This window comes from Mus caroli, unplaced genomic scaffold, assembly GCF_978045245.1.
Source record: "Mus caroli unplaced genomic scaffold, Mus_caroli_1 scaffold_1, whole genome shotgun sequence".
In the NCBI taxonomy this organism is placed as follows: Eukaryota; Metazoa; Chordata; class Mammalia; order Rodentia; family Muridae; genus Mus; species Mus caroli.
Genome location: NW_028227256.1, coordinates 141,351,249 through 141,409,300, shown reverse-complemented (window position 1 = coordinate 141,409,300; position 58,052 = coordinate 141,351,249). Strand labels below are relative to the sequence as shown.

At 37.5% G+C, this 58,052-nt stretch overlaps 1 protein-coding gene across 2 annotated transcripts; it reads left to right on the top strand.

Annotated features, from left to right (window-relative positions):
- The first annotated feature begins 17,022 nt into the window (after nt 1-17,022).
- Rgs13 (regulator of G protein signaling 13) lies at nt 17,023-51,758 on the top strand. 2 transcript variants are annotated; one of them, XM_021174586.2, is made up of 6 exons: nt 17,023-17,107; nt 18,488-18,556; nt 23,000-23,069; nt 26,363-26,424; nt 49,560-49,726; nt 50,752-51,758. In XM_021174586.2, the coding sequence occupies exons 3-6, from the start codon at nt 23,005-23,007 to the stop codon at nt 50,932-50,934; spliced, it is 477 nt and encodes a 158-aa protein (XP_021030245.1). In that variant the 5' UTR covers nt 17,023-17,107; nt 18,488-18,556; nt 23,000-23,004; the 3' UTR covers nt 50,935-51,758. The 2 variants fall into 2 exon arrangements, with proteins under 2 accessions (XP_021030245.1, XP_021030252.1); XM_021174593.3 differs by lacking the exon at nt 17,023-17,107 and adding an exon at nt 17,168-17,252.
- The last annotated feature ends 6,294 nt before the right edge of the window (nt 51,759-58,052 follow it).

Genomic DNA, 58,052 nt, shown 5'->3' with positions numbered 1-58,052 from the left:
AGTTTTTATTATTTTTAGAATATAATCATTTAATTATATAAAATGTCTTAAAAATCACTTCAAGAGCCAGACTTAGTGGTATATACTTGTATGTCAAGCCTTGGAAAACTAAGACTAGAAGATGATGAATTTGAGGACAAACAAGGCTATAGAGGATTCTAAAGTCAGTGTGGACAACATATCTGACCCTCACTAATGCAATAGACACTTTAACCTTACCCAATAATTTTTATTCATAAGATCAATAACTTCATTTACATCTAGTGTCTTTGACTTATTTTAGCTTCTAAATATATGAAAAAATTTAAAGATATCTTTTAAAGTTATCTTACTCTTAAATATATCTTACTTTTATTTTACTTTACTATTATTGCATGAAGAAATGCAATCATGAGGTCTCCCTTCATATTTTAAGAATACATATAATATTGTTCAATATTTAGAATGAATGTCATTCTCACCTTGCATTCACGTTTTGATTCAAAACCCCATGGAATGTTGCTAGTGATGACTAAGGTGGGTCTTCCCACCTCAATTCACATAATCTATTTGGTCCCTCTCATACATGCCTAGGGGCTAATCTAAATTCGAGATAATCTGTCAAAGGCATTCCTAGGGGCTTGTCCCTGTGTGATTCTAGATTCTATCAGGTTGACATTTTAACCATCATATCCTGTCTTGAAATTATCCCTGCCAAAATAATTATCCCAAGCACGAGTATGGACAGACTATTCTTTCTCACAGCCTGGTCTACAGAGTGAGTTCCAGGACAGCCAGGGCTATACAGAGAAACCCTGTCTCGAAAAACCAAAAAAAAAAAAATTCTCATTATAAATATATTCTTCACAAATATTACCTGTGATCATTAACACTTTAAAGATATTTATACTGAGTTGTCATTATCAGGAGAAAATCAGAACTAAAAGTATTAATATATTTTACCAATTGTGAAGCTCTTAAGATATGTTATATTTTAGCAATCTTTAGAATAACTCTTGATTTCTTTCAGGAAACTACTATCTATACTGCTGAGTAACTCATTCATAAATATGAAAGTAGTTTAAATCAACTGAAAATATAAATCTGTTCTTTCTAAAACTAACATTACTATTTCCATGGCAGAAACTGCCTCAGATAATTTATGTTCAGATTTTTAAAAATCAAACTTATCCATCTCCTTTTTAAATGATTTGTTTTATTTTTAATCACAATGATTTACTTATTTATTTATGGCAGTGTGCACATGTCATAGTGCCTGTGTTGAAGCCAGAAAGCAACTGGCAAGAGTTGGTTTTCCCCTTCTACTCTTTGGTCCCAAGATCAAACTCAGATTGTCCATCTTTACATATTGCCAGACCATCATGCTTAATGTACACTAAATTATTGTATGTGACTCTGAGATGTAATGTGATGTTATGATACATGATATGATGATGAAATTTTTAAATTTTATTTTATTTTTATTTTTTACACTCCATATTACATTCCCTGCTCCCCCATCCACCCTCCAACTGCTCCACATGCCACATCTCCTCACCACCACACCCCATCTCCGCAAGGATGCTCCCATCCCCCACCCCACCTGACCTCTAAACTCCTGGGGGCCACCAGTCTCTTGAGGGTTAGGTGCATCATCTCTGAATGAACACAGACCTGGAACTCCTCTGCTGTGTGTGTGTTGGGAGCTTCATATTAGCTGGTGTATGCTGTCTGTTTGGTAGTCCAATGTTTGAGAGATCTCGGGGGTCCAGATTAATTGAGACTGCTGGTCTTCCTACAGGATCATCCTCCTCAGCTTCTTTCAGCCTTCCCTAATTCAACAACAGGGGTCAGCTGCTTCTGTCCATTGGTTGGGTGCATATATCTGCATGTGACTCTTTCGGCTGCTTGTTGGGTCTTTTGGAGGGCAGTTATGATAAGTCCCTTTTAGTGAGCTCTCCATAACCTCGGTAGTAGTGTCAGGCCTTGGGACCATGATGATGAAATCTTATCTATCATCTCAAACATGTATCACTTTGTTGAACTCCTGAGTCTCAGCTTGACCAAGTAAAACTCGGTACTTTTTCCTGACTTGCTATATTAATCCCCATCAATTACATATCAAGAGCCTATTTTATCTGTAAACGTGTCTAAGTCATCACAAATGGAGATTAAAATTATAAATAATTATCTAGAACACAATCCAGTTTGCTGTCTGATATACACATATGTCCCTGTCCACATGCTCTTTATTTAATTAAAGAAAATCCAAACAGTCTGAAACATGTTTTATTTCTCTGGTATCTTAAATTTTTCTTTAAGTACTTCATAAGTACTTGACAGTTTAGCAATAAAAGGCAAATATAATCTTTCTTAGAAAAAAACCCAGAACTCATTTCTTAGCAGCTGTCTCTCTCAAACAACAACTGGAACAAAGAGATTATCTGAATTTGATACTTAAAGCTTCCATTGTAATTCTCTTATGTAACAATTACAAACATCAGTAACACACTCAAGGACAAAAGAACCCTTTTACTCTTTTTTTTTTCTTTTTAAGAAAGATTTATTTTTTTATTTATATGAGTACCCTGTAGCTGTTTTCAGACACACCAGAAGAGGGCATTGGATCCCATTACAGATGATTGTGAGCCACCGTGTTACTGGGAATTGAAATCAGGACCTTTGGAAGAGCAGTCAGTGCTCTTAACCACTGAGCCATCTCTTCAGTGAATATATTTTCTATGGCATCTAAAAATTTTGTCTGTATAAGAAAGAAACCACTGGGATTTATCACTATGACATAATTCAAACTGTGTCCCTCCAGGAAGACTAAGAGTGTGTGTGTGTGTGTGTGTGTGTGTGTGTGTGTGTGTTTGTGTGTGTGTGTGTCTTTTTGTCTGGGGGGGGGGTCCTATGTGTGTCTGGGAGTCTATTGCATGAGAAAGAGAGAAGAGAGAGAGAGGGAGAGGGAGGGAGGGAGGGAGAGAGAGAGACAGAGACAGAGAGACAGAGACAGAGAGACAGAGACAGAGAGAGACAGACAGAGAGAGAGAATCATAGGTCATGTTCCTGTTTTCTTTCTCCCTTCATCCTTCCCAGGGTTGGTCTGGGACAAGAGGGCAGTGTCTTCCTCAGCAAGCACCTGTAAATCCTCCAGAAAAGGTCTCTTCTGTTTGTGCTTCCCTTTCCTTCTGTTGTCCTGTGAATCTTTAATCTGGGCAGAGAGAGCAATTCTACTTCCTCTTAAATTTCTTTTATATCCTGAACTAAGCATTTAAACTTCAAAAGCCATACTTGTGTTTTGGTCCTGCTGCTTGCACTCTCCGTGTGGTATGTGTTATTTTCCCCTAAAGCAGCGGATAATTCAGACTTGGTGGTGCAGTGATGAAGGGAGACAGCGTGGTATGAGCATGGTGGCACAATTTCCATAGAAATGAGCCAATTTGCTTAATTAATCTACAAGGAAACAAGCCTTTAAAGCCAACATAGATTGTCTTTAAACACAACTAAGTACGCTAGCTTGAACCACATATAACACACTACCGCTTCAGGGCTTCTAAAAACAAAAAGCCAGTTATGTTCAACCTAATATAAGTGCATATGCACTCTGAGTCAGCTCATCTAACTCAGCACTGTCTGTGTTTAATAGAAATCAAGGATCATTCTGAAGCCCCAGTTCTCTGTTGAGAGTGGCTGCAGTTCTTTTCACATAATTATGCTTAGGAGAGCAAGGTTGCTAGCTCTTCACTTCCTAGTAGTCATTTTGACAGGTTGTGAGTGTTCTGGAGGGAGCCCTGCACACTGGAAGATGCTGAGGAGCCAGGCAGCTCAAGCTGTGATGTATAATCCACCGCACAGCATTTGCAAGCTGAATCACCTTCCTGTAACAAAGTACATATGAAGTGATGAAAGCATCTCCATTGTGGATTTGATTTTGGACAAATTAATATTTAAAAGTCTTACAGATCATATCATGGATTTATTTATATTATTATTAGACATTGTAGGTTGACTCTGCACCCATATATATACGGACAGAAGTTAGTCTATGGGTGTCAGGGTGAATGATTGCACCTGAGCATGGAGAATCTGAGAGCTGGTTCTAGTGACTGTTATGCGATTCTATATTAACTATCAGAATCACTGAATTTTACAATGAAAATGAGTGATTTTTAATGCATGTAAATAGCTTAAGAAAACAGTTGAAAATAGCTTTGGCCATTGTTAATACAGTTATACAATTTTTATTATTTGATAAAATTTATCATTTTTATCATAGCAACATGGTTCTGTAAATGAGAGGCAAAGAGGGAAGAGTGGAAGAGCTGTTGCCATAGTAACTAATTAGCACCTTTAGCATGTCATTTATTTATATTAACAAATGTATCTTTAGCCATCAAGCCATCTAAATATTCACGGTGTTTGTCCTGAGTGTGATTTCATTGTGTTTTGTGATCTTCATCAAAGGAAAAGCTGAGCGATCCCCCAGTGAGGACAGTTGCCTAATATTCAGACAGTACTCACTCTGGTTAATATACAGGATATTGCCGTCTGAGAGAGGATTATTTTCTCTGACAAATCTCATATGGGAAATGAAGCAAATTTAACTAAAAAAAGATTTTCCATGTCCTCATCATATGTGCATCGAAAGAAGGAAAAACAAACTTCCTTAGAGTGGTTTTAATTATTCACAGTCTCTGACGTGATTTCTACATAATTCAACACAAATGCTGCAGGATTCTTCTTTGCCAACTCTGGTGAGCATAACAAGAGCCCTCTCTACCACTCAGGGAAGAACCCTTTCGCTTTCCAGACCTCACTGGACTCCATACTCAAAGCATTCGGACTGACTCTCCACCAAAACTGAGTCACCCAACCAACGCTTATATTGACTAAGCCTGTTTCCTAGGATTCTCTGAAAACCCATTTGCATTCTTTCTTGAAGCAAACTTTTAAGGGAAAAAGAAATGTGACCCAAAATCCTAGGCTCACAGAGTGCACACCACCTTAGGCTCACAGAGTACACACCACCTTTGTATGAAGTCTTTGGTGCTCCCCTGTAAGAATATCCATGTTACTTTGCCAATATTATCTCACATAATTAAATCTTACTAACTTTAAGTTTCTTAATCTGCCAAAACTCAACATTTCTTTCTACCTGTTTTAGCTGAGGGAAAGAGACCATCTGCAAATAACCTGCATATGAAGCTACTAAATTCTGCCCAGTTTTTTTTTTTTTTGCTACCATATTGATTTATTTCCCTAAATATAGAAATAAAAAAATCTTCTCATTACCCTCTAGCAAAGTTCCTGAACAGCTGCAGAAAGGACAGTGTTGATCCCATACTACCCTTCTACAATCTATTTATGATATATCACAAATCAAATATCACTCCTTACTCCTTTTAAGCCTTTTAGAAATCGTATCTCTTCAGCTGCATCTTTACATTATCTGTATGTAGCAATATGCTAATCCACTTCATTGCTCCTTCTACATGTAGTTTGACAGTAACAAGCTTATCAAAATGCCTTGTTCTCTCCATTCTGCTCCTGCACTTATCCCTATCCAATACCATTCTTGGAAACAATGTGCTCAGTAGCATCATTTAAACGAAATAGCAATAGCTACACTATCCTGACATAGTAACAATTCCCCAATATAGCATCAGTTCACATGGGGAAAACTATAACAGGCAGGCTTTATCTCTCTCATTTGTGTAAGTAGTGGGAAGTGTCTCTAGGCAATAGCATGGGTTCTTGTGACAGTTTTGTAGAAACTTCATCCCTTTGCCAATATTCCTTTGTTCATCCATCTACATATGCCCCAAGCTCTCATTTTCTAAGTATCCACTCAGGCCTGAGTGATTGCTATGTTGCTCCACCTTCTGCCATACAAGACAGTGTGACATAGCAAATGATATCAACCTCAGTTGCCCCAGTCACCATAACCTCTATTCAAATTGTGTAACTTAGCAGGTACACATAAGCACTCTGTTTACCCTGCCAGAACTATAGAGTCCTTATCACCAGTACAAAGATCAAAAGAGCAATTCCATACAGTTATTGGGGGGATTCAATGAAAAAAGTATGTTTAAGGTCCTTTTTACTATACTTGGTAAATTAAAGGAATTTAAAATATAATGAAAGATACTAATCTATTTAAATAAATATTTATCAACTGACCACTGGGTATGATGAAGCCCTTTGAGGATTTGAAAATAGACAACACAGTCAAAACCCTATTTTCCGAAATCATAGCGCCTTGTGGAAAACTGAACACAATTCAACAACTAGACACAGTGCCTTGTGAAAAGTTGAAAGAAGGGCAGTAACTTTTAGGGCCCAGGTGGTGACATCGATGAGATCAGAAGACTCAGTTTTCCAACATCATCAAATCATAGACTAAAAGGTAACTTTGTACCTTCAAACTGCAGTCATTACTAGTCCACTTTCTGTCTTAGAGCTGAGACACACAACTCAGCACCTGCACACTGCAGTCATTATCAGCAAGCAAGTCCATTGGCTGTCCCTGTGCTGAAACATGCAAGGCACCACATTAGAGATTGGTTTTTGCCTTCTGGGTCATCCTGACTTCTAGAATCCAGAAACAGGTATTCAAGCAAGTATGGTAGAGAACCAGGAATCAAATGTGCATATAAGTATCCATCCCTTAGATATGGAGAATACCCTTGGGATAAAAATATAATCAATACATGTGTCTTGTATTTGCACACTTTCCTATTTTGAATAATAACAAAACTCAGTGTGAAGAGACAGGGACTGATTAGCTCTTTCTGCAAAGCAGATGCCCCTCCCGCCGTGCTTCTAAAGCCTGCTTTCCTCATTTTCTGAAATAGCATGCTAATTTTAAAAAGCAAAATAATAAAAGACATTTGGGGTGGCAAATGGAAAAGTTTCAGCGCTAACGATGCAGTTTCCCCTCGGAACAGCCTTTGGGGTGTGAGGAGAAATGGGTACACTGCCTTTTAAAGAGGAACCTGTGTTCTGTAACCTTAGGGGACCCAGAGAACCACGGGGAAATAAATCACACAAGTTTAGGTAAATGGAGTCTAACGGCTTTACTGTTTAACAAGAATGACGTCAGCAGCAGTCCTTGATTCACTCGGAGGTGCCTTATTTTCTGCCTCTGAAGAGGGTTGGCATGAGCGGCAGAAGGAAGAAAGCCAAGGAGACAGCTTCCTCCTCAGCTTGTGCTTTGACTTCCTCTGAACTCCCCTGGCTCTTCATTGCACCCAAGAATATGCACAGAAAATATGCACTGTTTCACCATTGCATGCCTTTAATGTAAACTGGAAATGTCTTTAGTAAGAGCAACTTAGAAACGGTTTTTTATTTCCCCCATTTCTAGTTCTGCATACCTTACTTTACATTACTATCATGTGTTATAATAAAAATAGGCTTTGTGTATCCTCCATGTGTGCTGCAACTGTGTTTACATAAAAGTACCATGCACAGATTCATTCCCATTTAACTTCTTTTTAAAAGAGCATCTTTTGGCCTAGTCAGATAGCTCGGTCAGTAAGCTGCTTGCTGTAAACGCCTGTGAACCTGAAACTGGATCCTCAACACCATGTAAAAAAGCAGGAATAATACATAATAATAATGATGATAATAATAATACAGGAATAGTGCATGCTGGTCACTAGAGAGGTAGATACTAGAGAATTCCTGGGGCTTGCATGCCAACCAATCTAACTGAATTATTAAGCTTCAAGTTCAGTGAGAGGTCTTTTTTGATAAAATAAAGTGGAGATAGATAGATAAATAAAAACACTAACTTCAACATCTGGACTATTCACATACATGCACACACACACACATGTATACATACATGCACATACATACAAAGGACACTTTGCAACTGAGAAATGTGATTATGGTATGCAAGTCTTCTAAATCATTAACAGAAAATAAATGTAATATAAAGTATTGATGGATTTAAATTAAATTCTTTCCCTTCATTTCACTTTGGTTATCCACAACTTTGTCATAAATATACGTAATTGTGGATACATAATTCTGAGGAATTAGCATAAGGTAAACTATGACTGGGATCATATTGACCAAATGTTACAACATAAATGTTCTTGTGTTCTAATTTTTGCTCAGGGGGGTATAAAATGAAAAAAATCCTAAATGCACTGGGGTCTTTTCAGATTAGAATAGTTCTCAAAACTTTCCGGAAGGTTGAAGAGATCCTAATGCCCCTCTCACTAGTAGCCATGTGACTCTCAATTTTCTCTTCTACAAAAAATGAAGCTGGTCATATCTGCTTCTTGAGGTTACTGAAAGGACGAATTCAAGTTACTGGCTGCCTATGTATACTGCAGTTCCTATATAAACAGAATTAACAACATTAGCATTAGGATTAAGAAATGCAGTATAATAACCATGAGGAATCTGCAGCACACATGATGCAGCTGAGGTCTTCACACACACCCATACTGAACTGAACTGCTAGACAATATAAAATGAGAAAACACCAATCCAGTCTCATCACCAGATGTGTTCTAACAGCTGGCCCTAAGCATTGCAGTGCTTACTCCCTGTCTCTCTCTGGCTTTCTCATTTACAGCTTTAAAGAGTCAACCTTAATAGACTATAATGTATACCAAGAGCTCACATCAAATCAATTTTATAGATCCTCTAAATTAATCATGGCTTTCAAACAACATCCAAGACATCTAATGTCTGTGTGTGACCCAAAACTTAACTTTGTAAGGAAATAGCTAGATGACACAGATTCTTATAGACAATGGTGGTTACAACACATGATCTCTCCCTAGAGAACTGCCAGCAAGACCACTTGAACTAACCTTCTTCAAACCACATCCTCCTAGGCAGTTTGACCCAACCTCAAGTTTATTTGTTTCTGTTGTGAGGAACAGGCTACTGTGCAAGTAGATGACAAACTTATCTCTTGGGGGCCCTCTGTGCTTTCCAGATGCTATCACAGCCCAACTCTTGGTCGTTAAGGGCAGCTAGCACAAAAAGTCATTCATATGAGTAGTCTGAAGCATGAGCAGTCAAGTGACTTTCTCTTCAGTGCCAGTGATCAAAGTAGATGTCTAGTCCCTATGCACTCTTTGAGCCTGCTAATTAAGTCAATTGTTGCTATCCAGACCAATGACTGTTGTTATGAACCTTTCTCCTGGTGGCTGACCCAGGGGTCTTACTCTGAGGCCCCAGTTTCTGGCTGTGCATCCTCCACTTGCTCCCATTTTACTGCCCTTCATCCATGCAGAAGCATCACTAGCACTAGCACTAGCACTGTGTTTGCCTTCCACACACTGACACATAATCAAATGCTTTCTTGATATTTTTCGCAACTAAATCACTAGGCATATTATTTAAACGATTTACCCTTAAGGCCTATAATAATAAAGAATTTTCCACAACCCAAATTTAAGTAAACACTATGTTTTGCCTTCTATCTTTTACCTCCTAATCTTTTATGACTTCTTCCAGAAATATCTGTGAGATAATATGTGGAGTTCAATGCAAATGAAAATGAAAATGAGGAGGACTCTGTTTAAAATATATTGAGAATTGTAAGAGACAGACAACCGGGCATTGACCCTCTGGACCATGTGGGATATGTGTAAGAAGTGCCATGCACTCAGAGAGGCAGTGTCTCATTTCTATGGCACCTCTTTAAGCATAAGCTCTGGTGACTTTCTCAGCTATAAAGCACTATCTCTGTCCAAAAACAAATAACAATAATGTTTTCACCAATATTTTGGCTCCATAGTTTTATATTGTAGTCTATTGATATTTGCTAGTTTTCTCTGTCAAATTCTCTGTCAAATTCTCAGAGATAATGCCATGAGCAAGATGATTCACTGAACCAAATGACTCTAATGAGACTTGAGAAGTTTAATCCCTACAATCCCATTCAAGTCTGATTTCTAAAACCTTAGCTACATTCTTAACTGATGAGCCCATCCCTAGTTAACCAGGGAATTGCTGAGCACATGGGCAATGTGACTCTCAATTAATTGTTAAGTTACCTTGCAGGTGGTCCTGCTGGAAATAAGGCTTGACCCTAGACACAGACTCTACAGCTAAGTGATTGATTTCATCACATTTCAAACAAAACTTTCAAATTCTAGAGCCAATAACATGTCTGTAGGCTAGAGCTTGCTCTGCCAGTTAACAGGGGCTACAGCCTGAATCAATAAGTGGAGCCTAAAAATAAAGCCACATGATCCTTTTGGGAAAGTGCTTGACTTAAAACAGACCCAAGTGGAATATTCCTTAATTACTGCTGTTTTGTAATACTATTTGACCCCTTCTGCTCAGGCATGTTGTGGCTCCCCAGGGTATTTCTAGGCATTATACTTAGTAATTTAAGCCTGCTTCCAATCTGCCGATAGCATCATTTCTTCTACCAAAAAAACTCTGGTTCTTGGCAGAAAGTAAAAATAAAATAAAGAGAACTATACTACGTATATTCGTGTTCTACTATCAGATGCAACTAGTGTTTTGAAGTGCTAGAGTTACTTAGAAGTGTGAGTAGTATTTATACAGTATCCAGTTTAAATATGTGTTCTTTATATCATGTAGTTAAAATAATGAGCATCAACTGATTCATAACTTTAAGCTAGAATTCATTAAGGAATCTTCATGGGAATCTATTCTAAAATAAATCATATGTTGTTTATAATAACCATTCTGGAATCTCTATTTTTTTCTCTCATGTAGTCTATTATATTCTGATGTTAGTGTTGCATTCCTTTTAAGAACCGTGCTCCAATCTTCTTGCCTGACAAGTTATAGTTGAAAGTATAGACCCTCCATTCAATTCAACAGAGTCAAAGCAACAGCACACAGGTGAAGAGATCATTCATTGTCTCAGTGTGAAATTAAATAGCTACATATGACTCAGAAAAGGAGGCAGAATTCATAAAAACCTAGCATTGGTGTCATGTCTCACTGGTAAGAAAAGAAGAGAGAAGATATATGAACATAGGGACACACAGGGAAGGAAAGATGTGTTTGTTTGATATTCAATGCAAAAATGACAAAGCTTGTATTAAAAAGTTATCAGAGTACCTTGGTTTTAGGGAGTCTAACATTAGCCTCACTTGCACTACAGCTCCCATGAGCAGCAGGGCAACACATAGGCTGGTTTCTTTATCCAACTGCACTGAGCCTTTAAAGCCACTTACTTAAACTTTCTTCAAATTCTAAATTTTAAGGAGAAAAATTCTACTTTAATAGGGTTAGGAAAGCTGTTTTTGAAATATCGTCTCCTGTTTCTTGTTTGTACAACCAATATTTAAGTATAAAAATACTCTCATTGTTGTCATAGTCACCTCCAGAAACCAGTTTGACAAAGATGCAATGAAAGCAGATAACTGTTATGAATTTTCATTTCTATTTGCCTTCTGCCTACTCACTTGGGGTAAACTGGGGTAACTATCCACCTACCTGAAAAAAAGAGGTGGGGGGGTTCTAAACTTCCATAGATGGGTGGAAATTTTTAATAAAGTTAAACTAATTATATCTTTTCTTACAAATTGCTTTCTGTAGAATTTTTGAATGTGTCTAGAAAAGGTAGATGTTTTTACTTTTAAAATCGAAGTCGTCCTTCTTTTATGTCTCAGTTGCTCTCAGTCTATATTCACTCTGCTCTTCTGCTCAGCTTCATCTGTAACACTAACTCTTGCATCTGCCCTGGCCACACTGTGCATTTGGAATGTCTTAGTTGGCCCCTGGGCATCCAGGATCATGTCTCCTCACATAGCACTCAGTATTCATTTTTCTTTGGGTATAATTTTTTCTGGGCAAAATGGTTTTTCCTCCACATAAAAATGTTGTAAGACTACATTTTTACTAGAAAATTATACTAGAAAAGAAAAAAACATTTACTTGATGGTTAGCTTTAGCTTTAGAGTTGCTAAGGGGCAAGTCCCCAACTATTAAAACTAGAGGGAAAATCGTGTAAATTTTAGTGTAAATTCCAAGTAAGTCTCTCAAGTTTTGAGGACTATAATGTTTTTTGTTGTTATTTCTTGCCTTTTCTAAATACTAAAGTTGTTTATCTGATTTTTTATTTGCCCATCATGTCCCTCCAGAGGTTGCAAGACAGAATTTCAGTCTGTTATTTTCAGACAAACATTGGCTTTGTGTTTCACTGAGTTTCCTTATTTGATAGTTGCAAGAATTCCGTTGTTCAAATTTGCATGCGTTATGAAAATATATTATTTGTGTAAATTATACTTACAAAGTTTAGTATTTCCAAATGTGCATCATAAAGGCTATACTAATTACTGGGCATGAAAGATTGGAGCATAAAAGCAAGAATATCCTTTAGGAGGGGAAGAAATATAGATACATAATCCTTCTCAAACCTCACTCCTAAGTTTTTATATAAGTAAAATGAGCTACAAAGGATGCTTTTATCACTTATCATAGGTGAAACCTGTAGAGGAGAAATGCACTTATTCATTGTTGAAATGGTCATTGTGACTTGGCTATACCAATCTCATCATCTCCACATGTGCCCTGACACATCACATTCATCAGAAGTGGGAGATTCCTTCTCCAATTACATTCCCCCAAAGAATTACTTTTTGCTCTCCACCTCCCTGAGTGATTGGGCACCATCTGGGATTCCTAGAAAGGATTGGGTGCACATCACCACTTTTCTTTGCACTGAGGGTGAATTTCCTTCAAGTTTAACTCAGTAGACTCTTAAATAGTGACCTACAAAAAAAAAAAAAAAAAAAAAAAGACCCCAGAAAATGTAGCATGTGTTTTGCAGCCTTGTTCTACATTGCCCATGAAAAGGGAAGATGTTAATAACGTACAGAAGGGACACTGAATTGATTAGGTGATGTGAAAGTCAATAGGCCTAAGCTTCTAGCTATACATAACTGAGCCTTACATACTCAAGACATTCCTCACTTGAAGAAGCAAAGGGTGCTACACCCAGGTACTGCTGACATTCCACTATCCTTTATACTTCACAGCCTTTGGTTTTATTTAAAAGTACATATGGAATATTAGTGCATATAGTGAAATCCAGAGTTTAGAAGGCTTAGCATATCTTGTGACATCTAACTACCAAACACCTAAAATACTAGGGGGGAAAAAAGTAAGGGCTAGGAGATGACTCAAGATAAAACACGTGTTCAGTGAGTGTGAGGACCTGAGTTTGGGTCCTAATGTAAATGTCAGGGGGCGTGGTGATGTAACTGTAATCCTAGCATGAAAGAGGCAAAAACAAGATCCCCAGAGCAAGGTGGCTAAATAAAATAGCTGAACAAGAGCTCTGTGTTCAAGTGAGAAATTCTGCCTCAGTATGTACGGTGAAGTATGACAAAGAAGGGCAACCAATGTCAACCTCTGGTCTACACATGTACATATATGTAAAATGTACTGCACACACTTTTACATATATGTAAAAATATACTATTTTATACAAACATACAAAAATATACAATTTTACATATATGTAAAATGTACTGCACACATACATGTTCTTGTGCCCACATGCATATGAACACACATACACATATGCACACCACATAAATACACACACAAAATAGTAAACATCTGTTAAATGTACAGTGAAGTTTGCGAAAAGAAAACACCCTAAGAATCAGGACTCCTAATCCAAAATGGTAACCTATATTTAAAATACAGATGAGTTCAGTATTTGATAATCTCAGTGACTAGAAATCCACATTTTAAGAATCTTTTTGTACGCCCCTAGGCCCAGTGATGTAATCTCCTGCTCCCTCTACGGTAGACGTTGAGGCTAGAGCATCACTTAAGCCATGGTATTCAAAGCCAGTATAGAAAAAGATCACGTCAAAGTATATTAATAAGAATAATTCCTTGCAATCCACAAAATTTGACCTAAGTATGGCAAAAACTGACTTTAATATCCTTGAGTGAGGGGGCTGACGAGATGGCTCAAAGGTTAAAAGCACTGGCTGCTCTTTCAGAGGAGCCTGATTCAATTCCCAGTACCCACATAGCAGCTCACAACTCTCTGTAGCTTTCAATTACAGGGTATCTGAAACTCTCACATATGCAAGTAAAATATCAAAGCATGATAAATAAATAGATAGATAGATAGACTGCAATAAACATACATACATACATACATACATACATACATACATACATACATACATATGTAAGATTCTTAAACTAGGCCAGAAATAGCTCTGCACACACTGTTCCAGCAGAGAACCAAAGTTCAGGTCTCAGAACCTACATCTGGCGGCTCCCACCCATTGTCATGAACACTCCAGAGTATCTACTGCCCTCTTCTGGCATCCACGGGCATTTGCACTCACATGTACATATCACCAAGATTGGTGAGACGAGAGAGAATTTCTTATTTTCATTTTTTAAAAGTCCTTAAACTGCTCTGCATTTAGTGAAAGAAAGACAGAGAAAAATAAGAAACTAACTGGCCAATATTGATGTCAAAGATGCAACTCTGTGATCTTCTGAATTTATAATTTAAACTTCCCATGTGGTCCAGGAAGTCTACTGCAAACATAAAAATAAAAAGCAGAAAAACAGAACTACCATGGTAATGCCTATCTCCCTAGCAAAGCCGATGCAAGTATTCTTCATAAGGGTGCACCCATGACCCAGTCCTCAAAGCACTCTACCTCTCAAAGGAAGTCTTTGTCATTACCACATCTGAGAGAACAGTGAGATCCTAACTAATCAGTTAGGACTGGGTGATCTACTGAGTGCTCTAGAGAAAGTGGTAATTAAATACTACCATCATTCTTTGCAATTCCAGGCTGTATGTCCAAAGGCCAACAGTATAACTGCTGACTCCAGAGGAAAGCCAAGAGAACAGATTTGTAGCAGCTTCAGGAGAAATTAAGAATGACTGGAGTTGGTGACTGATCTTTATTGAATGGTATGATAATGGTTATAATTAAAGGCACCTTTAATACAGATAAAACTGGCTGCTAGCTTGCACGCTGTCTGTATGCATTTTGTGTAGTTAACAGTGTTGAATTGTTGAATATCCAATAATCTAACTATTGTTGCCACTATACTTGATATTTATACAAGTCAGAAGCCAAAATAAGTTACACTGTGTCTGTTTATCAACAAACCAGACCGGACAACTCTAGAAACAGGTCTGTACTCTCCTGGGTCCAGACTTTCAGTGGCAATTGTTTGGGCCACATTTCTGGACATCTGGGCAGTGTGTCAATGTAGACAAGCAGTAGTTGTTCTGAGAGATAAGACACTGGAAAGAAATTCAGCAGAGGGAGCCAAGATTAATAGAAGGCTAAGAAGCAATGGCTCAGAGTTCATGAAAGCAGCCGATAGCAATCTCCCTCCAAACGTCAGCAACGACTGCCTGCTGGGTATAGTTCACTAAGACTTCTCCAGTGTCTAAGAGCTTATAGTGCTTGCAAAATCAGTTAAAATGTACTGAGGCAGAAAAATGGGACCAAGAGTGAGGTCAGAAGGCCTTAAAGCCTTACAAAATTAACATATTAAATAAACAAGATGGCAAGGAGGAAGGCTGGAAAACCCCTCTGCCAAGGTTGAGTAAATTCAGCTATTGACAGTCTCAGAATGCTCTTGAGAGTCTCAAGGGAACCCATGGCTCTATGTAATACTGAAACACCTAGCCCTGGGTAGAGAGGTAAGATGCTACTAAGATATGGGGCACATGAAGTTGTATGTAGACCTACATGTAATGGCATTCATGGAAGACACATTGGACAAATGAGCAAAAGGCCTGAGCTATGTGACATAAAAAGCCTCACCCTTTATGCTGTAGGTCTGCTGATCTTGTTATATGCTTTAGCCTACTTTCCTCAAGCCTGAAAATATACTTGGTCTTTAAAAACTCAGGTTCTGTTGCAACTGTCTCTGTTCAACTGTTTAAACACTATATAAAATTATAAAATAACCCACAGGGAAATATTAAACAATAGCTAATCGTACACGTTTTAATTTTTATTACTTTGGACTTGACTGAAAGAGAAATACAGGGCTGATGACTGGGAATGGAAACAGAGTCCCTTTCAAGTCAGTCACTGGTCATTCTTCATTGTCATTTTTCAGTGATCACTTTGTGAACAATCGCTATAATCAGTGGAACAATGGAAATAATCTCAATGTCCTTGAATTGATGAATGAATAATAAAATCTGGACACCTAGACAATGTAATTCTATTCAACTCTAAAGAGAAGCTGGAAATACGAGATGCAGGTAAATGGGCAGAACTGGACACTATTATACTGAGTGAGGTAACCCAGGTCCAGAAAGACAAATATATCTTATTTGCGGATCATCCCTCAAAATCTTTAGATTTGAGTATAAACTTGGAGTAACCACAGAGTGCAAGAAAACAAAAAGGGATAATGGAGCAAGAAGAAGTGTGGTGAGATACAGGTAAAGTGCTCAATGACATCCTGTTCCTTCTTGCTATTTTATTATTTTATGCCAGCATTTCTATGAGAGAGTTCTGAGAGTTCACACACACACACACTCAAATACTAGACATAAGACAAGGGCATTAAACATCTCCCTACAGTCTGTATTTAGTAGATCATGTCTGAAGTGTGGTGTTCAGTTCAATGTTTAGCAGGCATGTCAACTGACTAAATATCAGATCAACAAACAATAACAGTCAAAATACTGGCTCAGAGGAACAGCAGAAAGAGCTACAAGGTTGAGCCCAAAAATAAAGAGAGAGCCCTTAGGTTGTTTCAGGTCTTTAATCAATTGACTATTGTGAACAGGTTGCTGTCAATAGTTCCCATGACTTGATAATAGTGTTTGCAATGGTAGTTCATTTGTATTCAGGTCTTTTTTTTTTTAAGGGGATTTTCCTTTAGGCTGCACATTGACAAAAGCTGGAAAAATTAATTATTCAGAGGAGAAGTTTTGACTACAACAGTTGAAAATTCTCCAGAGCTGCTGCTTCCAGCCATCTGGACATGTCAGATGTTCTGATAAGTTTAGATAAAAACCTCTTTTATCAGCAAGGCATTGCAATGCCACAGCACTACTTTCCATATTCAAAAAACCTCTCTTTGCATAGATATGTGTCTGTAAAACTAGAATTTCATAGCACAGAGACCGGGAGTGCCATAGAAGGTAATTATACAGACAGTGGCGTGTTTTTATGCCAGGAAAAATAAAGTACTTGGTGTCTCGTGCAATTTCAGAGCCTGATTTCAAAAGGATCGTAACAAGGAGAAAATAAAATGTAGCTTGGTAGACTGCTCCACGGGATATACTTGTGAGTATGAGATTCAGTAGAAGAGTTGGTAAAATAGAAGAATGTTGTCTTGATATAATTTCTAATGGGTACTGACTTCAGTAGCTGAGCTGTAGCAGTGCATGTAAGGTATTTTTTTCCAGGAAATAAACAAAATTGTAAATACATATTTCATTCTTGGCTTAGATTTTCTGTACCTCAAACTAAGAATTGCTTTCTATAAAAATTAAACAAGACAGCAGAATATATATTTCATTTTAGAATATGTTATTTTCATGTGGTTTTTATGTGTATGGTAGAGATAATATAAAAATCAGAAAATTTAGTATTCAAATCACTGATTGCTTCTATCAGTTTATTAGATCTGCTAATTCCAGTGGGTTTTATGTTGGTAAGGTCTGTCAGAAGCCCTGTTAAATGTGGCATATATAATGTCTTCTTTCCTTATGCTGTGCCTAAGTACAACTTCACAAAATTACTGTTATTTTAAGGACAGGAATTTTTGTACTATTGCAAAAAAAGAGTTGGTTAACATGAAAAGCAGTCCAAGTTTTTCTAAACTGCATTCAACCCACTAATATAAAAGAGAATGGGGTGGAAATATGTTGTATGGTTGTTTGTTTGAATATGAACAGAAAGAATTTATTGATTACCTGTCAGGACTAAAAGACAAAATTTTAGATTTATTTGTCTTTATTATACTTTAAGACTTAATTTAAAGGCAGGAGGACATGTGAATCTATTTACGCCATACTATTAGCAGTGTATTTATTAGTAGTCTTACTGATGAAATGTGCTCCTTTTAAAAAAAATAGTTATCCAAAGAAAATATTGAAAAAGTATGAAGAATGATATTCACCCTAAATATACTATGCTTAAAGAGTTAGTGTAGTGAGATTGGGGATTTAACTCAGGGGCAGAGCACTTTCCTAGCAAGCACAAGGCCCTGGGTTCAGTCCTCAGCTCTGAAAAATAAAAAAAGAGTTGTTAAGTTACACACTAATTTTACCAACAGAGTACAGAAAAAAAAAGTCAGCAAAATAACATGTATTTAAGACAATCATAAGAAAGTAAAATAAAAACCAATGAAGAGACAGATAAAGTTTATTTCATGTATTTTATAATAACCTATGAAATAATGTAAAAGTTATTGGTTGAAAACAAAGGTAAAGTACTTATAGAAATCCTTGCAAAATGTTGTACATTCACACTAATCTTTCTACTTCCACTTACTTTTATCATTAATTTTTTCTTAGGTTAATGGAGTGTTTCTATATCATTGTACCAGCATGAGAAAAACAGGATCATTGCTGATTTGAAGCCTGGTAAGTTTATCTACTGTCACATCACATCAATTTAGGTCGTCCTAACCTGGGAACTCTCTTTTACCAAAATAGAATGCAAGTTCTAGGAGAATTTGAGGTTAGCTTTTAGTTTTCATTTGTGCTCTAATTTGAAAAATATAATTTAACTAAAGTTGTGCTTAGCTGCATTTATCCAATAAAACCAATTTAAGTTTACGAATTGGGTACATTAATTTAAATGCTTATTATACTTCTTTTAAAAAAAATAGAATTCACCATTTTTTTAAAAAATACTGACTAAAGTCCCTCTACTGTAAGTTTGAGACCACTTGACCCTGCCATTTCATATTTTGGTGGAGACTAACAATGAAGATGTACGATTTAATGACAAAAGATTGTAAGATGTGGAATGGCCACGATTTCTTTTTATTTTTAAATTAGAGGTATTTAGAGAATACGTCTTCTAGCAATTCTTTGTCCACAGACTATGAGTTATGTGTTCTTCATTTGGTCAAATGAAATTCCAAAGTCTGTGTTTCCTCTCACTCTAGAGGTCTCAGAATTTTAACTTCACCCTCCATCTGCTTCCAAGCTTCCAAAACAACTTTAAAATATTTCATTCTTTTTTCCTTTTTTCTTTACTCGTTTTCTTCCCCTTCGTGTTGAAGTCTTGTATGCTCTTTATCTCTCATTTTACCAGTGTTTTGGTTGGAAGAACGTGTGAGCTCAATTGGTCGCTCTGACCTTTTCATTTAAAATTAAATATTTGTGACTTGCCTCTTTATTTCAATCTAGAGAACATGGTGAGATATAAAAGTGTTGTCCTTCATTCCAGCAAAGTATGGTGCACGCTCATGAATCCAATAACAAACAATATGAAAGCACACAGGCATGAGGGTGGGTATTTAGTTCTAGAAATCTTAATGTGCAAAACAGGGCTGAAGGTCCCGGGCAGACCTGGAAACAGACTTGCGATGTTAGGACAATATCCATCAAGTAATAGCTTGACGAAAGCCAGAGAATATCTTAGAACACAATTCTTTCTGTGCTCTATGTATTCTAAATATTTTCTGCAATTTTAATCATTGGTAATTTTATGAAATTGTATTTTCCTTATATTCTGTAATCTAAAAAATCTTTGATTGTGACTTGGAACACATAAGTTATATGAAAACACCTGCTACATATGTATATTGAATGATATGTGAAGTTATTTAAAATAGTAGTTGATAAGTTAGAACTTTATATAGCATGTATATGTATTTAATGTATGTATATTTATAGCTATATAGCAATCCTGTAAATGTTGCCCAAGTAATGAACAGCTTGTAGCATAGAACATTGTTCTATCTCAATCATGTTACTGAGCACAGGGTACTGTTGATCTAGACAGAGCTTTGGTGGGATTAGAAAAATTAGAACCACACATGGGTTCTTGTAGCTTCTTGAGGTCCTGTAGCTTGGCAAGGGTGCCTATATGGATCTCACCCTCTTGGTTCCCTTTGTACTGTGCATCTACATAGAAGAGACAACCTGCACAATTATCTTCAAGAGGACAAATTTGGGGAACTGTTCTCTCTCACCTTTCTACTCTAGCGTTTAAACTTCTGGCCATGCAAAATCTTGTGGTTTCTGTCCTTCAGTATGACATGTATTCCTGGAGGATTCTAAATACCTGGAGCTGACTTACCCAACTCCATCTTTGAACTAATCTCTAAAACAGTAAAGAAAATGAGGTAGCAGAAAAAAATGGGGGGGGGTGAGGAAAGAAACGGGATTTACAGAGAGTATATTCACATGTAGAAGAATGATCAATATTAGTCAGGAAAAGTAGTCATCTGATTTGAAATTTTAAAAGGAGAAAGGAATATAGTCTGATAGTATGCATACTTCCTTCCTACAAACAGGCTTGGGAAACACTTCCTAAGTGACAGAGTACAAGGAGCTAAAGGTCAGATAAACCGGAACAGAAACCTTTTGCATGCATCTATTTTTCTAATCTTCATTGTTCCACTTCAGAGAAAAGGAAATAGATAATCTGAGAGGTAAATTAATACGCCCAATGGCACACAGCTAAGAAAAGCCTCAATTCAAGCATGTGTTATTCTAGTTTCAGAACTCTGAGCTATCTGAATATACCATTCTCAGGGGCTCTGGGAAACCCCTAAAGCCTAGTGAATTCACAAAGTACCTCCACTGTGCATCTGACCTCAGTGACTATTGCACACTGACTGCTGTGGTTTTGTCTGATTCCATTATTATCTATTAAGAATATTATAATCTACAACAGATATATATTAGTGCTACAGAGATCATAAAAATATGAAAATATGTACACATGGCTCTAGTAGTTGGACTGAAAAGACAATGAAACAAAATCAATTATTGAAGAAGAAATACTGAGTCCTTGTAGGAGACAAGGATGAGTAGTTGCATTAACAGTGAGAATGTTCAAGAATAAACAAGAGACACTAGGTATAGAAACTCAGCTTCACCAATAGAGTTCAGGGTCCAGTTATATAAAGCATCATTATAAATAGCCAGTCAATGTCTCAGCTCACTTAGCCTCAAGTTATTTCATTATAATCATCTTTAGTCTGATTTAAAAATAAAAATAAAAAAGACTTCTATTTTCACTGCTTTGATATCTTAAAACTTTGGTAAATTATTATTAGCCACACTTTAAAATGCAATGTTTTTTTGCCGGCATTTAAGGTCATCTAAACTCTAGTTGCATATACACATAGCTACATAATAAACTTTTCTGTCTACATATGTTACTATATTTAAAATAAAAAGAACCTTAATCAATTAGCCTTCCTTCCTCCCATGTGTTCCCTCATGCACATCTATTTAGCTGCACAATGCTTACTCTATTACTTTTCCCACTTCTCTCATGTATTCTAACCATGGATATTGTTTAGAAAATTCACCCTTGTCACACTAACAAATTCACTGGCACACACTACCAGCATACAAGATAAAGAAGTTGAGAGAGAGTCCTGCCTCTGTATCCCTGCTGTATCATTCTTTAACAGCTTCCACAACAGATGGGGATGAAGGGATTGGCACTCCATTCTTACTACTTTCTCCACCTTGTTGCTGCCTAATCTGATCCACGTTGCTCATGAATGGCATTCTAACAGATCTGGCAGCATCTTCCTTTCCTGCATTCAACTAACCATTACCTCCTAACCTTTACCTAAGCAAGCCCACCTCCATTCTCCATGTCAGCATATCTCATTGGCTCCTGCTTAGATGGCTTCACTGACTATTCTTAACTCTGACTCAGTTCTCCTCCTGCAGATATACAGCCCCTCTAAGAAAATCCCATGTTTTTTATCTTGCCCATAAGGACAGGAAGAGGAGAAGTGAGGTAGGTCTATATAGATCACTCACTGCCATTGAAAGCTTGGCAGAGAACAGGAGTTCAAGACACTTTGAATGAGTCAATAAAGTCATAGACACTATTGATCCTGTGTTTACTTCATATAACTTCAAATAAAGAGGCAAGTTTTCCTTCATATATTTAGGGAGCACTCTAAAAATAAGAATTGTCCCAAAAAGGAAGCTTTAGAAGTTGATGAGTTCATTGTCAGGTATATATATATATATATATATATATATATATATATATATATATATATGGATACAGAGGCAGGACTCTCTCTCAACTTCTCTATCTTGTATGCTGGTAGTGTGTGCCAGTGAATTTGTTAGTGTGACAAGGGTGAATTTTCTATACAATATCCTATATATATTATATATATATATATAATTAGTAGCATATATATGCTACTAAACTATCTCCAGATTTTATGTAAAACATGGATTCAATTACTCCTAGCATGTTTTTAGCTGTTTCTTTCAAAGTCCCAAGTTTTAAAAAGCCTACCATGACACCCATTGCTATATATACACTTAGCCTAGACTAAGTCAACTCTGTCGGAATTTCAAAGTTACAATGTCCAAAACTGCCCAAATATGTAGCAATTACTCTTCTCAGAATGCATTTTTCAGGAGTTTTTAATTTGGCTGCTTACGCTATTTAATTTGACTAATTACAAAGAGGCAAGTTTCCCTTCATATATTTAGGGAGTACTCTAAAAATAAGAATTGTCCCAAAAAGGAAGCTTTAGAAGTTAATGAGTTCATTGTCAGTGACTTCTAATTAAAATACAGCTCTCTGAGTTCTACATTTAGGGGGGAAAAGCTGTTATTAATGAGTAGATGGGAAAGAGGAATTCCATAGTCACTGAGAAACCTAATCACTTACATTCTTATGGAATATGTATGAAGTGAGTCATTTCCCCTGTTTTTTCTTCATGACCCACAGTAACATCTAGTAGCTTTAAGAATTCATGTTTTGTGATTTATGACTTTATATGTTCTTTGAAAATTGACTCTCTCAAGAAATCATTTTATATGACTAAATTATATACCTATATACTATTTTTTTTTTAGAAAAAATGAGTAGTCATATCTGTTGGATTTGTAAGCTATGCAGAGATGAATCTAAGAGGCTCCCTTCAAAGTAAGTAGCTTTTAAATGTCATGGACACTTAAAAGAATTCTTAGTCACATGATAAATAGGTACATATCTTCTTTAATATATTTTGCTCTAAATATATATTTCTGAGAAAATAAAATTTTCATTTACACATGAGAAACTCCATCAGAGAAGCAATCATGTGTCACGATTTCCATATTCATAGTGTACACCTGAAATTTTGGTAACTTTAATGCTTTAGAGATATGTTACAAAGGTTTTTATTAAATATTTTCTTCATTTACATTTCAAATGCTATCCTGAAAGTTCCCTATACCCTGTTCTCCAACCCACCTACTCCGCTTTCTGGCCCTGACATTCCCCTTACTGGAGCACAAACATTCTTTACAATACAGTCTTGTGGTATTTTTATTAAAGGTTTTTTTTAAATGTAACACATTCTCATAATTAAACCCCTCGTAAGACGCAGCAGAAATCTTCATTCCTTCCTGGGGTTGATGGGAATGGAAGCCTATCAAGTTCTTGATCTTCTCTGAATGCAGGCAAATTTATTATTTGCTTGTTTCCTTGCTTTTTACAGTGTCTGTCCTTACAGGCCAGGCCATCCCAGCCTTGTGATCTTACTGCCTAAGCCTCCTGATCTGGGATACATTTTATTGTAAAGATCCAGCCTTCCTCCCATTTCACTGTGACCTGGTAGATTAAAATGTAAAGGGTAATTAAAGGATAGTCCACAGTTGGGATTATCACAAAGAATTAACAGATTGTAGATTGACCCTGTTAAACTAACCTAGGTCACACTGAAGGCCTCAGTTCTGAACACATCCTTGTGGATCAGAACTCTTGACCCGTCTGACCTCCCAGTAAAGTAAGGACAATCTCAAAAGGTCATAAACTATGGCTTGGTGAAGAAAGGTAGATGTAGTGGTGGGTGATAAACCCCAGTGCTCAAAATTCTAGTGACCAGTTGAAGGTTTGGGAACCATGCGTGCATACCCATGGAGAAAGATATAACTGAATGACTGAAAATAACTGTCTTCTATTTGTTATCCCTAAGGCCTATTATAATCAGAATTTGGGTTTCTTCTTCTCTGCCTTGTATATCTTCAACAGGAAGAAGGAGTTCAGGAAGAGAGAATTCATATTTATAAGGCTGCTTAATGTCATTTGATATTAATAATAATAACTGATAATTATGATATTAATCATAATAACTCTGTCAGGGAGTCTGATATAACTGTCTCCTGGGAGGCTCTGCCAGTGCCTGATGAATACAGAAGTGGATGCTCACAGCCATCCATTGGACTGAGCACAGGGTCCCCAATGAAGGAGCTAGAGAAAGGAAGGACCCAAGGAGCTGAAGGGGTTTGCAGCCCCATAGGAGGAGCAACATATGAACTAACTTGTACCCCCAAGAGCTCCCTGGGACTAAATCACCAACAAAAGAAAACACATGGTGGGACTCATTGCTCCAGCTTCAAATGTAGCAGAGGATGGCCTAGTCAGTCATCAATGGGAGGAGAGGCCCTTGGTCCTGTGAAGGTTCTATGCCCCAGTATAGGGGAGAGCCAGGGCCAGGAAGCAGGAGTGGGTGGATTTGTAAGCAGGGGTAGGGGGTAGGGGATAGGGGGTTTTCGGAGGGGAAACCAGGAAAGGGGATAACATTTGAAATGTAAATAAAGAAAGTATCTAATAAAAAATAACTCTGTCAGATGTAGAGATAATAACAAAACTAAGGTGTAGAGATGTATTAAGTCCTGCATCAGGATTGTAGTCCCCCAACCCTCAGACTCTAAGTATCAATGCCAAGTTTCATAAAGCCCCCATGTCGATTGCTTTTTGCTGCCTCTTCTACCCAGAAAAAGAAAAGGCACGAAACCAGAGAACTCAAATCAGAAAACTCAGGTTGATTGGCAAAAGTACTTAAAATAACCTTTAAATAATCTGAGGAAATCATCTTCATCATGAGCCTGCACAAAATCTATGACACAGAAAACAAGCAAGGGTAATTTCTCCAACCATGGTCTGCATCTGTAAGACCCATAAATCTCACAGGCAAAGACATTCTCTTCACAATCTTTTCCCAACACAATGATATTTTGTCCCCTCACTGGAGATTTTAAGTCTTTCCTCTACAAGGAAATCTGTGAGATAGAAAAGTATGCAAGAAACCTGCCTCCCACTTCCCGCTTCAATCAATTGACAGCACTGTTTTAGCTTATTCCTCTGAAGTTCTAGTGAGTGAAAAGGACAATGAGTCAGAAACCATTTCATGCAAATGTTTTTGAGAGCACTCGGCACAGTGCACTGTTCAGCCTAGAAGCTGATGTGAAAGTCACTGTGGAGCTGGCAGGACCATCAGAGTTGCTACAGGACTAATATTGTTCCAGGTTCTGGACCACTTAACTTCTTTAAGCTTTTGTTATGTTCATAACCAGTTAATGCTGACACTCAGTCTTAAAGAATCAACATTCAGGCTGACTCTACCATGCAGCAAGGAGGCCTAGGTGGTATCTTCAGTTTTCTTATACCAGTGCAAAAGGTGAGATGACACACAGGAAGGAGCTGGATGCTGATGATTATATTCGAGATCCAGATATTGGAAAATAAAGTTATTTCATGTAAGAAAGCAAGATCCCTTACCAGTCACCTCATGAATCTTACCAACAGAAACTGAAATGAAGCATTCAAGCCAACACCTTCAAGGACAGCTTTGTTCATTCTGTTAGGTCCAATGTCATCTGACCTTCAAAATTCAATACCTAAGTACCTACACATCAAATAAGAAGCTGCCATATAAGTCTGACCACATGTAGTTTTCATGGGGGAAAAATAAAAAGTACTCTGAATTGTTTAGATTAACTAAATAAGTTCTGAAAGGCCCCTTGTAGAATTTCACACTGTCACCAAGATGTTCTATGTATGATTAATTTGTAATTATAAGTTAAAGACTAAGATCATGGTAATCACATATAAAATGGGTACAAGGAGAACATAGACATGGAAACTAGGCATGGAAAATATAATTTCTTGGTTGAAAACACAAACATATATATAACAAAAGCTACATCTATCACAATTCTGACAGGAAATAGGAAATGAGATTATACAACTATCTTTAATATTTATTTTATAATCTCAAGTATATACCTCTTATAGTTTTAACAGTTTAAAATTCAGTGAAAAGTAAAACATAAAAGGTCAAAGGATAATGAGCAATGTAAATGATATTCTTCTCAATATAGCCTAAGTTTATTTCGTTCAGCAAAACTTTGATAGTTATTTAGCCCAATCAGTGCTTTTGTTTCTTTTCAAAGCCTTACTTTGGATGAAGTTTTAAAATGGGCCCAATCTTTGGAAAGTCTGATGGCTACAAAATGTGAGTATGATGTTCACGTCATCTTTTAATGAGTGGCCTGTTTCACGTTCATAGCTGTGGGGGAGGGGTACCAGATGACAAGTGTGGCTCTGCTCGCTGCCTTCTAAATGGCAACTGACACAGTTAAAAAAGGAAAACCTGAAAATAGTTTGTCATGCCAACCACTGTTATTTTCTTTGGTGTTAATTAAAACAAGATTAGTCACTGTGGGTCTCTATTCTTCACAAGTATATGTATAAAACCCATTGGGAATATGCTGAAATAGTAACACATACTGAAATATACTGCCTTCCCATAACTTGCTAAAGTTAGTGCTTGGAAACTATTTTTTTTAAAGTTGCTGTTCTAAGTGCTGTCAAAACTAACAACCATTCGAGCCTCATTCTAAAACTGTGTGAAGCTCTTCAGTCTTTAATTCCAGTGGTTCGGTACAGGTATAATGGCGCCAACATCGGAGTCTAAGCAATACAAAGGAAAAGTCATAACTATGTAGGTGAAAACATAACTTTAGAAGCTCAATGCAGTTAATATAAAGAATGAGGGGTACTCAGGATAACTGCCTATTATATTTGGAACAAAAAATGGTAGATGGTAGAAAATGATAATAACAAGAAGACAAGTTTTAAAAAGTAGAGGGAACTCAAAATGCCACTGAACTTAGTTCCTTTCTCATAGTGTTATCATCCCTATTAACTATCTGCTAATTTTTATTTATGAACTTACCTCTTTATTAGGGACTTTCCCATGTGAGGCTCTCCGTGAATAATGAATTGTTCAGATCTCCTGACTGTGAACAAGAGATAGCTGTAGTATTATGGTACTTAAATTAGTGGGTGCGCAGGGTTATTCTAGACAGTACATCCTGTCACTTCTGGGGACCTCTATGTTCCTAGGACACTACCTACTCTCAAAGCCTCAGGAACATTCTTTAATACAACATCTGTTATTTCTGACTCACAAGGCAATGGTGGGAGAGTTGAAATTTAGACTCCTGGCTTTTTCTATTTGAGTTCCTTAGTCCCTCTAACTCAGACTCTGAGGCTCTGCTCCTCATGTTCTACATCTCCAGATCTGGGGTACCACCTAATCACCTATCTTGAGTTATAAGCCACTCCATTGAAAATGTGTGTGTCATAATTTCTTTCTTTCATTCATTTGAAAAGGTTGAGCTATGCCTTTTACTTACCAAGTGTTATTCATAGTTCTCTGACATAACTTACCAGCATGGTCATGAATCTTTGCACTAAAATTTGGGTCACTTAAATGGAAGAAAAGAAACTTGCCTGTTAGGTCAGTTGTATTGATTCTTTCCCAAACAGTTTTAATATCAGCTCTAACACATGTTCACAGCATTGCCGGGTTAATCTCACTTTCAGAGTTACAGACATCTCTTTTGTAAAGTGATAATAATATCATCTCTCTATTCAGCACTATTGTACAGGTTGAACATAAAAGGCATAGTTCAATGCATGGAACCCCTTGAGTGCAAAACTAATTGCCATTTCCTCTTATTAGTAATAATGTACACTTCTGTGAGTACAATTATTTTTTCCTCTTTTTTCTACCAAAAGACCAAACTCTTAGTATTCAGGATCCACGATACCCTAACCCAATTTGTTTTCTGAAATTTATCTCTAGATAAGTTGCTTATGAGACACAACTTACACCAATGTGGCAACTGTTCCATCTCTTACTTACACATCAGTAACTCTCCTGCTACAGGCTTTTGCTCATTGTCCATTTTGTTCTCACCCAATCCTGCACACCCTTAAAAATTAAAATTCAAGTTCCACCTTTTTATGAAATGATTTAGAAATATTCTTCTGTTCTATTTTGTTAGTACATTAATTATTCCTCTTTTAATTATAACTAGTTGGGGTAATGAATTTATTTCCAAAGGCACTTGCTCAAAAAATTGTGAAACTCTTTAAAGAATAGATGTTGTTTATGTATTTCACATTCCACTGAGAGACTAAAAGTGTCATTTGTACCTAGTAGGCATGTACTATTGTTCAATGAAAGATAAATATTAGTAAGGAAGGAGAAATATATCAAACTATATTTATTATGTCAATGTATGTGCCAGTGATGAAAACCTGACAAAATAGATGGACTAAATAGAGTTAATCATTTGATATAAATATCAATTGGGCACTTGCTTAGCTAGATTCGGTAATTTAGAGATATAGTATCATAAGAATAAGCAAAGTTTACAAAAAAGGTGAGGGCAAGAAAGCATCACACTGTTCTTAATAAAGAAAAACAAGGAAGAAGAAAAAAGAAAAGGAGAAAATGAGGGGAGGAGAGGAAGAGGGGGAAGAGGAAAAAGAAGAGGTGAAGGGAGAGGAGGAGGAGAAGGAGGAGGAAAAGAAAGGGGTAGATGGTAAAGAAGGATGAGGAGGATGAGGAAGAAGAGTAGAAAAAAATCCAAGTTGACAGATCTATGTCAAAATCAGATGTTAATTCACAATTAAAAATGTTTGTAACCCTAGCATAGAGGAATGCTAGGGCAATGAGGTAGGTAGGGAGCGCCCTCAGAGAAACAGGAGGGATGGGGAGAGGATAGGGGTTTTAACTAGGAAGGTGGATAACATTTGAAATGTAAATAAAAAAATACCAATAAAATAAATTTTTTAAAAAAAAGAATATTTGTAACCTAGATACATTCCAGATGTTATAGGATGATATACTGCTGGCAAACAAGTTTTCAAAGCATTGAAGATACTTTTGAAAAACAATGTGTGCATTTTCACTTAGGGAGTAGATACTAAGCCTGTTTAGTTATTAGGCAGCGTGCTTATGGACCTATCACACATAAATTTCACAGGAAACAAAAGTTATTTTCTAAAATCTAAAAGTTCTTTAAAAATAATGAAAGAATCATCATTTATGGTAGACTATGGAAAGATAGAAAATAGTGATTACACCAATTTTTAAAGCAACACAAATGGAATTCCAAAAATGATATCATTTGAGCAAAAGCCTTTCCTAAGGCTACATAAAAGGTTGAATGGCAGTAGTTTAAATACAATAAATTATTTAAGAACTAAGGCTGGCCGGGCGTGGTGGTGCAAGCCTTTAATCCCAGCACTCGGGAGGCAGAGGCAGGCAGATTTCTGAGTTCGAGGCCAGCCTGGTCTACAAAGTGAGTTCCAGGACAGCCAGGGCTATACAGAGAAACCCTGTCTCAAAAAACAAAAAACAAAAAACAAAAAAAAAAAAAAGGAACTAAGGCTGGTATAGATAAACGGTGTCTTTTAAATGGAGAAATGCAGTGTATTGCTTCCTTGGTGTTTGATGTGAAAGTGTCATTTAAAAATCATCCATAGTGAATGAAGCAGGAAACGCTCTATTCTTTTTAAAAAGTCTACAGGTGACGGAAAATTCTTTATCTTTTCAAATATCTAAATATTTAGAAATTACTTTTTATAAGTGGCAAGAATATAAATGTGTCAGGAAAAAAAACCTTTTCATCTATCCAACAAAATATTGAAAAATTATCTAAGATTTTCCCTCAAATCATAGGAATCCAGATTATGTTACTAAAATCAAAACTGCTATCAAGGCATCAGACTTCACAACATGAATATGAGAAAAGTAGTTCTGTAGGTGTTTTTGGTAACTGAACACTAAATGAGATAAGCAAAAGCAAAAAAAGATACAGAAAGATACATTTGAAACTGTAGAAGACCACAATCACTTAAGTCTAAGAAGTCTTCAAAGGAGAAAGGTCAAAACTTTTAAAATAGTCAGAATCTATAATGCCAGAAAATACATAACCAATTTTCTTTTTCTCTATTTTAGTGACAGATGCTTTATTACCTATTTCTTCTTTTGGGTAAATTATAATATAGTTAGGTCATTTTCTCTTCCCTTTCTTCCTCAAAGCCATATTACCTGCCCCCTTTATTTCTTTCAAATTCAGGATCTCTTTCTTTTTAATAATTGTTGTTATATACACACACATATTCCTGAGCTCTTGAATGCAAACTGTTCAATTTGTACAGTGAAACCTGTGTATATGTCTGTGTATATGCCAATTTGTTTGTTATTCCTTGGGGAAGGATATTTCTCCACCATTCCACATTCTTTGTTGCCTGTAGTTCTTCGCCTAGAGATGAAGACACATAGACTTTTCTTCATTCACTTTGGCATGTCTGTTGTCATCACTTTTTCAGCAATCATAGGATGATACTTTTTGGATGTAGCTTCTGAAATCCCTAGGAGACCCAAAAATCACTGCAAACTCACTGTTTCTCTAGCTCTTACAATCTTTCTGCCCCTCTTTTGTTTTGTTTTGTTTTTTTAATCATGCTTTTTATTTTAAATTTAAAAGTTTGATGCTAAGGAAGTCTCTGAGTGTGGGAGGAGCAGCTACTGGTGCTTCTGCTTTGGATTTGCATGGAAAAAATTATGAGCTTCTTAGAATGGCAATAGAAACAGATATAGAAAAGATAGAAACCTCTATTTCCCATTTACAAGACTCTCTAACCTCCTTGTCTGAGGTAGTCCTTCAAAACAGGAGAGGACTTGATCTTTTATTCCTTCAACAAGGAGGACTATGTACAGCCCTCCATGAAGAATGTTACTTTTACATCGATCATTCAGGAATAGTAAAAGACTCAATCGCTAAAGTTCGAGAAGACTCATCAAAAGGAAAAGAGAAAAAGGACAGAATCAGGGATGGTTTGAATCCTGGTTCTCAACTTCCCCATGGCTTACAACTTTAATTTCTGCACTGCTTGGACCATTAACTATAATCTTGTTGCTTTTAACTTTTGGACCTTGTATCTTTTTTTTTAATTTATTTTTTTAATTAGGTATTTTCTTCATTTACATTTCAAATGCTATCCCAAAAGTCCCCCAGACCCTCCCCCTGCCACTCCCCAACCACCCACTCCCACTTCTTGGCCCTGTCTGCCCCTCTTTTGAAATGATATCTGAGCCTTAAGTGTGGCAATTGCACTGTCCACGAGAACTGGGCTCCAGAACTATGTATTTAGATTGGTTGTGGTTTCTACAGTGGTATCTGCCTGTTCCAAAGAGAAGTTTCCATGAGGAGGGCTGAGGAATATGCTTAATCTGTGGGTATAAGTGCAAATATTTACAATGTAGATACAGAGTATGGTGGTTTAATAAAGTAGCATTCTTCATTAGCCCTGGATAACTGGCTAGACTCCCGTACCAGGCATGATTCACTTTTATTATGTGGGTATTAAGTTCAATTAGAAAGCTATTGGATATATTGCCACGATATGCATCCCACTACTGCACCCTTAGAATTGCCATGCTGTACTGCTCATTGTTGTGGTTCATAGATGACATAGCTAAGTAATACTATTGGGTGTGTCCCTCTTATGGAAGCTTCATGGTGCCTTCTTGTACCATGAAAGCCTGTCCTCAGGGAGGTCCTGTGTCTGTAGTTCATAGTGTCTTCAGCAACCTACTTTCTACCTCTGGGAACCAACTAATTTTCCAAAGATAACAACAGAAGATATTTTCTGATATATCTTGTTTTATGCAAATAAAAAGACCACTTAGATGACTCAAGCAATCCTACCACGTATGTGGAAGACAACATGAGGATGGAGAGGAAATGAAAGAAGTATATATACTCAGACCATGTATTCCACTTAAACAGAGGAGACAAGGAACAAGAAAACAAATGCATAGATAATTCCATAAAGTTTTAAGTGCTTTGAAAAAATAAAAATCAAGTGATGTGGAAAGAAGGTGCAAGGCTACAATAATTCAACTGAGAATTGTTAACAGGAAATAAAAGCTGTTAGAAGGCGTAGAACTGCCAGAATCTCTGAGAGAGAATAAAACTGTCAGAAGGGATAAGATTTGAGCAAAGTGATTAGTCATAAGAAGCAGACATCTGTGCTGAGGTCTTTGGATATGAACCCAAGGAACACATATCTAAATGGTCCAAAGATGTGAGAGTGGTGCCTGAAAATAACTGAAACACATTTAATATTTCAGCTGCCTAAGACCTTATGAGGCCATGTGAATCACCTCACCCTGAATATTAACCAAAATTTTTATAAGCAAGTAAATATATTTTTAAAAGATCCCCCAGGTTTTTCTGAAGAAAAACAAAAGGAAACTAGTTATAAAGATAATGCAACAAGCCAGCCTAAGACCAGAACTCAGGAGAAAAGACAAACTTGAAAATTATTAGCATTGAGAGCCAAGGATTACTAGAAGAGTTAAGATAAAAAGGAAAAAAAAAGAGATGGTGCTTGGGAACAAGGTGATACTTCAGAGTTCAGGAAGGAAAACAGTGAATACAAAGAAACATCAGGCAAATTAAAGATGAACAAAGGTAGTATGTTAGCATATAAGCCAAATGATAAAGTTCTTTCAGGAAAGTGCCATGAACTGTGCTGAAGACTGGAAAGAAATCAGAGCCCATTTTTATAGCTAAACAGAAGCATTTACAAGGGCATGATGGAAACAGGTAGAATATATAAAGTAATTTACGTAAATTTTGATGTAAAAATAAAATAAAAGAACAGATTGGAAGGTGGCTGGCTAGAAAGTCTTTGTGTGTTTCTCTGTAATAAACTATGCTACAGTCAAACTGTGAAAATTAGAAAAACTAAATTCCATAAATTAAAGAAGTCTGGCTCTAAAGATCAGTAACAGAGCCTTGGCATATCATACATGAGTCTATAAATATACTTCCCAGCACCGTTTGGTGTGTGTGTGTGTGTGTGTGTGTGCACGCATGTGCATTTGTGTGTGTGTATATGTGTGTGTATTTGTGCTTACGCACGTGCACGTGAAAGTATGTGTATATATGAATATAAGTGTGCATGTGTATGTGTGTGTATGTGTGTATGTATGTGTGTTAATTGTGTTTTTGTAAGCAAGTAAATAAATAAACAGTTCTTTCTTAAAGCAGCAAAAGAAAAGCAGCAAGTCATGTAAAAATAAGTCCCATCAGAATAACAGCAGATTTATCAGTAGTTATTTTACAGACAAGAGGAGGATGGCATTATATACTCAAAGCTGTAAAGAATAATTTTTCAATCAAAATATACCCAGAAAAGCTATCCCCCAAGGATTAAAGAGAAGTGAAAACTTTCCTAAAGAAAACAAAAACTCAAGAAATTTGTCAGCATTTTATCAGCTCTACAAGAGATGCCCAAGGGAGCAGTTTATAGAAATTGAAGGATGACTACCAATATACAAATGCACAAAACCTCAAAAAATGTGCAAAATAGTGCTAAAATATGGAGGTGAATGAGGAATCTAACTCTATTTGTACAAAGAAATCACCAAGGCACAAAAATGAACAAGAAAGGTGGGAACAAAAAAGGATACACAAAACCAGAAAAAAATGACAGTACTGACTATTCATTGTTAATAATGTTAAATATTGCACTGGCAGTTCTTCTTTCTTTTTTTTTTTTTTATTTTATTAGATAGTTTCTCCAATTACATTTCAAATGTTATCCCCTTTCCTGGTTTCCCCTCTGAAAACCCCTTCCCCTTAACCCCTTCCCTCTCCCCCTGCTCACCAACCCACCCACTCCCACTTCCTGTCCCTGGCATTCCCCTACACTGGAGCATGGAGCCTTCACAGGACGAAAGGCCTCTTCTCCCATTGATAACCGACTAGGCCATCCTCTGCTGCATATGTAGCTGGAGCCATGAGTCCCACCATGTGTACTCTTTAGTTGTTGGTTTAGTCCCTGGGAGCTCTGTGAATACTGCTTAGTTCATATTGTTGTTCCTCCTATGGAGCTGTAAACCCCTTCAACTCCTTTGGTCCTTTCTCCAGCTCCTTCAATGGGGACCCTGTACTCAGTCCAATGGATAGCTGTGAGCATCCACTTCTGTATTTGACAGGCACTGGCAGAGCCTCTCAGGGGACAGCTATACCAGGCTCCTGCCAGCAAGCACTTGTTGGCATCTACAATAGTGTCTGGGTTTGGATGGATCCCCAGGTGGCACAGTCTGGATGGTCATTCCTTCAGTCTCTAGTCCACACTTTATATCTGTAACTCCTTCCATGGGTATTTTGTTCCCACTTCTAGGAAGGATCGAAGTATCCACACTTTGGTCTTCCTTTTTCTTGAGTTTCATGTGGTTTGTGAATTGTATCTTGAGTATTTCAAGCTTCTGTCTGCATGCACAACATAGCATCAGTAATAGGATCAGGTTTTGGCACCCAGCCCCCATGAGATGGGTCCCAATTTGGGCCGATTAGTGGTCAGCCATTTGTTCAGTCTCTGCTCCACTTTTGTCCCTACATTTCTTTTAGGCAGAAACAATTTGGGGTAGAAATATTTGAAGGCATGTTGGTGTCCCCATTCCTCCTCTAGGGGCTCTGTATAGCTATTGGTGGTGGTCTCTTCAGATTCCATCTCCTCACTGTTGGGCATTTCAAATAAGGTATCCACATTGAGTCCCGGGAGCCTCCCCAATCCCAGGACTCTAGGACTTTCTAGAGATTCCCTGATTCCCAGCAGCTACATACTTCCATTCATTGTCATGGCCCTCTGAACTCCTCTCCTATCTCCCCCTCCCATACCTAATTTTGCCCCATTTGCCCCTCTCCCTCCTGTCTCCCACTCAGGTCCCTCCTTCTGCCTCCCATGATTATTTCATTCCCTCTTCTAAATGGAATGTATCATGGGTATTCTGTACTTTTTGGCTAATATCCATTTATCAGTGAGTACATATCATGAATTTTTTTGGTTCTGTGTTACCTCAGTCAGGATGATTTTCTAGTTCCATTCATTTGCCTGCAAAATGATATCCTTGTTTTTAATAGCTGAGTAGTATTTCATTGTATAAATGAATCACATTTTCTATAGCCATTCTTCATTTGAGAGACATCTGGGTTGCTTACATTTTCTGTCTATAACATATAATGTTGCTATGAACATAGTGGAGCATGTGTGCTTGTGATATTTTGGAGTATCTTTTGGGTCTATATCCAGGAGCAGTATATCTGGGTCTTCAGGTAGAACCATTTTCAATATAGGAACCATCATATAGATTTCCAGATTGGTTGTACCAGTTTTTAATCCCATCTGCCATGGAGGAGTACTCCCCTGTGGGACTCCAATGTAAGAGTTAGGGGAAGGATTGAATGAAACCAAAGGGATTTCAACCCCATAAGAAAACCTACAGTGTCAACTAACCTGAAAACTTGGATACTCCCAGAGACTAAGTCACCAACCAAAGAGCATACATGGGCTGGTCAGAGTCCCTAGCACATATGTAGCAGAGGCCTGCCTTGTCTGACTTCAGTGGGAGAAGATGCACCTCATTCTGTAGAGATTTGATGTCCCAAGGAGGGGGAATGCTCATGGGGTCATTCTCTCAGAGGTGCAGGGGAGGAAGGATGGATGAAAAACTCTTCAAGCGGAGTCCAGAAAGGGGGAGCAACATTTGGAATGTAAATAAATAATACAATTAATAATATTAAAAACCTTGAAATTATAACATTTCACTTCTCTTATCACAGTGGAGTAAAACTAGATACCTATAACATTTGGCATTTTGGAAATTGTATAAATAGATGCATAGAAACTTTTATAAAGCTCCTTTTCAAATTATCAACTATATTTCACATAATTAAATAAAAACACTTCTAGAATTTCTATGGAACCATAAAGGACCCAAATTATCAAATCAATCAGGAACAAAAAGGAAATAAACAAAAGGCAAATCATTATAACACCAGACTCAAAACATACTTCAGAGGGATTCCTTGCATCCAAAACAAAGACGGACTGGTATAAAGAACAGTTCAGAATCTTATAGAACAGAATGGAACATTTTAGAAATAAATTGGTTCTTCTCAGGAAATTTAATAACAGATATCTAAATGCAGAAGAAAATTGAACAACCTCTCTCTCTCTCTCTCTCTCTCTCTCTCTCTCTCTCTCTTACCCACCCACCCACTCACACACATACCATCACCATCACCATCATCATCATGTACAAATAACAACTCAAAGTAGACCAAGACATGAGTGTAACTCAACCATAAAAGTACTAGAACAAGACATAGGAAAAATACTTTTGAATTTTGATATAAACAAAAATGTATGGGTAGACCCCATATACACACAGATTAAAAAAGAAAGAGAGAAAGAAAAAAATGATGAACAGGATTATATCAATCTGAATGGCTTCAATACAGCCAAAGGAACAGGAAAGAAAGTAAAAATGCATCCTAAAGGATGGGATAAATACTTACAAACGATTCGTTCAAACAGGGATTGATTTCCAGGATATACAAGAGATTAAAACAATTCAGCACTAAAACAGTAATAACAACACCAGCAATCCAACTTAAAATTGATAAAATTTGTGTAGAAATTTCCCAGAATAGAATGCACAAATCATTAGCCATGATATGAAAAAGGCTAACCATCACTACATATCAAGAGGATGCAAATCAAATGATAATGGACTATTATCATACACGTTATCACTGTAACCACTACCAAAGGACAATAAATAAAAGGTCCTAGCAAGAATCTGAAGACAGGGAACTGCTTGTACATGATTGATGGTAGTATAGATTAATTCAAACATGTCTAGGGATTCAAAAACAAAAGCAAAAAATACAAAATAAAACTACCCTATGATCTGGTATTCTCACTATTATCTACACAGCCAAAGCAGTTAACATGTGAATGTGAAAAAACCATCGGTACTTGAACTTTTTCACACTATTCTCAGTCAGCCAGATGTGGAATCAACACTAGTATCAAGGTGCTTAAATTGTTAAAGAAAATATGGCTGACATATATATGTGAACATAGTCATGATAAAATATTTTAATCATAAAATAATAAAATTTTGTTGGTTGTGGGGACACAGGTGCATCTGAAGATAATTATGAAAAAAGTCAAGTGGGTGTAAAAATATTTTTTATTCGACTGATTTAATCTCTAAAGCATACTGCCTCCATCTGCTAATCTAGGCCTACTCTTGGGAGCTTCTAGCCTCTGTACAAACTTACCTATGCCTAGAGTGTTTTCAGCCTCTGAGACTTACTGTGGAGTAAGCTCTTTCTTGTTCTTTCTGAACTCAGGCTGGATGATTCAACTCAGCTGTTCTGGCTCAAACTCCTCTCCAAGCTGATTGATTCAATCTTGCCTCTCTTTAGGTTTTTGACTAAATTTCGCTGCTTGACCTCAAACTATCTCTAGGAATCTGTTCTAATCTTCTGGCTCCTTCTTACTCTCTGGTTCATTCTATCTTTACCTGTGTCTAGCTTTTTCTTTCTTCCATCTGTCTCTGTAAAACTCTCCTGGTAAAACTTCCTCTCTCCCTCTCTGTACTGCTCTTTCTTAAGTAGCTTCCCTTTCCTCCTTCTTCTGGAGAAAGTTGGACAGATCCTGTTCTGTAAAATCTTCCTCTGATTCATGACTTACAATCCCAGTTTAGGTAAGGCAGAGACAGGTAGAGTGAGAGAGCCTGTGGACAGGCCAGCCTAGCCTACTTTGCCAGTTCCAGACTAGTAAGAGGCACACACACAAATGCAAATAACAGAGAGAGGAAAGAGGCATATGGTCAGGAGCAGGAAGGAGGTGTGGGGTCAATAATTGTTTTAATTGCAGTTGGGAAACGCATCAATATCCTCGTCTGATGATGACAGCTAACAGTGATGATGACAGACAGGAGAGGGAATAATGGGGTAAAAGCAACTAGGAGATGTAAAGTACTAAAGAGAGCAAAGGCAGAAGAGAACCTGGAAAAACTTTAGCCAGTACAAAAGGAGCCAAAATAATTCTTTGGGAAAATTCTAGGGCTATGGTATCGGAGAAATAGCAATTGACAACTGCACATTGTTGAGTGATATTTAAAATGATTGCAGAGATCATTTTAACTCAGAAAGCACAGCTGAGGGCTTTCCTGTGTCCTGCTCAGCTGCCCAGCACTGATATTCTAGATAGGTAGGAGTTCTGAATAAAAGCTAGCATTAGTCCTTTACTTTGAGTCAAAATTATACCTAAATTACTTTATACTCCCCCTTCTAATGTATCATAATTATAGGTAGATAATCATTTAGAGTACTGAATTTAACAGTGTAGAATTGGCAAGCTGAACAAGGCAATGAAATCTCTCCCTACTAATAAACCTGGTGAAGCATCTTTATTGGAGTAGTGGTACCGGGCTGACATGAGACGTGACTGGTGGATTTTGTTGCTCCCAATGTGCATTTTCTCAGCTCTCTGCATCTGTAAGAGATTTCCTGCCTCCCACTCGGGATTGGCAGCTTCCCACACTACCATTTATCCTAATGTCTGCTAACCATTGCTGTTGTCATGGTTACCTTCATCACACCTTATATTACTGTACAACTTTGCCTCAGCCCTTTCCATTTAGCACTTTTTTGTCTTCTCCAATTTCTCATGCACTTTTTCACCTGCCAAAGTGAGAAAAGAAATGGCCTTTTATAGACATTGTTGTTCAGCCAGCCCTTTCTTCCCCACTGTCAGAAAATGAAAAGCAATAATATACTATTATAATTGCTGGGTATTCAGTACCTCCTGCATCGGGAATGACTAGAGCCTATTTTACTTTTTAAAATGTATAAGAAGGTTATTAAAATATAAAAGCATAAAGGATACAGAAGCATAGATTATAAATGTTTTAACCACCAGGACCGGCCACTTAACAGTGAATAGGAACTCTAGATACAGTAGACAATAACCTGCAGTCCTGGTTCTCAAAGCTTCTCAGTTGAACAAAGGAAATCGATAAATATAATAGACCATAATATACTTCTTGGCATTATAGACTCTCTTTGTATTAAGTGTGGTTGTCAACTAACAAAATTTAAAGATAATAAAAAAGAAAGAAAAATTCTTAACTATAAAACACAGATTTTAATAAAAACCGAAGATGTGTTATAAAAGAGTACAGAAGTTCTAGTAGAATTATAAACTTTAGTGTGCTCAGTGATGTATATTGAGAGTACAAGAATTAAAAATTAGTTTGCACATACTTTAGCATGTATATGTTCAGCATGGCCACGTCTAACATGCCAAATTTAATGCACGATTAAGACTTGCCTTATGCAGAAAGCACAAAATCGGAAAAATAGGACACTATTCTGACTCAGTTCAAAAAATCTCACATGTTCCTTCCCATCAAGCTAACTGTTACATGTCTGTTTGTGTGCCAATCTCAGTACTTTTTAAACAGCAATATAGAGATTATTAAAGGTACCATCCATATTTTTAAAGAAAAATACATATACAAAATATGGTATAAACTTATTTTTTTATCCTCTCAAATAATCAGTCCTGGTCTTTCCTTCATTGGCTCTTCTAAGCAGCATCAAGTCTCCTGAGCACCATCTCAAACTTCAAAATGGGCTATTTGGAGCAGTACTACCTAATTTAGGAAAAACATTTCACCTTGTAATTCATTTGTGGTATGAGTCACCAGAACTATAAACTCAGCAAATTGATTTTCCATTTAACATTTACTAAGATTCCTGAAATTTTTTTGCACAGATGTTGTTCTAGCTGCTTTCTTAGGTAGCTAGGATTTACACAAATGTCTGTAAAACAAATACGTATGCATAGTCATTCTGCACACTAGAGCATGTCTGAAACATTATACAGATTCCAATAGTCTAGGTAAGCTTTTGCAAAATTATGATGAAATAATAAGTACCATTAAAATCCAACTTGATTATAATAAAGGAGGGTTTCTTCTCATTCATCATATATGACAACTAAGGTCAGTTGCAACTCTGTCCCATGCCTTAATTCTGGCATTGGGATAAAAGCGTAGGTTTCTTCTAGATTTATTCACCTTGTGACGAGGGAAGAAAAGTGAAAGTCTTCTGTCTCCACCTTAAAATCCACTTTTGCATAACTTTCACAGACCCATGAAAACCACTCGCCAGTATACCGGTGAGTGGGACAAGGAAATATGGACCTCTTAAAAAAATAGAACTGAAAATAATGCCCTGTGCAAGAAAAAAACAAAAACCATGAAATCATTAAAATAAGAGATTGAGTTCATTTCTTTCCTAAATCACAAACAAAATCAGATAATAAGTGTTTTCATGTGGGGCAAAAAGGTAGCAGTGATAGCCATTTCCTATATTGCAGAGAGAAAGAATTAAAAACATTTAGAAGAACAATAAGAAGGCTGCATTGGGGATAACCAGCCTCCTACATCTCTCTGAGTTTCTTGTTTTCCAATTTGACTCTGATGAGTTTGTGTGTGTGTGTGTGTGTGTGTGTGTGTGTGTGTGTGTGTGTGTTATAAGTAACTAATTATTTTATCAGAACAATGTGTGGCTTTCACTCATACATTTTCTCCTTTAATTAAAAATTTTTGTATACTGATGATAATAGACTTTGATTCACCAGAATAAATTAATGAAGTTAAATCAATCCTCATAAAAAAAGAAAAGAAAAGAAAAGAATAGTAGGTCTACTGCAACAACTACCCACAGTGCATTTAACCTACAAGATACTGTAATGTGGAAAATAAAATAAAAAAATCAGTTCAGAAAAAGTTTCATTAGCAAGCATGTGGCTATGTCAGGAGTTATAAAACCATTACTCCAGCCCAGGAGGAAAAGATATTTTATTCATCTCTCATAAAAGGGAAGCTAAAGAAAGCAGGGATAGGTACAGGTAGATTCTGGAGTAAGAATTTAGAAACATTTTAGTACAAGTTTAAGATTAAAAATAAATACATGGCTAGCTAGTCTGATCCCCTGGAGACACCATACCCTGTGCCTGTCCAGAAGATCTGCTGCACTCAGAGAAATAAGTAAGAACCCTCTGGAAGTCCCACAGCTGCTGCTGGGAGCCCAGTACATTGACGACCCATCACCACCCAAAGCCACTCCTCTTCCCCCCCTCCAAATACCTTCCCTTTCTACTCTGTCCTTTTTGCTGGGGCACACTGCTAGCTAGTCTGCTCCCCTGGAAACCCCATAGCCTGAGCCAGCCCAAAAGATCTGCTGCACTCAGAGCATTGGGAAACAGAAACCATAGTCCATAGATCCTCCCCGCCTCCCCAACAGTCTGAAGGCCTCCCAGGACATAACAACCGAAACAAAAAAAATTTCAAAAAAAATCATCAGATCCTACTACAAAAGCCTATACTCAACAAAACTGGGAAATCTAGATGAAATGGATGGTTTTCTAGACAGATACCATATACCAAAGTTAAATCAAAAGCAGGTAAACTATCTAAACAGGCCCATATCCCAGAAGGAAATAGAAGTCATTAAAAACCTCACAACCAAAAAAAGAAAATCCCAGAGCCTGATGGATTTAATGCAGAATTCTACCAGACCTTCAAAAAAGACCTGATACCAATATTCCTCAAATTATTCCATAAAATAGAAACAGAAGGAACACCACCTAATACATTTTAAGAAGCAAGAATTACTCTGATACCTAAGCCACATAGGACTCAACCAAAAATGAGAACTTCAAACCAAACATGCTTATGAATATCGATGCAGAAATACTCAATAAAATTCTTTCAAGCTGAATTCAAGAACACATCAAAACCATCATTCACCCATGATCAAGTAGGCTTCATCCCAGGGATGCAAGGTTGGTTCAATATACGAAAATCCATGAACATAATCTACTATATAAACAAACTCAAAGAAAAAAAATCTAATGATCATCTCCATAGATGCAGAAAAAGCATTTGACAAAATACAACACCCCTTCACATTAAAAATATTGGAGAGATCAGGAATTCAAGACCCATACCTAAACATAGTAAAAGCAATAAACAGCAAACTGACAGCCAATATCAAATTAAATGGAGAGATACTTGAAGCAATTTCACTAAAATCAGGGACAAGACAAGGATGCCCACTCTCCCCATATCTATTCAATAGAGTATTGGAAGTGCTGGCTAGAACAATAAGACAACAAAAAGAAATCAAAGGCATAGAAGTTGGTAAAGAAGAAATAAAGGTATCACTATTTGCACACTATTTGATAGTATACATAAGTGATCCCAAAAATGTCTACCAGAGAACTTCAGGTGATAAATAACTTTAGCAAAGTAGCTGGATATAAAATTCACTCAAATAAATTAGCAGCCTTCCTTTATACAAATGATAAACAGGCTGAAAAAGAAATTAGGGAAACAATTCCCTTTACAATAGCCACAAATAATATGAAACAACTTGGGGTAACTCTAACCAAACAAGTGAAAGATCTGTATGACAATAACTTTAAGTCTCTCTAGAAAGAAATCAAAGAAGATCTCCCATGCTGAAGGGATAGCAGAATTAGCATAGTAAAAATGGCCATTCTACCAAAGGCACTCTACAGATTCAGTGCAATCCTCATCAAAATTCCAGCACAATTCTTCAAAGTCATGGAAAGAGCAATTCTCAAATTCATATGGAAAAGGAAAAAAAAAAACAGAGTAGCTGGAGGAATCGCCATCCCTGACCTCAAGGTTCATTACAGAGCAATAGTGATAAAAACTGCATGGTACAAAGACAGACATGTTGATCAATGGAATAGAATTGAAGATCCAGAAATAAAATCACACAATTTCAGACACTTTGACAAAGAAGCCAAACAGTGGAGAAAACAAAGCATCTTCAACAAAAGGTGCTGGTCTAACTAGCTGTCTATATGTAAAAAAAAAAAAAAAAAAAAAAAAGAAAAAAAAGAAAGAAAGAAAGAAAGAAAGAAAGAAAGAAAGAAAGAAAGAAAGAAAGAAAGAAAGAAAGAAAAGAAATGAAAATAGACCCATATTTGTCACCTTTCACTAAGCTCAAGTTCAAGTGGATCAAGGACCTCAACATAAAACCAGATACACTAAATCTAATAGAAGAGAAAGTGGGAAAGAACCTTGATCTCATTAGCACAGGGGGAAATCTTCTAAACAGAACTCCAATGGCACACACTCGAAGATCAAGAATTGATAAATGGGACCTAAAGCTTCTGTAAGGCAAAACACAGCCAATGAGACAAATAAGCAACCTACAGATTGGGAAAAAGATCTTTACTAACCCCACATTCAATAGAGAGCTAATACCCAAAATATATAAAGAATTCAAGAAGCTAACTACCCAAAACACCAAACAACCCAATCAAAACATGGAGTATAGAACTAAACCGAGAATTCACAACAAAGGAATCTTGAATGGCTGAGAAACACCTAAGGAAATGTTCAGTCCTTAGTGATCAGAGAAATACAAATCCAAATGACCCTGAGATTCCACCTTACACCAATCAGAATGGCTAAAATTAAAGCCTCAGGTGACAGCACATGTTGGGGAGGATGGGGAGAAAGAAGAACACTACTCCATTGTTGGTGGGATTTCAAACTGGTACAACCACTCTGGAAATCAATCTGGAGGTTTCTCAGATAATTGGAAATAGATCTACCTGAAGACCCAGCAATACCACTCTTGGGAATACACCCAAAAGATGCCCCCACCATACCACAGAGGCACATGTTCATAGCAGTCTCGTTTGTGATAGATACCCAGAAGCTGGAAACAACCCAGATGTCCCAGGACAGAAGAATGGATACAGAAAATGTATTCCATTTACACAATGGAATACTACTCAGCTATTAAGAATGAGGACATCCTGAGTTTTTCAGGCAAATGGATAGAACTAAAAAATACCATCCTGAGTAAGGTAACTCAGACCCCAAAAGACATGCATGGTATGTACTCACTAATAAGTGGATATTAGCCAAAAAAAAAAAGTACAGAATACCCTAGATACACTCTACAGAACTCAAAAAGGTCAACAAACTGAAGGGAACAAGTGAGGATGTCTCAGTCCCACTTGTGAGGTAGAAGAAAGCAACCACAGGTGGGGAGAGAGGGAGGGACCTGGAAAGGAAAGGAGATGGAGGCTAGATGGGAACATGATCTGGTATTTGGTGAGGGGAAAGGACTGAAATCCTGAGTTCCAGCAGAAAGAATAGAAACCAAGCAACCACAGGAGGTAGGAGGTTGCGGTGGGGGGGACCCTCCAGAATGTATCAGAGACCTGGGAGGTGAGAGACTCTCAGGAGTCCTTAGATGAAATGCCCTACAGTGGGGAGAAAAAACTTGTAGAGCCCACCTCCAGCAGAAAGACAAGGCATCAAGTGAGGGATGGAGTTGCCCTCCCACAGTCAAAACTCTGTTCCTGTCTGAAAGAACTGCAAGGATGGAAATGAAGAAAAGCCTGAGGAAAAGAAGGTCCAGAGAAAGGCCCAAAGTGGGATCCAGCTCAAGGGGAGGCCCCAAGACCTGAGACTATTACTGAGGCTATGGAGTGCTCACAAAAAGGGATCTATCATGACTGCTCTCTGAAAGACCCAACAGCAGCTGAAAGAGTCAGATGCAGATATTTGCAATTGTCCAATGGACAGAAGCTGTTGACCCCTGTGGTTGAATTAGGAGAAAGCTGAAAGAAGATGAGAAGGAAGACAACCCTGTAGGAGGACCAGCAGTTTCGATTAACCTGGATCCTGGAGACCTCTCAGACACTGGAACACCAACCAGGCAGTATATACCAGCTGATACGAGGCCCACAACACATATACAGCAGAGGACTGTCGGGTCTCGATTTAGTCAGAGGTGATGCATCTAACCCTCAAGAGACTGGAGGCCCCAGAGAGTTTAAAGTTCTGGTGTGGTGGGGGTTGGGAGGTAGGGACATCCTCATGGAGACAGCAGGGCAGAGAGGAGGTATGTGATGTAGAACAGTTGGAGGGAATAAACTCTCAAGTTTTAACGAGAGAGAGACGGAGAGAGAGAGAGAGAGAGAGAGAGAGAGAGAGAGAGAGAGAGAGAGAGAGAGAGAAGAGAAGAGAAGAGAAGAGAAGAGAAGAGAAGAGAAGAGAAGAGAAGAGAAGAGAAGAGAAGAGAAGAGAAGAGAAGAGAAGAGAAGAGAAGAGAAGAGAAGAGAAGAGAAGAGAAGAGAAGAGAAGAGAAGGAAGAAGGAAGGAAGGAAGGAAGGAAGGAAGGAAGGAAGGAAGGAAGGAAGGAAGGAAGGAAGGAAGGAAGGAAGGAAAGAAAAGGACACACATTTAAATGTAAACAAAATCCAATATTGGATACCAGACCATATTCTCACCTCAGTCAACTAACTCTCTAACTGGCCAGAAGTCATCTCATTCAATGACCTATGAACTTTACCAATATCTATTTCTGGTTTATAGCTTATTTTTCCATTTCAACATCCTTGTTTCCTATTTCTACTTGTCTCCAGTGAATATTGCTCTAAGTACCAATTATATAATTTTATTCATGTTAATAAGACTTTATTTCAATGCATGCTGGGAATTTGGAGCTTTCAAATTTTCTTATTAAAGAAGTAATGATTTTTTTGTGTGTTACTTTGCCCACAGCTTTAGCTATTTCTCCAACATGCATTAATAACCACAACTGTATTTCTCTGCTCCTAATTTTCAATGCATATGGTGAGGCACAGATTATCATTAAGTGATGTCAATGGGAAACCAAACTTCTTTTTTTTTTAATTTTTTTTATTAGGTATTTTCCTCATTTACATTTCCAATGCTATCCCAAAAGTCCCCCATACCCTCCCCCACCCCACTCCCCTACCCACCCACTCCCACTTCTTGGCCTTGGCGTTCCCCTGTACTGAGGCATATAAATTTTGCACGACCAATGGGCCTCTCTTTCCACTGATGGCCTCTAATTGCATATGTAGCAGAGGATGGCCTAGTCGTCCATCAATGGGAGGAGAGGCCCTTGGTCTTGTGAAGATCATATGCCCCAGTACAGGGGAATGCCAGAGCCAGGAAGTGGGAGTGGGTGGGTTGGGGAGCAGGGCAGGGGAGGGTATAGGGGACTTTCTGGATAGCATTTGAAATGTAAATTAAGAAAATATCTAATAGTAAAAAAAGAAATATGTTACAATATATTTCCCATTGGGTAATAATGTCTAACTCTGTCACTTCCTAGCCTACATATCTATGTACACTGTGACCTCATATGATTTGTACTGTCAGCCAAGGTGAAGGTTCTTTCAAAACTCTTCCATTCATTGACTATATGCAGCAACTGGCCACATAACCATGAGCCATGCCCTAGGCCTCTGTATTCCCATGCCACATTCTGAGAGTTTCAGAAGCGGTATATACCCCACCTCTATTATTTTCCCTGAATATAAAATGTTGTCTCTCTTCTTATTTCACTGCTGATATAGTCAGTGAAAATCAAAAGAGCATGTAGCTTGATTTTCTTTTCTTTTTCTTTTTTTTTTTTTTTTTGGCTTTGACAATTACAGGAGATAATGCCTAATCTACTCTTCTAACTGCTGACCTGGTTACTTCCCCAGCACTGTACCCAAGATTCTTGCTCTTTCTCCTGGCCATGTGCTCATCATTCATTCTTCTCATGGTGGCTTCCTCTCTCCACTCCTTCCTTTCACCTTCTCCTCCTGATCTCAACCCCAAACCCACCTACCTCTAATCCCTCCAGTAATTGGCTGTAGCCAATTTTATTTAACCAATAGTTTTAAAGGAATAAGATTTGTAGAACAGAAGCTTGTAAGCATGGGAAGTCATTCTTAGGCCCAGACCTTCTTCTGGTCTAGAAATTAACATTACAATGCATAGCCACAAAGCAAACCTCAACACCCATGTGTTTTAAAGAAGAACGGCAAGATTTTTTTCTTCCAAAATGTTATCTCTTCCAAAACATGCATTTCACAGAATTCAATACAACTTCCTATGGCATAAAGGCAATGAGGATGCGTATGTGTAACTGATTGTCCTAATGTCTCTAATGGTGTTATGTTTAAGGTTAATATTATGGTTACTATGAGGTTTAGGGTTAAGGTTAGGGTTAGAGTTAGGGTTAGGATTAGGGTCAGGGTTAGAGTTATGGTTAGGTTTCTTTCCTTACACATATGTGTTTTTAAAAAGAAAGGCAAGGTCTTTTCTCCCAGAGAATCCTGTGTTTTTTCACATTCAACTGAATGTAGTCATCTCTGCTATGGATGTGACTTGTTTTAGTGAGGGAACACTCTTCTTTTATACTTTCCTGTACTTTTACATAGGCATTTCACAAAATGCAATACAATTTCCTATGGCATATATACAATGACACTGCATATATGTAATAGTTCACCTTAATCTCTTCAATGGTGTTAATTTGATTACTTATGTGTTCCTTGACATATGTACTTCAAATAATGCAATACAATTTCCTATGGCCTAATTGCAATGAACATGCATATGTCTAACTGTCCTGATGTCTCCAATGGTGGTAGGGTTAGAATTAGAGTTAGTTCTTTACTCGTGTGTGTATGTTTGTGTGTGTGTGTGTGTGTGTGTGTGGGTATGTGTGGGTGTTAATTAATTTTTTTTTACTTATTCACTTTACATCCTAATCACTGTACCTCTCCCACTCACCCCTTCCCACACAATCCTTCCCCTATCCCTCCTGCTCCTCTGAGAAGGTACCCTTCCCCCTGGCGTCCCCAAAACCTGTCACTTCAAGTCTCTGAGAAGCTAGGAGCTTCCCTCCCACTGAGGCCAGACAAGGCAGCCCAGCTAGAAAATCATATCCCACATACAGGCAAAAGCTTTTGGGATAGTCTCTGTTCCATTCATTCCAGACCCACACGAAGACCAAGTAGCTTGATTTTATAATGCTACGAAATGATCTAATAATGTCTTCTATGAAGATGCAGGGAAATATGTCTTTATTTGTCACTTCTATTCCATTTGATTACCACTATTTCTTTCGACAGTTAATGATACTAAGCAACATTTTTGTTAGCAAAATTCTATACCTTAGGAAATAAGGGCACGACTTATGGTTAAAAATTTCACCGACAGGTATTAGCCTTAAAAGTCATCAACTTGCAAACATTAAATGATGCAGTGAGTGTTTGTAAAAGAAAAATGTTATACTGTTAGTCTGTAAGTGGTCTCATATTCAGTCTGACTAAACATCATTCTATTAACATTAATTGAAAGTTGCTTTGTCATTTTAGCATTTAGCAATTAAATGTCTCATATGTACTAAAAGACTTCACAGTCACCAAAAGGAGATTAGTGCCAATCTCAATGTATTCATCTTGAACCTTGATGCTAGATGGTCCCAGGGATGATGAGTAACAAGCTGAACTTATGAAAGCATGATTAATCTATGAGCACAAGATCCCACAAATAGGGGTCAGAATAAAAGTCCTCCCATTCTGTACTCATCCTCTCACCCCAGTGGCTGTTCAAGACCACAACTGAAGTTAACCATCTAAGCACCAAGTGCCATCTCCTGGTTATGTTCAACACAATACATCGCTCTGTGTTAGGTTCTGAGAAGGTGTGCAACATCCCCCTGGATTCCATTCCTTACTTGGTCCCTATTTCTGGCTCGATCCATAAACTATGAGTATGATGTTCAATTCTTCATCTTCCTGTTCTCCTGTTGATTGGACATTGAGAAACACTCCAGACAACTCTAGCTCATCAAAGTATCACTCATGCATAGCTTGGATAGTTTTCTCCCGTCCCTGACTTGCCAGATTGTTAACCTAGTTCTTGCCTATTTATTGTGAGGTCTTAAATATTTTATATAACTTTATGAGGAGAGTACTGTCTGCCTATGTAGCTTAAGTCATTTGTGTGCATTCTTTTTTTTAATGTGTCCTAAAAGATCTTCTTTCTTTTTTTTAATTAGGTATTTATTTCATTTACATTTCCAATGCTATCCCAAAAGTCCCCCACACGCTCCCCCACCCACTCTCCCACCCACCCACTCCCACTTCTTGGCCCTGGCGTTCCCCTGTACTGAGGCATATAAAGTTTGCACAACCAATGAGCCTCTCTTTCCACTGATGGCTGACTAGGCCATCTTTCTTATGACATCTTGTGGCCTTTCTGTCACAGGTACATCTAAACTGACAAATATTTTCCAGTGAGTGACTCAGAACAAAGGGGTAACTTCACCAACTAATGGCATCCTTGAACATGCTTCAGATGTACAGAGACCTGAGAGTGTGGACCTTAGAGAGTATCCACTTGTTCTGTATCTTTAGAACTCTTCTTTGGGCTTCTGTATTAAACTGTATGAATTGTTGTTTGGGGTTTTTTATGAATTGTTGTTCAAATTCTGTTAACCCATAAAAACAATCACATTTTTTTTCTACTTTTAGATGGCCCAATAGTGTACACAGCATATTTAAAATTGGAGCACAGTGATGAGAACATTAAATTCTGGATGGCATGTGAAACCTACAAGAAAATTGCTTCACGAAGGGGCAGAATTTCTAGGGCAAAAAAGCTTTACAATATCTACATCCAGCCACAGTCTCCTAGAGAGGTAACAATGGGACATGGCAGTTGGGGCATCACTTGGAAGACACTATTAACTTGAAGACCATTACATGCTAGTCATAGTCCATTCCCAATATCTCCTAAAATTATATAAATTAAGAATTACCATTGTTATTTTTCAGTCACAAAACCTATGAATTCCCCCTGTGTGGTAGAGCCATCAAGTAGTAACCATAGAATTCATAGGTGAGCTGTTTAATCCACAACCCTCTACCCAATAGCCTATCTTACTGTCCCGCACAGTTATAAAGAGCAAAGGGGTTGTGGAAAGAATTCTCTGGCATCACAAACTTGAAATGCCATGAATGAGCACCCCAGTGAGGTTGGTCCTCTGAGTCATTTCATGTTAGCATAATCCAGCCACCCCAGCTGACATCCAAGTTGCCATTACTACTCTCACACTGCCTAACCCCAAGGCTCCTGACAGAGAGACTTCCCAAACTTACAATTCATGTTAAATGCAAGGGTGGAGGATAGCACAGGAGATATCTATTTCTCAGCATAACCCTATATTATTCAATGATTCCCACAAACCCTTCTGGAAATTTTTAGTTTTCTGAGATAACCACTTCTCCCCTCTATGTCTTCACTTCTCCTCATTTGCTTCCTATTTCAGGACTTGGTTGGCTAACACAGCATTTGTGACTACTAAGGAGAGTAAAGTTTAAAACAGACACCAACTTCCTTTTTTTCTTTACAGAAGAGCCCTCCAGTCCATAGACTTCCATGTTTGCAGACTCCCACTAGTAAACCACTGGCATGTCCCAAGGAAGCAGAGGTTTCTAGAGTTCCCTGGTCACAGACTTCATGCTTTCATTCTTTCCCTGGGTACTAATTATAGATTTTTACTTTTAAAAAGAGTGAAGACTTCATTTCTTAAAAGTCTTTTTAAATACCTCTGAAAATTGAGCCTAAACTATCCTGTTACTCTGAAAAAGAGGGTAGTAGATGAAAGCATCCCATTGCAGGCATATGCATTTGTTGTGCTTAACCTACAATTTTATTTTTCAGATTAACATCGACAGTACAACACGGGAAGCTATCATCAAAAGCATTCTCGAACCCACTCAAACATGCTTTGAAGAAGCTCAGAAGATTGTATACATGCACATGGAAATGGATTCCTATCCCAGATTTTTAAAGTCTGAAATGTACCAACAACTCCTGAAAACTGTTCAATCCAAAAGCGCTTGATTACTACGCAGAAGTTTAAACGAAAGATGGCATGTTGCAAGTGCTAATGTAATTTAGAAAAAGACACAAAATGAGAAGGAAGGGAGAAATGAAACAGAAACCAAGTCCTAAGTTGATCTCTAGTTCCCAAGGGAAATTCATTCCAAACCTAAAAAGCTCCCAGATGCTGTGACACAATGTATAGCATACTTACAGAGAGGAATTAACAGAGAAGGAAAAAAAAATGAGCTTCCTTTTACCATATAAACACTATAACATTTTTGCTATAATAGGCAACTAATTATATTTTTCATTAAAAAAAATTGGCAGTCATAGCACAAATAACTGGTTTTAAAACCATTGCTCCATGAATTTTGTCTTTATATATTCTACAGATATGCTCAGAATATCTTGAATTAGTATATAAACATATAAGTCATATTATAATCTGTTGAATTTTAACATAATCAATATAAAAAATATGATATTAAGAGGAAATTTAGCTACGAAATTTCCCAGCAGCATGTCCATGATTGACCTTGAAGGTCACTTAACGTATATCACATACGTCTTCTACATGTTAAATCTTTGGGATAATTGTAAGCTTTTACTATATGTGGATTTTTTTTTACATTTACAATGTCCTTGAACTATAAAATTGATCTTTTATTTGAGATTAACTTCTTCATAATATGAACTCACCATAGTATTGGAAATCAATCAGTAGAAACTAAAAGCTGTGTGCATATTTTTCAAAAACACCTTATTGTACCTTACCATGAACATTTCAAAAGGCCTAAAGTTTGCAAAAGTGAAAAAAAATAAAATAAAGCAGTTTAACTTTCTTGTTTGATGTCACCCACTATCACTTAAACTTTAAAAGAATTTAGACTCAACCCCCAGATCTGGAGTTCTGGAGGACCAACAAAACATACACAGACACAAAATTTGAACTGTTACCTTTTGTACTGTAAAAAATGTCAAGTGTACCTTGACATTTTTATACTGTAAAAAAATGACATTGTGTTCCTGATGGACAGAAAGTATTGAAACTGACCCTCACCATATTCCAGATTCACTTTTCAATCCTCATGTTTTGTCTTGGTTTTGAAAAGCACCTTAAAATAGATTTTACCCTTCTGGTATAGCCAAGCTCCCACTCTTCCAAGGAACTCTGAGTTCTCATAGAACCATGGTCCTAACTCCTGGAGCTATTGTGTTCTATTGAAACTAAAAAAATAGTGTGCTGAGTCCATGGTTCACAAGGTTCCAGGCATTTTAATTAGTGCTTTCTACGTTCAAAGGGGGCAGCAGGAGTGAGTTCACAGCCAACCACAGTCTACTCAGATGCTGAGAAATGCTAAGGCACCAAACCACCTGCCTCCAGCCCCAGAGAAGCCAGCCAAACAGTAAGTGAATAAGTGTAGAATCACTGGTAATATAGTAGGGAAATGTATGCTTTGACTCCACACATGGAAAGAATACTAAATGTATTATAAGAGAGTTAAGTTTCACTTGTGGGTTTCCCAAACTAACAATTATATGAATTTATTTAGATCTGTGTACACTATAGAGGTTAGAAAAAAAATGTCACAGTGTCTCTGCTCTTCAGTTTCCTTACTTTTCTTTTTAAAATTTACTTTACATTTTATTTATTGGGAGGATTGTAGGTACATACATGCAACATTGAATGTACAGAAGTCAAAGGACAACTTGTAGAGAGGAGTTAGTTCTCACTACCTTGTGGGTCCCAGGAATCACTACCAGGCCATCAGGTTTAATGGCAAGCACCTTTGTTCATTAAGTCATCTCTTAGGACCAAGTTTCCCTTTCTATGCCCTCTTTTTACTTTCTAAGCCTCCCACCCTAGTCTTCTACTCACTCTCAAACCAAGGCAGACTTTGAACTCATACATCTCCTGCCTCAGTCTTCAAAGATATTTGGATTCATAAGTTTGTTATATGCAACTTTTTGCATATTGAAGTATGTTCCCTCCAATCCTGTTTTCTCTAGGATTTATCATTGAAGGCATGTTGGATTTCTTTTGCTCAGCCGGGTTTATTGCTGCTCTGTTTACAATGTAAATGCCCTTCAACAGAAAGATGGATAATGAAAATGTGGTACATATACACAGTGTAATTCTATCCATCTGTAACAAAAGTAAAATCATGAAATTTGTGGGTAAATGGATGCCACTAGGAAACATTACACTGAGTAAAGTAACTCCCACACAGAAAGACAAATGCCTCTTATTTGTAGGCCCTAGCTATGAATCTTTAGAAATGAGTATATAACCTGAAGTAACCACAGGAACCAGAAAAAAATCAAAAGGAATCAGAGATAAGAAGGAAGTCTAGAGAGCTCTAGAAGGGGGATATGGTAGGGCACAGGTGCTGTGAAGGAAATGTGAAAAATGGGAGACAGATGGGAGAGAGAGAGAGAGAGAGACAGAGAGAGAGAGAGACAGAGAGACAGAGAGAGAGGGAGAGAGAGGGAGAGGGAGAGGGAGAGGGAGAGGGAGAGGGAGAGGGAGAGGGAGAGGGAGAGGGAGAGGGAGAGGGAGAGGGAGAGGGAGAGGGAGAGGGAGAGGGAGAGGGAGAGGGAGAGGGAGAGGGAGAGGGAGAGGGAGAGGGAGAGGGAGAGGGAGAGGGAGAGGGAGAGGGAGAGGGAGAGGGAGAGGGAGAGGGAGAGGGAGAGGGAGAGGGAGAGGGAGAGGGAGAGGGAGAGGGAGAGGGAGAGGGAGAGGGAGAGGGAGAGGGAGAGGGAGAGGGAGAGACACAGAGAGAGAGTCAGAGACAGACAGAGACACAGAGAGACAGAGAGACAGAGAGACAGAGAGACAGAGAGACAGAGAGACAGAGAGACAGAGAGACAGAGAGACAGAGAGACAGAGAGACAGAGAGACAGAGAGACAGAGACAGAAAAAGTAAAGTAAATGGATGATAAACAACATTAAGGATGATTGAAAATGTCATAAAGAAAACTACTGTTTACTTATACATGTATACATATGTGTATAGGTATATGTATGTGTGTGTGTGTGTGTGTGTGTGTGTGTGTGTGTGTATGTATGTATATTTAAATGAAATTGTGCCACTTGGGAGTGAGGCTGTTCTCCACAAGAACTATAAATTATCTAACAAAAATCCTGTGCTGGGCAGGGCAAATCTCCCTTTGAGTGGCTGACCATGAGCATCCAAGAGACTCCCAAAACTATATAGATTATTGACATTGTCCTTAGTTGTCTCCCAGAACTTGAAGATAAGACCTTACTACTGAAGACACCAAAGGCTTCAGACACAGAACTTGGAGGCACCAAGCTGGAACTAACCTGGAAGTGTCTCCCTGAGGAGTAAGCTCTCACAGTATGTAAAGGGGCAATGAAGATGTACAAAACTAGAGATAAAACTAGCTGCCATATCACTAGCCATATATCACAGCTAAATAGATGAGGTCCAGGCTCAGTGAGAGACCCTATCTCAAAAATTAAGATGATGGTGACTGTAGAGATGCTTAGAAATTAAGAGCACTTTCTGCTCTTGAAGAGTACATACATTCAGTTCACAACACTCTCCTGGTGACTCTAGTTCCAGTAGCTCTGATGCCTTCTTCTAACCTCTGCACCCACTGGGCATGCACATGGCATACCAATATGTTCTGGCAAAGCACTCACATATTTTTTTAAACATATAAGAAATTTAAACTATAAAGTGAACCTGACACCTCTGGCTGCCACAAGCATACATATGCTTGAACACCCATATACACATGCAAATGTATTCACATACACACACACACACACAAGACTTCATTATCTCTGTGTAAAGATGCAAGCTTTTCAATAAGAAAATAGTGATAAAGAAATGTCTCAGAATTCATGTATCCTAGCACAGATGACCATTTTTCTATTTAGACTTAAACACACACACACACACACACACACAATTTCTTTACAAACGACTTTCTATTAATTTTGGAATAATATAGAAAAGACATACACAGGCTTTCTTCAAAGACATAAAAGATTATAATTTAGAGAAAATGTTAAGTACCCACTGCCTTAAAAGTATCTTTCACCTATCTAGGGCTTGAAATTCCCACCACTGATCATAGATGAAAAATAGCATCTAAACTCACACAAGAAGAATGAGTCACTAATTCTAACACATTAGCTGTTGCCTAGCAGAAAACAAAACCTGTAAAAATAAAGTACAGAGTATAGTATAGTATAGTATAGTATAGTATAGTATAGTATAGGAAAATATCTAGACTCGGGGAACAAAGACATTAATTAGGAAAACTCTGGACTTGGGAACAAGAGAGGGGGCAAACAAAGTATTTTATTTATGAAAGTTTCCCAGTGTTGTTAATAGAAAAATTAAAGAGGCAAAATAAGCTTCATGAGAATCATATATCTTGGTAGAAAAATAATAATGTCCTGTGAAAATAGAAGAGAAAATATAAAATTATTACACAAATGACATAGAGGCATCTGTTTAAGAAAATTAACCAGGCTCCTGTAGCACCAAGACACTGTGTAGACAACCATTAATTATGGTATGATTTCCACTCTCAGTGACATGTGTAGTGATAACTGAAGCCCATAGCAATAACAGCAAAGTATACATGGACAAAGGCTGCTTTGGAAACCCAGAAGAAGCACCTTCCTCTGCACAGTGGAACCCATAAAGAACAGAAGACTTGCTGTTTGAGAAGGGTTGTGAAGAATAATTAAGAGATTTCTTGGGGAAGAGGGGAAGGCTATGTGACCTGGAACAAGGACTGAAGACAGGAGAACATGCGACACTTGGGGAGATGCAGAAGATGGTGGGAGTTCTGCTAAGAGGCTGCTCCAAGTTCACAACCTGACTCCAAAGTCTAGCAGCTATGCATATTTCAGAACATTCTTCAATATCATTGGAATTTATTTTATTTTTATGGATGAAATAATACAATTAATTTACTGATGTGTGCTTCTTTTTTAAAAGGTTTATTTATTTTATGTATATGAGTACAGTGTTGCTGTCTTCAGACACCCCAGAAGAGGGCATTGGATCCCATTACAGATGGTTGTGAGCCACTATGTAGTTGCTTGGAATTGAACTCAGGACCTCTGGAAGAGCAGTGATTTAACTGCTGAGCCATCTCTCCACCCCCGATGTAGGTGTCTAGATTCAAAAATAAAACAAAAAGTAGCCATGTCAGTCACCTAAAAAGCCCAAACAAAAGGGAATACTAGCAAATGTGGAAAAGAGAATATTTCTGAGGAAGGAATTTTGAACAGATTATATTTGAACAAAGAGGGAAAAGATCACAGACAATCAGTTTCTAAAGCAATCAGCATGATAAGTTCAAATACCATCTTGTGACACAATGACCTAAGGGATTTGGAGACTATGCAGAGGATGCAGTTATTTCATGTCATGGAAACCTTAAGTGTGGTGGTTAGCTTTTTCAACTTGGAACAATCTAAAATCACTTAAAAAGAGAGTCTTAATGATGTCATAGTTGATGTAGGAAGAGCCAGCCCTCAGTAGGTATCACCATTCCCTACGTGGGGATAACAGAAGGGATTCTGAAGTGTGTAAGAAGAGAACTGAAGGTAAGCAGAAACAAACAAGCAAGCACACATGCATTCATTTTTTTCTGCTCTTGGCTGTAGATATAATGCAACTAGATATTTTAACTTTTTGACACCTTGACCTCCTTGCTGTCATAGACTATAACATGTAATTGTGAACTAAAATAAGTTTCTTTTCCCCTAAGTGGCGTTTTTTAAATTTAATTTTATTTGTAATTCAGTTTTTACACTCCATATTCCATTCCCTGCCCCTCCCCATCCACCCTCTGACTGCTCCATATCCCACACCTCCTCCCCACCCCACCCCATCTCCATGTGGATGCCTCCACCCCCACCCCACCTGACCTCTAAACTCCCTGGGACCTCTAGTCTCTTTATGGTTAGGTGCATCATCTCTGAATGAACACAGACCTGGAAGTCCTCTACTGTATGTGTGTTGGGGGCCTCATATCATCTGTATATTGTCTGTTAGGTGGTCCAGGGTTTGAAAGGTCTCAGTATTGTATAAAAGCAGCAGAAATGAAACTGGAACCATTTGTAGGACCAAGGAGCCAAGTACGTGGATCTTAGAGGGAAGCAGTACATGAGAGTAATCAGAAACTCACAGGAAACAATGTTCTGGGAAACATACAACAGTCTAATAATTCCTAGATGTCCTTTGTAGGCTCATTACCATGTTAAATCAATAATAAAGAGAATTTGTTGTGTTTTAAAGAATAGAATGTGTTTTGACACATTCATTCATTCAACAAATAGTTAAGTGTTATGTGTACCAATAGGGTGATTAGACATAGGAAAAAACCTACCACCAACAAACCAATCAGAAAATGCCTTCATGAACCTTAGAATGGCATTAATAAAAGACATAAAAAACACATAAGATTACAAAAAAGTTCTATAAACAAAGTAAAAATGAGATAATATAGTAAGAGAAGAGCAGATAGATGTACTGGACAAAGTTGTTGTGCTCATCTTTACATAATTCACACACACGCTGACAATACTAACCCAAAGCGAAGAATCTAAGACTTTATCTAAGAGATATTTAACATGTATATATAAGCATGTGTATGTTAAGAACATTGAGCAATGCTCTACTCTCTTAGCATATTTTAAGTATGTCTTTAAAGCTTGATATAAATAAAATATTATACAGCAAACCAATTTTTATTCATCCTACACAATTGAAAATTCATGCCCACTGATAAGCAAGTCTACAGTTCCTTTTTCCCTTCAATCCTAGAAAGCACCATGCTATTCGAGTTTAATTACTATAGGCAGACAGCTCATGTTCCTAGACTCATGAAATATATGTCCTTCTTTGACATGCTTCTTTTGTTTAGTATTATGTTTTGAACATTTATCTGTATTGTTACAAAATATAGGACTTTACGTTGAATAATATTATATAGCGAGAAAAGAACATATTTAATACATACAAACATTCATGTCATGTCAGAGTTCCTTTTGCTTGCATTTTCCTAATGATTATTAATGTAACACTATTTTGTATAACTTCTTGCTATGCATATATCTTCTTTACAATATAGAACTTACA

What these genes read in the sequence shown, in the direction of transcription:
- Rgs13 (XM_021174586.2), top strand. Translation starts at nt 23,005, where the DNA reads ATGAGTAGTCATATCTGTTGGATTTGTAAGCTATGCAGAGATGAATCT. An exon ending in TCTAAGAGGCTCCCTTCAAA is followed by an intron (nt 23,070 to 26,362) that starts GTAAGTAGCTTT and finishes TTCTTTTCAAAG; the next exon opens with CCTTACTTTGGATGAAGTTT. An exon ending in AAGTCTGATGGCTACAAAAT is followed by an intron (nt 26,425 to 49,559) that starts GTGAGTATGATG and finishes TTCTACTTTTAG; the next exon opens with ATGGCCCAATAGTGTACACA.